Source organism: Hydra vulgaris, chromosome 12 (genome assembly GCF_038396675.1).
Source record: "Hydra vulgaris chromosome 12, alternate assembly HydraT2T_AEP".
NCBI classification, from domain to species: domain Eukaryota; kingdom Metazoa; phylum Cnidaria; class Hydrozoa; order Anthoathecata; family Hydridae; genus Hydra; species Hydra vulgaris.
The window spans coordinates 27,042,506-27,114,594 of NC_088931.1; the positions used below are offsets into that span (position 1 = coordinate 27,042,506).

Genomic DNA, 72,089 nt, shown 5'->3' on the forward strand with positions numbered 1-72,089 from the left:
TATATATATATATATATATATATATATATATATATATATATATATATATATATATATATATATATATATATATATATATATATATATATATATACATACATATAGGTAAGTGAGTAAAAATTTTAAATTGTTTGAATACTATAATGAAATATATTTGAATATTATATATTATTATAAAGAGGATTATTACAGTATTTTAAAGGGAAAAAGAATTATTAAAATTGAACAATTGGTTCAAAAGTTATGACGGTTTAAGTACCGATTTTTTATATATGGATTTGTTGAAGAAACTGTGGTCAAAATAATGTTTTTCTTCACTTAAATTGTCATAACTTTGTCAATTCTTATCAAAATTCAAATATCTTGGTGTCAAAAGATAGGTGTAAGAATGGGCTACAACTTTATGTTAAATTCTGACCACCGGGCGTATCGCATGGACAGAGGGGTCACCAAACCACCACCTTGCCCGTATGAAACTGAACACTTTTTCAGAAAAAAGTTTTTTTAAAGACGTAAATAATATAAGTATACTAAAAAGTTGTTTTAAATTTATAGTAAACCACCAAAATATATGAGAGGTGTATGTTAACAATAGAGGTGGGTGTGGTGGTGATGGTTTGGTACACCCTAGTACCAAAACGACTTGATTTTATAAATATTTATATCTTTACTAAAAGGATTAAAATTAGTATACATTATAAAATTATGTTATACAAGATCTTACGTATATAAGTGGCGTTTCTATTACGGAAGGAGCATATGCCCCCCTCCACCCAACCAAATAAAAAAAAATTGCAATTGCTGTTTTCAAAGTTTGAATATTAAATTAAAAAAAAAATTATGAAATTGGAAATAAATTAAAAAATAAATTCATACTAAACAACCACCAAGTATGGGAGATGAATGTAAAACTCATAGTAGATATGTTGATGATGTTTTAGTACTATAAAATCTAAAAATGTTTCAACTATTGAAATATCTGATTGAATATTTAAAGTACAATAACAAAGAAATAAAAAATATATTCCACTAGATTAAAAGATACATTAGTGGTACACCCGTGGTCATAAGAGAGTAGAATATGAGGGAGGACGTATCCATATATGTCATAAGAAAGGGGAATTTTAATGCCCCTTCCCCCTCTAACCAAAGATTATTATTTAATTGGATATATATCACTAAAAAAATTATACAACTACTGTTGTGGGGCTATAATTATAAGTCAATTGGCTGTAAAAAACATGTCATCTTTCTAACCAAGTAAGTAACTATATTTTAATCATTTTTAATGATAGACACGTGAGGGTAAGCCAGAGCCGCCTATCAAAAAATTTAAAAAGTCACAACACTGGCTGTATTATTTAGGCAAGTCACAACACTTGTTATATAATTTATGCAAGTCACAACAATTGCAATACATTTTTGGCAAGTCACAATACTTGCAGTGTTATTAAATTAATTAAATTGTAACTCACTGGAAACAACATCGGCTGCAAGCTGGATCTTTTTCATGCAATAGTCAACAGCTTCATTATCAGTTTCATCATCTTTCCAGTAAGAAATGGTGTAAAGATAAGAAAGAAATATAGAAATGGTGGAAAGAAGTCATTTTTTCTTTTGTTAACTTTTTCTTCTTTTTACATCTGACATGACATCATTTAAATCAAATAGTTGGTTATTGGACAAGTGCTTAAATGAATTAATAATTTTGTCAAAATTCAATTTGGATAGCTCGCGTTCTTTTTTTCTTTTTCATCTATTTTTTGGCGCTTGATTTTTTGTCTTTGGCAAATCTCATCTCCAACTTTGCATCGATGCAGTCGATTTGTAAATCTATTTTTACGTGCTACATTAATTGACCATTTAACAATCTTTTTTCTTAAACTTAAATCTAGAGTGTCTAGATAGTCGACAGTGCTATTCTTTTTTGATCTTAGTTTGCAAGAGATATTGAAAATTGTTGCATAAGTAGCTCGTACTTTTGCATCACTAAACATACCAATTAATTTCTTATTATCTATATTGTGACGCCTTGCACAAGTTGTTTCCTCTCTAAATATCCCCGTCACAGTAAGTGAAAAATATCTACTATATTGTCTATTTAAAACATATTTCACTGAAATAAGACAGCCCGAAGTCATTTTAAGTTGCTCTTCATCAACGGAGTATAAACTTGTTACTGATTCTAAAATATTTGGGTCTAGCGGCTGTTCAAAAAATCTGTCTTTCTGCAAACGAACCAGTTGGATTGGATTTGCATGTTTGAATTGTTTGTATAACATTTTTTCCAACCTGGATACCAGCAACATGATCAAAAGTTGCTTGCTCTGATGTAACATAAAACTTTTTCATCCAGGGTCCAGTAAGAAGTTTTCCAAATACTCCAAGTACACACATTTGTTTGATTGCGGTTGCACTACAAAATACTGTTCGAAGAGTTGCTTGTAAACTTTTACACTTTACTGTTCCAGTTGTAAGATATTGTTCAAATTTACTGTGATGCTTTATTAAAATAAAGCAAGTATGGAAAAGAATGTGAAGTCTGTTTCCACGGTAAATATCAGGGAAAATGTAAATAAGCTAACGAAAGTGCAGCAAGAAATCGGGTGACTGCTACAAAATATTTTTCAACGAAATTTCGACTAGTGCAAAGATAAATGAATAACTTAAACAAAAAAATTGGTTAGAAAAAAAGAAAAGACCACATCCTGGACATTAATTTCACCACAGAAGTACGACCAAAAGTTTGGCATCAATAAACTTGTTAATATATCATGTGAGTATAATTAAAACCAAATCGAACTAATGCTTCAACTATTCTTTGTTCTAAAAATAATCTATGTTGATAACGAATACTAAAAAGTTATTCCACAAAGCCACGCTAACTTTAAAGAGACTACGAAAGCACGCTAACTTTAAAGAGACTACGAAAAACGTGGCACAAAATTTAGCACAAAATTCGGTTCCGTAAAACGCGAAAGCCACGTACCTAATATATAAAATTAGGTAAATTGTAAAAAAAGTAAATTATAAGTTATAAATAAAACTTACTGATAAACTGTTGTAATTAAATTACTAATTGGATAGCAACAAAAACATCAACAACAAAAAAATAAACTTTAGAATGCCGTAAGTAAAAAAATTTGTAATAAAATCTCAGCTATATAACAAATAAAACTTAATGTCTGAATTAATCTTTAGACTTGTTAAAGAAAAACGGCAAATTTACATGTCTTGATTGCACTCAAAAATAAAGACGGGAGAAATTTAAAAAATCTCCACTTAGAAAACAAAAAACCCACCCTGTTAAACTGCAAAAAAAAAAAAAAAAAAAAAATTATTCACATAATAAATAAGTAGTTGCAGAATCTAATTTTATGTGGGGACGAAAGAATTATCTTAATTTACTTGTATTTAAACAAAACTGAAACATTTAAAATTAAATATCTTTATCAATTCTAAAGCAAAACTTTATCCCCAAACAAATTATTAAAGTACATCCTTTTCTAAAAAAAAAAAACCATCTATATATACGTTTATACTATTAATTTTCATGGGTGGGTTTTTATTCTTCGACAACTACATAAAATCATTTCTTGCGTTTTTTGGACGAAGTTTTTCAAAAACAAACTATTTTTTTCCGCGATAAAATGTCACGTGACAAAACTCTCTAGTTTTAATTTATTTTTTAGGAAATTGCATTTTCTTTACAATCCAATTTTATTGGAAAAAATGTTTATTTAATGGAAAAAATGCTCTTTATAAACTTTTTTATCTTATTGCTAGCGAATAAACACAATAATTTTTCTTTTAAATTTTTCAATTTGGGAAAACTAATTTATACTTCTCTTCCCCTCCCCTCTATTTTTATAACTGATTATGACATGGAACTTTATCCTGATTAAGAGTGGTTATAACAACATAGGTCTGAAAATTTTAGAAAAGTACCCTAATATATAGAGTGGGTACAGGAAAAATCACAAATTTTTTGGTGAAAAATTGTCATGTAAATTTCATATTGAATATATCCCAGTGGGCACCCAACGTCGAACCGACGTTGGATTTAGGATAGGTTATGTTGGGCGACGTTGACCAACTACATTTAACGTTGTAATAACGTTATATTCACTAATGTTATTTTTCATCAGAATTTCAACGTTGTACTAACGGTCGTTTTGTAACGTTTGTGTTATAACGTTGTAATAACGTTGTAATAACATCGGCAACACTAACTCCAATTATCATCGGAAATACAACGTTGTATAAACGTTGATTACACTAACGTTTTTTTTCATCCGAATTACAACATTGTGGTAACGTTAGTTACACTAACGTTATTTCTCATCTGAATTACAACATTATGGTAACATTTGTTACACTAACGTTATTTTTTATCGGAATCGTAACATTGCGGTAACGTTAGTTACACTAACGTTTCTCTTCATCGAATTACAACGTTATAACAACTTCGGTTATACTAACATTTTTTAAATCAGAATTATAACGTTTTGTTAACGTTGGATGAAGCGTACTTTTTTCGTCGCAATTACATTTAATTAATTAAAATATTTTTTGTCAACATGCGTTTCCTCTTGAGTCGCATTTTGCGACAAATGAGGAAATAGATATATAATTTTAATTCATTTTGGTGAAATTAATTACATTATACGAAAACACGCAAATAAATGTTTACATTTTAAAAAGAAATTAGATTACTTTTTTTTACCTAAAAATGTATGCTATGTTTGCAAGAAAAATTTGAAATAATTATTCATTTAAATCGGGAAAATTTATTTAATAAAAAATCTGAATTAATTTCTAAATGTAGGCACGAAAATAAATACCTCTTAAAAATTATAAAAACAAATGACCAATTTAAACTATCCCCATTCCAAAGAAATTTATTTAATAATTACTTTCTGTAGCATCCCGTTAACCAAAAAAATATAGTAAATAAAATTTTTTTTATAATAATTTATAACTTCCTGTATTTTTTTCTATAAATTTAATTTTTTTTGAGATTTAGTAACTCTTCCTGATGATCCAGCAATGGTGAAACTTCAAGTTGAAGAAAAAGTTAGGTAAGTGTTTTTTACTAATTTATTAATATATATTTATATATATATATATATATATATATATATATATATATATATATATATATATATATATATATATATATATATATATATATATATATATATGTATGTATGTATGTATGTATGTATGTATGTATGTATGTATGTATGTATGTATGTATGTATGTATGTATGTATGTATGTATGTATGTATGTATGTATGTATGTATGTATGTATGTATGTATGTATGTATGTATGTATGTATGTATGTATGTATGTATGTATGTATGTATGTATGTATGTATGTATGTATGTATGTATGTATGTATGTATGTATGTATGTATGTATGTATGTATGTATGTATGTATGTATGTATGTATGTATGTATGTATGTATGTATGTATGTATGTATGTATGTATGTATGTATGTATGTATGTATGTATGTATGTATGTATGTATGTATGTATGTATGTATGTATGTATGTATGTATGTATGTATGTATGTATGTATGTATGTATGTATGTATGTATGTATGTATGTATGTATGTATGTATGTATGTATGTATGTATGTATGTATGTATGTATGTATGTATGTATGTATGTATGTATGTATGTATGTATGTATGTATAGACACGAGTATGTGTTTTTTACATACATATGGCCAAAGTTTAAAATCATAAATTTTAATATAACTATTTGTTATCATTATTACAAGTATTAATTTTAATTAATAATAAATATAATTAAAGATATTATAGATAATTAAATTTATATTAACCAAGCTATGCATTTTTAGCCTTGGCAATGTCTTTGAAAGAAAACACGTTGAAACAGATTAATTTTGAAATACAGAAAATTCTGAAATACGCACCAGACAAGGTGAATGTAGAAGATGGCGGGCGAAAACAAAATTAAAACACAACCAATGACGTCCCAAAAAACTGCATTAACAAGAGAATATACTAATTTAATTAACTTTTTATAACTAACTTTTTATTTTTAAATTTATTATGTAAAAGTTCCCTCGGAATATTTCTTTATGAACGAAATTACTCTACCACATTGTAATGTTTTTATAAATCGACGTTTTTAAACAATTTCTTCTCGTTTTGTTGTCAAACCTGTTGTTTATTGAACGTTAACCTTCAGCTAAGTAGATCTACTCAAACGTTTAATAAGCGTTAGAATAACGTTAAGCAACGTTTAAATGGTGTTAATCCAATGTTGTTCGATGTCAAAACGTCAAGATAAAATGTTATAACTTTTATCTTGACGAAAAACGCCATGATAAAAGTTATAACATTTTGTTTTAGCGTCTAAATTACAACGTTAGTTAACGTTAGCAAAACTGACGTCGTCCATCCTTTCCATTTCCAACATTAACCCAATGCCAAACCAACCTAAAAAGCCACGTTAAAATGTTGTTATACCAACGTTGCTTGATGTTAATACAACATTAATTAATGTTGGAAAAACATCGAGGAACATTATAACATATCGGTCTTCGTCCAAATTATAACGTTAGCTAATGTTGGCAAATCTGACGTCGTCCATCCTTTCCATTTCCAACGTTAATCCAACCAAAAAAACAACGTCTTTTAACGTTGTATCAACGTTGTTGTGCCCGCTGGGATCGAGATTCAGATCCAAAAAAAATGCCCATGTTATATCAAATAAACCTTTTTTCTTCATGTTATAACAAACAAACCTCTTTTTCATGTTATATCAAATAAACTTTTTTTTTTTTAATGAATCTTTAAAAAAGCTATATTTTTCGTTCATACACAGATATCTTTCTTGCTGTACAGTGGGTAAAAAATGACATTTTCTTGCCAAAACCCCAAAACAAAAATTTTATTAACTTTTTTTATTAGAAACAATTCATTGCATTGAAAAATACAATCTGCGGAAAAAATAACATTTGTTTTGAAAAAATTTTAAATTTTATTACATAATGACGCAAATTATTTAAAAACTCCAATTTTTTTTATTTATAAAGAATTCCGTTAAATCACCCAATAAATTAACAACAACGATATTATTTAAGCTTATATTTTAGGTACAGTATTCTATTGTTGGCTCAACAATAGAATAATTTAATGACACCAGACGGTAGACTTTTTTTTTGTTATGCATCTTCTTTTTAAATGTGCAAATTAAAAAATCAGATGCACATAAAAGACGGTGAAAAAGGTCTAAATTGTTTTTTTCCGATCGCATTTTCTTGTAAAATTTTTACGAAAGATCTTAAAAGCCTTATTGGTAGCCTCTTGAGCCTCTTCAGAAAATATACCTAAGGGAAGAGTAAATAATTCAACGACTTCATAGCCATGAATCAAAATCTTATGAAGTGTTTGCGTCATAGGATACCAAGGGTACAGGTCTACATCAAGCGAAGCAGTTTCCCAACAAAAAGTTTTAAATTTTGATGAGCTAATGTTATAATCACATGACATTGTGGTCATAATAATATGAAGCTATTTCATAATGCCTTTAATTCCATAAAGCCTTTTCATTAATGAACATAGGTTTGCATCTATGTTTATTATATTAGCTGAGACATCGCATTGCTGAAAAAATCGCCTAGCTGTGTTACCATCGTTTGATGTACCGGCTCCACCAAATCTTGGTTGGTCTATGACAAGACCCTTCCTTTTTCGAAATTTAGCTTGAACTTGAACCTTTCTCAGTTTAACAATACTTTTTTCTTTTTCAGCCCTAGCCTGCCACTTCATAATTGGCATATTCTAAGAGATATGGAGAATACATTCTAAAAACCTTATCCAAGCATGCAAAGTTGAAATACTATGCCTGATATTGCCTTTTAAAGTTTTTTTTTGAACTATTAAAGATTCATTGTTCATTTCGGTTGGAGATGCACCACACACTGAACATCATTGGCAAGAGTTGGTAGCTGTGGAAAGAATAGCTTGAATTTTTCCATCTACCATTGTTATATTTACAGTATGCTGTACTACAACTTCCTTCATTGTACCGTCCTCCAATAAAACAGATACATTGGATAATGTTATATTTTTAATAGAAGCCATAATTGAATCATATTCTGCAAGAACTACTTCTTTTGATTCTTTTTTATATTTAAATCTGAGAGGCCTACCGTAATTAGTTGACGATGGTTTCGGCTTTCTCCAAACAACCTGTTTTTTCTCATCTTTGAAACAATATAGTTCTAGAAGAACAAAGAAAGTTATGAAAAGCGTATCACTCGTATCATCTGACTGTTGTTTATAAACAGATTTCCCTGTTGCACCATTAAAGCCAGCTTTGTATATTATAATTAGTCTAGTACAATCTTTAGGCGCAGGCGAATTTAACACAACACTACGAGCTGAACATAATCTTGATGCTGTATGAAAAAGAAGATCTTGTAATGGTACCTCTGCAGAGTAGCTATTGACCTGAATGTTTTCAGGGTACTATTTATTTTTAGCCTCTTTTTCTATAGATATGATGGGTATAGAGAGTTAAATTATTTCTTAAATGCTGATAAGTTTCTTTGGATAAATTAGCATCTTAGACTAACGCTAAGGACTGTTCTGACGTAAGTGATCCTGTCGATAATTCTTTGTTGCATATTTTTTAACAACTTTTGCTTCTGTAAATCTTTTAAATTTTTTCAAACTTTTACTTGCTGCATATAAAAGTTCGTTCGAATTGTATTTATCCAAAAGATCGAAAACTACATGCAATCTTTCGTTCGCACAGTCGCATCTTCAAACAAAACTGAAGGGCGTCCACTTTAAATTATAACAATAATTTAACAATAACTTAATTATTATAATAACAATAGAAACGAATTGTATAAACTATAATAAATTTTATTTATAGTTAAACCACAGGTTTTCGTTTCAACTTTTTTGTTTTTTCCAGTCAAATATAATTTCGTCTAACCAAATTTTGTTTCTTTTTTCAAAAACTGCTCTCGTTCTATTCAATTTTTTCCACTTTTTTTGGTTTGATAAATGAATTTCAAAATAATTGACAAACTATCACTAAATTCTTCGAAATTGCTTTCGGAAAAAACACTTAAAATTTACGCATGTATATCATCATTTTGCAGCAAATTATTTTCCATTATGTAATTCATAAGATATCTTCTATCCATTTTCAAATGACCGTCTATCAATTTAATAATTTTTAGTTATTTTGTTGTAAAGTTCAGGTATATGCACCGCAAAAACTATTGCACCCCAAAAACCACACAGTTACTTATTGGAATGTAGCTAGTCCGATTTACACTTAAAAAGTATAAGGGTTTGATTTTTTTTCATTAAAATGTTCAAGCTAGTGAAAAATAAATCAGCTTTTTATTTTTATAGCTTTAAGCGATTATTTTGAGCTTTTTCTAAAAATTTCTCTGGTTTTTTAAATCAAATATTTCAGTAAAAACACCATAAAACAGGTAAATGTCAGATTAAGTCTGCAAAGTTGACTTTTTTATTAGCCCTTAAGTGCCCTTTTCAATAATAATCATAAAGTTAAATTATTTTGCAGTATTATTTTTTACATTTTTGAGCCAAGTTTAACCTAATAGTGATGTGGTTTTTGGGGTGCATTTAGAAAATAAACTTAAAAGTCAAAAACCACAACAAAAATGTTTAATAATAACTTGAAATCATAATAACTTAAAATCATATATTACATTTGAAAAGAATGTTTTAGTTATACATAAGTTCTTTATAAAAAAACTATTCATCCCTCTCTGATGTATTACTATTTTAATTGAATAAACTTTTCCTTGGATTTGTCCCTGTTTTTTGCAAAGCTGCAGCAGGAAAAATCATTGCAGGTTTGTTGCCCTCAACACGACACGCTAACTTGCTGTACTGAGATTTTAAAATATCGTGGCATTTTGGACATTCCCTAAACATTGCTACTTTACAAATGTTTTCAGTACATACACGTATCTTTTTATATTTAATAAAGATTTTCTTTACTTCTTCTTTTTTTTCTGCATTTTGCAATTGTTTTGAACCTTTTGTTCTTTCTTTTCATTAATGCTTGTAACTAAACTCAAAATGTCTTTAGCTTTCATGGACCCATGAACTTGAGTTATTCGTGTTGAATTGGTAGATAGATTTGGTTTCACTTTTCTAATAGTTATAAATCCTGGTATCTCCTCAAGTTTGATGCTCATTTCATGCAGCTCGTTAATCAAAGATTGAGCACTTTCAAATTTTTCTTTCCAATACAATGCTGATCATCTTCTTCTATCAGGAGAGACAACAAATGATGAATCAGGGGAAGTCAATGTTGATTGCATGGATGAAACTGATGCCTCTTCAGGAGTCTCTATGCAATTATCTGCTCTATCAAACTTGTCCTGCTGCATGAATTCAATGCTCAAGGCTTCATTGGTTACACCAACTCGCTTTGCAACTTTTAGGAGAGTGGGTTTTGTTGCCCATTTATCCCATATACTTGCTAGAACAAGCATGAATGCTTCTTTGTTTAGAGAATATGCCTCAGTAAACATTTCATCTTTATCTTTTCGATATTCATGATGAATATTTTTATTTAACTGGTCTAAAAGTTGTGTAACCCCTGTTGTATCTGGTGGGGTAAGAAACATCCATATGTCTCTTGATTGAAGGAATGACATAACATGATAATCAAATCTCGAACTATGTCCATCTGATAATAGGACCACTGGTCTTTTAATATTTTTCTCTTTTAAATACTCATCAAATTCCTTAAAAGCGGCCAAAAGTGTATGGCTATTTGATACGCCGTGGTCTGAAGTGGTTACTAGTAGATGTTTTATTTTAGCTGTTGCTTCATTAGGTGCCATCAGGCTTGTTATACCGACATTGCCAAATATTACTTGACACATACAGACCTCTCCTGAAATTGTAAGTTGTAACTTTTTTAGTAATATGATCTCAGTTCAAGTTAGTTTAAAAAGTTACTAAACAGCACAGTTTTATTACTTTACGTTTAATGTAGTTATGTATAGTGAGACTAAATTAAACCAGTAAGTCTTGATAATAATAGATTTGTTAAAAAATATAGTTTAAATAAGAAAATTAGTTTTACATCTGAAAATATTGGTCTAAATTCAATCATTTTAAGAAAATATCAAATACTAAAATAAAAACAAACCTGAGAATGGCACGAAGGGATGGATGGTAACACATTCTCTGTTTTCTTTCTGCATTTTTTTTGGATTGATCTCCTTTCGCTGCATAGACCAAACCAGAAGAAGTTCCATTAACACCATAATGAATGAATTGTGGAGTTTCATCATTATTAACAACTCTTGTGGTGTCAATATTTCCTTTCCAAATACCTTCCTCGATGTGCTCGACTTCTGTCATAATTCCAGCAGCAATAAGTTCCTCTGCAAGCGCATCTACAATATAATTGGTTAAATTGGCTCTACTTATTTGCAATAATAAGACTTTAAAAAGAAAGAAAGGAATTAAAGAGGAAACACATATTTTTAACACAACTGATTAGATAATGAATTATTCTCTAGAAACATGACATCATCAGTTTTCAATAACAAAAAAACCTATGTGACTGCGAGCCATTTTTTTTGTACAATTTAAAGCTCTGTTGATTGACACTTGTCCTTGACGTTTGACAGTTAAACTGTTATGTTTTGCATGAAATCTTAGCCAAAATGAACGACCAAATCTAAAAAAATAAATATGCAAACATAGATCAAATTTTTTTTATAAAGTGTTTTTTATAGTTTGTGAAAAATACAATTTAGCTTAACAAGTACTAAAGATTCTGAAAATAAAAGCAAGTTTTAGAAATACCGTTGATTCTTTAATGTCAATTTAGCTGCAGATGACAATGGATGATATTTTCGTCCTCCTTTTAATCTCTTGTTTGCGTAATCTCTTATTTTCAATGTATCTAACATTAATTAGTCAGTTGTGCTTTACTGACACCTTGCAAAGATCTATTTTTATTTTTCACAAATTGTACAATTGAATTCTCTTCATCTTCTAATAATATAGAGCAGTATTGACGTTCTTTTCCTGTTTCTATTTTACCATCCAAACGTCGATTTATTGTCTCTCGACCTTTAATCAATGGGAAAAACCTTGATTTCAGGGCACAATGCCCTCTTACATTGTTATCTTTGCACCATGCTACAGCTTCTGCCAACTGTTTATTTTTTGCATTTGTGTGTTTTCTTTCAACAACTGCTTCTGATTTACTACTTGGGTTTATTGACCTTGTTCCAAAACGTAAAGTAAACTTTGTTGCCATTTTAAAAAGATTTTTATTTTTTATTTCTGTATAGCAAATAAAATATATATACATATATATATATATATATATATATATATATATATATATATATATATATATATATATATATATATATATATATATATATATATATATATATATATATATATATATATATATATATATATATATATGTATATAAGTTGCTTTGACAGTAATTTAAAGCAAATACAAGTAAATCTAATAAAAAAGCTAATGTGGTATAGTTATATATGTATTACAAGAATAAATAATAGTTATATGCAATTTTAAGAATAATTATTGGATAGTAAAGAAAAACTAATGTGGTTTTTGGGGTGCGTAAGATGTGGGTTTTGTAGTGAATAACATGCTAAATAAAAAAGTAAGTTTGCAATCGCATATAAAATCAACTCAGAATATAATATAACTACCGCAAAACAAATCCTGAAGCTTAAACTTGTTTGGAACTGGTTTTATTTGCATTTTTGTTGATGTGGTTTTTGAGGTGCACATTGAAAAAACAATGACTTTTTGACATGGTAAAAAATAGTAACCAATTATAAATAATTTCCAACAGCCCTCTAGAAGGAGTTATTTATAGTAGTTGTAATTGTAAAATATTTTGTTGTAGTTGTAAAAATATTTAGAAAATTTGTGAATAAATTGTCCATAAGAAAATACGAGTATGCCATCATTCTTGCGGTTTTTGCGGTGCGCCTACCTGTAAATTAAAATATTTTGTAATAAGCTAGTTAAAGCTTTTTATAGTTTTTTTACGAGTCGTAACTAAGTAACTGCCTTTCCTTTATTTCTTATTGGTTGTTGTCGCGTTTTTTATCGAATACGTATAGTTTTATTGTTTTCGGAAATTTTAAATAAGTTATAAATAAATAATATTGGTAACGTCTCATATTTGTACAAGGTACAAGTTCATAATTTCGTATTTTATTTAGTTTTTATTACTTTAAAATGATAGCATAAAAATGACAAATAATGGTTTCAATGCGATCTAAATGTTTATTGAGCGAATACTATGCAGAAACTAGAAATCAAAACAATAAAAATTTTTTTTTTTTAAACTTAAGTCTATAAAGAAAATTATTATGAATTCAAACCGCAGTTTTTTTGCTTTAATTCCTCTTAAATTTATTATTATTGATAAAAAACGCAATAACGAGAAACGTGTACGTAGTTTTTTGAATTTAAAAGTGTATTCGTTTAGGCAGCTATAGGCAGCCAGTTTTTGAACCACGAGATCAGTACCATAGTGGTGTTTAATGATATATAACTTTAAGTGATTGATACAGGTTGATCCGTTGGTATATATATCTACTTAGATAAATATATTTTTGAAAACAATTTGAAAGATTTGAATTAAATAAATCATTTGAAATTATTACATTTTCTTTTGTTTGCTTTTTTGTTTATGTTTTTGATGATATTTATTAACCAGCCCTAAAGACTTATTTATATTGCGCTATTTTTAATAAAAAATAACGCAATTTTTGAGGATTGATAACTTTCATGATACTTCACTTTTGTCTTATTTTATTTTTTAAATTATTTGCTGGAAGATTGTTAGCAATAGTTTATTTTATTGTTAAAGTTGTGTATGTATTTACACTGTTCTATTTACCACTTGTTTCGTATGTAAATTTTTAAAACGTATTAAGAACCTAAACTCTTTTTCGAAAAAGAATTTAAATATAATTTTAAATCACTTAAAATCATTTCACTTTCAAACAAAAGAATATATTTTTAATTTTGCCGACTCATTACTACAATGTTTTTTATTTAAATTTATATTACCTTTGAATATTATATCCTGAGTATTATGTCTTCTTTATTTATTGGTGATTATTTGTATTTGATTTAAAATTTAAGAGTTCTGTCACACGATTTATTATTAAGTATATGCGAACTTTATTATCATCTATGACAAGATGAGGACGGTGCTATGCGTTCTATATCTTCTTTGAGATCTTGTCTTTTTATTATTTATATATTTGAATTAAATTTTATTTTATGTGCGATGCAAACGAAATCTATAAATAAACAGAAAAATAAAATAAAAGTAATAATGAAAAATAATAATAAATACAAAAAAACAATAAGGGATCGTCCATAAATTACGTAACGCAAACTTTCACAATAAACAAAACAATAAAGATCAATTTTTAAAAAAAGTTTGTTACACTGTCATGACAGTGTTGTAAAATTGTTATGACTTTTTATTGTTATGACCTTTTTATGATACAATTTCCATATATCCTCAACTTCATTCTGCTATGTCTTACTCTGTCCAGTAATTAGAAAAACAATTTTCGTTTATGAAAAGTACGTAGTTTTTGATTGATAGTGATAATTGTCTATTTCAAAAAATAAAAAAATTTCCTTACTGAAACTAGCCATTACGACTCTTCTCGCGGACATCGCCGCTTTGATTAAATAGCAAATAAGAGCCGTGGCACAGTGAATAGAGTTCTTCCTCAAAACAAAGAGGTCTGAGATAAGCAACATTTGTAAGGAAGGAAGTGAGAACTTTCTAATTAAATACTTTTCCGTGGTGTTCTGAGAAGACCGTAAAGGTCTTTAATAACCAGGAAAAAAATAAATACATAAATCTTATGATAAAATGAAAATTCCTCAGCACACTATTTTCGTTATAGAAATAAAAACCAGGTTAATTAAGTTAATTTAAAAGTCGCCTGGTAACTGCTCACAAAATTCGGCCATTTTGAACTATTGAAGAGCGAGTTCTCGAAAGCAATACCATAATTGCAAAGAGGCAATACAATTGTCATATAAATTGTATTGATTCGTTCAATATGCTCAGTTTAGCAACATTGTTATTTTTTTTTTCATCAATATCTTTGACATTTTGTGAAGAAGAAAATGTATCGGAAAAACAGGTATAAATATAATTTCTAAACTATGGAATAACTGTTACAGTCGCTTTACAGATTTAGATTTTGCAACAAACTTTACAGTGACTGTAAAGTTTGTTGCAAAATCTATTGATTGTTAACTCTAAAATGTCAGTTTTCTTTTGATGTTGTAAGTCTTCATTACATCTGTTTAATAATCCATACAAATTTTGTTAACCGCTTTTACATTTCATCAGCGTTTTTTCTACATGCTAACAGATGTTTAATTTTTTTTATTTTTTTTTGGCTAAATATTTGTCATGCTAATAAATAGTTATGTGTGTTAATATATTGAATTGTTCAAATATACGCATGTTATGTATCTTCGGGAATAGTTTCTGAGTAGTATTGCAAAGGTAAATTTTATCAAAATCAAATAATTCTATAAACATTAACATTTAGGTGAAAAAATTTGAGTATGAAAACCTTTTGTGAAAACTATGACCAGCTTTATATAATGAGTAACAAGAGTTGCATATTATTTATATAATAATGCAACTCTTGTTACATTATTATTAGAAACAATAATGTAACTCTTACAAAAGACTGGGAGGTTTCAAACATTTATCTATTGATGCGCATATCTATTGATAACAGCTGAAGTGTTCATTTGTTTGTGCTATTTAGCATAAACACTTGCTTTGCTACACTGAATAGGTATGTGGATTGGATTGAAAATTTTAAATTTATAAAACACTAGTTAGCTATAAGAGCTTTAATACAGTATTTTAATGGTGAAAAAAATTATAAAAATCAAGCAATTCTACAAAAAGTTATGAGGTTTTAAGTACCAAATTTTTTATATATATTTTATATATAGAATTGTTGAAGAAATTGTGGTCAAAATTTAGTTTTTATTTATCTAAATTGTTATAACTTTGTCAATACTTATCTAAATACATATAACTTTAAAATTTAGATGTCAAAATATAGGTGTAACATTGGACATATACTTCAGAATATAGGTATCAAAAGATAGGTGTAACATTAGGCTACAAATTTATATTAGTTTCTAATCACTGGGTGTATCTTAGGGGATAGAGGGGGTGCCAAACCACCACCTTAATAGTGGAAAAATTGATATTTCTTTCATAAAAGAATGTTTTTTTTACAAAATTTGTAATTTTTTTATACAAAAAGTTTTCAAATTTTGATTCCAGACCACAAACAAATACAAGAAATTTATCTTGAAGTTGCAGGTGGATGTGGCGGTAATAGTTTAACATACCCTAGAGTCAAAAATGTTTAATCCGTATAAATAAATTCATCTTTTTAAAGTGTAATTAACATAGAATTTACAATAAAAATTATGTTTTACAAGATTTTACATGTCTTGGCGCATTATACATCAACTTACATATATATATATATATATATATATATATATATATATATATATATATATATATATATATATATATATATATATATATATATATACAGCGGTGGCCAAGAATTAAAGACCACTCATTTTTTTTCAAAATTTATTTTTAACCTTAGTATAATTTTATTTTGGAAAAAGGTATCAAAAAAAAAAACTTTTTTAGAAAGAATTTTTATTGTATTTTATATTTATTATAAAAGAATTTACAATTTTTTTACAAATTAATGTTAAAAAATTAAAAAACTGACTATTAAAAAATATAAATGGGGAAAAAAATTGGACAAAAATAATTTAGAAACGCGTTGTTCCTCCATTTGTTTTCAAGCACTCTTGTAATTGTTCTGGCATTGAATTCATTAAAGTTTTGATTACTTCATCAGGCACATTTTTCAAATGATGAGAGATAGAAGATTTCAAATCTTCCAAATTGTAAAGTTGTTTTTTACCAAGCTCGTGATCAAGCCACGACCATAAATTTTCTATTGGATTCAAGTCTGGACTATTGGCAGGCCATGGAAGTACTTGAATTTTATTAGAATTGAATCAATCGCTAACAACATGCGCTTTATGACACGGCGCATTATCTTGCTGGAAAATAAATCCATCTTGCAACTGCCATAAATCAATGCTAGGAATAAGCGAGTTTTCCAAAATTTCGATGTACCTTTCTATGTTGAGTCTATTATCAAATAAATGAAAAACGCCAACTCCACAGGCACTCATACAGGCCCAAATGCCTATTGAACCACTGTCTTGTTTTGTTCGTTTCAAAATGCATGATTCATCGAACCGTTCGCTTGGAAGTCTACGCAACATTACGCGACCTTTTCTGTTGTTTACCTCAACGTTCATTTCATCACTAAAGACCACACGGCTCCACTGATCTGTTGACCAATTTTTATGTAGTTTGCACCACTCTTTCCTGAAAAATTTTTGTTTTTTATTTAAACGTGGTTTTTTTACAGCAGCATGCCATAAATAATTTAAATTGTGGAGGACCCTTCGCACAGCTCTAGGGCTTGCTTTCAGACCATTTGACAGTGTCCATTTTGTAGACAAGTCTGTAGATGATGCTTGTCTGTTTTCTTTCATTAATCTCACTAACGAGCGAACATCACTGTCATTTGAAATTTTATTGCGTCCAGTCCTATGACGATCATTAATTGACTGGGTCTCTTTGTATCGTTGAATTATGTTATTAATGCAAGAGTGAGACCTTCCGAGTTTTTCTGCTATTTGTCTGATGCTATAGTCTTCTTCTTTTAATACAAGAACCGCGTATCTGTCTTTTTCTTCGATCTTTGCACGCGATCTTTGCACGCGATCTTTGCACTTCGATTTTCGCAGTATTTTTATATCCTTATTGCAATTCAAAAATTAATGTTTATTTGATATCGAAACTCGAGTTTCGACATTTTATTTTATAGCCAACATAATAAGCAATTAAGACAGTTAAAAAAAATAATGGATTATTATTTTTAATAAGTGCAAATTAAAGATTTGAAAGTGGTCGTTAAATTTTGTCCAATTCATTTAAAGAAGATTTATAAGTACTCATCAGTTTTTTAATAAGTTAAACGCTATTTAATTAGAATTAGATTAAAAAAATTATACCACTTTAATCCGTATGTTTTAATTAACAAAAAAAATTTAATATGTCAATTAGAATCTTCTTAATTTTAATTTAAAGATTAAGAAACCAACTAAAAAATGAGTGGTCTTTAATTTTTGGCCACCGCTGTATATAAATATATATATATATATATATATATATATATATATATATATATATATATATATATATATATATATATATATATATATTGTATTATAAAAATAAGTTTGTAGAAATCCACCCCACAACCACTGTTAATGAATTCTGAAAAAAAAAATTAGGTACTAAAAGTGCTATTCTTTTTATGGTATTTGCTACATTTTTTTAAAAATGAAATTTGGTATGTACATAGAAAAAACTAGCTGGATAGTTTTGCGAACTATCTGAGCATATCTTCAACGATAATTCGCTGTGGGAACAACAACCTAATTTTCAATATCAATAAACTCAATACAAAATTTACCAACCACACATAAGTTTTATATAAAATTGAAGCTTAACTTCTTTTTTTCAAAAATAATCTAACTTTATATATGTTTCTATAAGGAAACACCTTTAAAAAATGTTTATCAAATGCTACCTAAAAAAAAAAGTTCAAAAGTTTTTAAAAAACATGGCACAGAATTTTAGCACAAAATTCAGTTCCGTAAAACGCGATTTTCACCTACACTAAATAAAAGGAGCTAGTTTAATGAAAAAAATTTGTCATGACTCTAAACCTGAACATCAAATGTTTTACAACCACACTATTCATCTATGTGTGATTGATGTGCTTTTAACAAAAAACTTGATGCACATGGTTCTGATAATAACCCTGTTGATGGTGATATAAAAGTTGTAGATTAAGATCAAGGTTACAGTGATGATGAAGATGGGACTGAAGTTGGTGATAATATTCAAACTGATCATGTAGTTAGTGAAGATTCTATTCCATTTATTGAAACTTGAATATCAAGAAACTCTGTGGCAAAAATAAGAAAATTGGTTAAAATATTTTGTAGATCGCCTGTGAGCAAAGATTAACTTCAATTAAATATAATTAAGAAGTTATAAAAATAAAAGGCTTTGATTTGTGAAGGACAAGATGGAGCAGTACTATTGATTTGCTTGAACGTTTTTGGAGGTGCAAACAGAAATAAAAGTAGCTCTGATTAGTATGAATATTGATTTTCCTTTAACTAAAAATGAGCAAACTTTGAATGAAAAAAGATAATTCAACTTTGTGTTTAGAACCTCTAAAATCAGCCATTAATACTCTTTCAAAAGATGATCTTTTGTATTCTGAAATTGTGAATAAAATTACAAGAAAAAAACTTCACGAAGCTAATACACCAATAAGTAAACTTATCAAACAGATATTTGAATATAGAATAATTGTAAGAAGAAACATTCATTTAGTTCATCTTATGAAGTACTTGTCTAATCCGAATGTTTTAAATAAAGATGACCACTTTGACAACAGATTAAAAAAAGGACGGTTATTAATCTTTGCTACTAATCTCATTCAGCAATTATTTCAGTCATCTGACAATAGTTCTGATAATGACAAGGAAGTAAATACTGATAGTATAACTGATAACGTAAAATTTATTAAAAATAAATTGAATTCAAAAGGAATGGCTGTTTTTAAAGCTAGCAAATCTAAGCCCAAATATTTAGATTTACTTTTCAAAGCTCTTTAAACAATCCCTCCTACATTCGTAGAAGCTGAGAGAGCTTTTTCTAGTCTTAGACTTTTTGCTACTAAAATAAGAAGTTCTTTAATTGATCAAACTTTAGATGCACTAAATTTTTTAAAGTAAACTATGAAAGTATGCATTGATATTATTTACTTTTGTTCTAATTAATGATGATAAACAAATAAATACTTTTACACATACTTTGTATTACTTTTGTGTGTTTTAACAAAACTAAAATAAAGTTCAAAACAGTTCAAACATTTTTTCTGTAATAGTTCAAACATGTTCCAACTATTATGGAACATGTTCGAACATGGAAGCCCTAATTGTGAAGTTGTGCTGCTAATATCTTCACTTTAAGTTAATAAGTTAAGTTCAAAAGGAACACCCGCTTGGTGTTGCAGATCACCAAGGTTTATAACAGCATTTACGCAGCAGACTGTTTCTCTTATTTTATTAGTCCTTAAGCAAAAGTAAACAATAGAATCAAATACTGGATCATTGAAATTACTACCAAAAAAGTCTGTTCGATTAAATAAGGTAAGAGCATTCTTGCTGCTCTCAAGAAGAATGTTGTGAGCATCTGGATGTCAGACAAGTAGTCAAGTCCTTGACTTTGTGTAACATAGAAATTGGTCATCAAGGACCAGTCAATAATTTTTCCATTATACACATTGTGCACAGTTCACATATACCTGAAAATGAATGTAAAAATGTGAAAATATAATATACTATATAAAACATTCAAAACTATTTAATTTCCAATAATGTATAAAATCTTCTCAGCGATGTGAAGTCTTGGAACGAACTATTTCTTAGGCATCCACATAAAAATTCACCAGAATGCAAGAAAGTCCTCAGAATGTAATGGTGAATTAAGATTTCACATGAATGAAAAAGAATGTGAAGTCAGTTTCTTCTGTAGTATGGCGGTAGTCTTTTGGGAAGTTTATTGTTATCTAAAAAAATAATATAGCCTTTTAGGTTTTTGGATATGAAAACACAATAAATAAACATATGTACCATGTATAGAAGTCTTTTGTAAAATTGAATTGTTTTTCTGATTTAAATCTTGTACATTAAGGATTAAGATAATAACTTAAATTAATAACTTCAAATATCAACAAAATATCAACAAAATTAAAGAGGAATAAAGTAAAAATGATAAAAACAGCTATTGGATTATTAACATTGGAAATTGGTATTACCCACACTGGTAAAAACCGCTGTTTTGTTCTTACTTAAAGCTCTAGATTTAAAAAAAAAAAATTTCAGTAAACCTAATTTTTTTCTTATTACATTATATATAACTCTAGACCTACTATAGTAAAATGTTGACATTAAATTTTTTAATGTCACATTTCACCCTTAATGGGTATCCAAAATATTACCTGTTTGGTAATATTTTGGATAAATATACAAAATTAACAATTTTAGGAAGTAAAAGATGTTTTTTAAAATTCTATATCTGGTAGGTTTCCTAAATTATTCAAATTTGCAAAAAAGTATATATTGTAATAAAAAATGTGTGTGTGTGTGTGTATATATATATATATATATATATATATATATATATATATATATATATATATATATATATATATATATATATATATATATATATATATATATATATATATATATACACACACATTTATATATACACACACATTTATACATACATACATACATATATACACACACATAGGCTCGATTACTGACCACGGAAATAATATTTAGTTGTGAAAAACTGGCCAGATTTTTCAGTTGTTTTCAGAACATTTAAGTTTATGTATGTCCGTAAAACAAGAAATTTGTTTCACGGACATACATTGAAACATACATAAACTTGAATGTTCTCAAAACTTCTGAACACATGGAAACATACATAATCTTCTGAATACGTGGGAACATACATAAACTTGAATGTTCTCAAAACATCTTGGTGTGGAAGAATTAAAAAAATATTTGCGAACACAATGAAAATATAAAAAAAATATTGCGAACTATTGGTTCAAAAATACGTTGGCTAAGCAAAATAAAGTTCTTGAGTATTCTGTTCAAATGTTTTAAAAATTGTATTATTCAAGATTTGTTTTTGAGTTTTGAGATTTCTAGCATGAATTGTTTTATAAATATATTATCAAACAAACTATTACTTTAATACTATGGTTTACGGCTTTGCAGATGTGGCTTATTCTCGGAGCCACATCTGCAAAGCCGTAAATCTTTCAAACTATTATTATTTATTTACAAAAATAAATCTTTTAAATATATATATTTTTAAATAGTCAAAATTTTGAAAGTTTATTATACATTATAGATTTTATTAGTATATTCTTTTTTTTATTTAAAAAGTATGTATTTTTATGTAAATGTAATTTTGCGTATCTGTTTTTTATTCTAATGTAATCTTTTAAAGCAATTATACGATATATTTTGTAAACAAAAAAACTTTTAACAATAATTGCATTGTCAATGAAATTATTAATAATCATCAAAGTTAAAACTATTTATGAAATAAACATACAAGAAGTTCAAGCACTGTGCCTGAGGTCATGACAGAACACAAATATATATATATCTCGAGTACTTAATAGAAGTGGGTGGGGCGGATGTTTATTAATTAAATTTTAGAAAATTTTCCCAGCCATCCTAAGCTCATTAAGCTCCCCTCCCTTCCCTCCCATTTATTAATTTTTACTTGTTATCAACAAAAAAATTATTCCTATAAATATATTATAAACTATAAAAAAATTTAAGTGAAAATCGACCTTAAGAATTAAAAAGCATACTAGTAACTAATAAATATTGAAACTTTCAGTGTATAATCAGATCTACTTATATACTTTTATATTTTTTTCTGTTTTAAATACTAATTAAAATCAAAAAGCCCACTCACTAAACATCATCAGTGGTACTGTGAAGCAGTTCCGCTTCCTCTTCATAAAGTATTTTTTAACTTTTTAGTTGATTTTTATCTAGTTAATTTGATTTCTACAGTAACTCAATGATTTAATTATTTCATTTGTTCCTCTTACAAAGAAGAATTTTTTCAAATATGTTAAACTTTTCAAGCTATGCGAAGCATAAAATAGTGATTAAAAAAATTAACTTTTTTTATTTATAAAATAATTTAGCTTAAATAAAACTAAAACTAGCTTTAGTTTTATTAGAATCGGAGAAACAAGTTGCGCGCGGTACTACCAGGGGCGTGGTGGGAATTAAACTCGGAACCTCTCACTTATGAAGCGAGCGCTCTACCACTACATCACTACCGCATAATTGTATGCATTATTGTTCCACATAATGTAATTGTCCCTCATCGGTTCAATTAATCTTTTTTGCGTTTTTTTGTTTGTTTTTTAAAATGTTCTCAAAACGACTGAAAAATCTGGCCAGTTTTTTGCAACTAAATACTATTTCTGTGGTCAGTAATTGAGAGCGATCACTCCCGCTTCCCGATCAAGCCTATATATACACACACACACATATAGACATATGTGTGTGTGTGTGTGTGTATATATATATATATATATATATATATATATATATATATATATATATATATATATATATATATATATATATATATATATATATATATATATATATATATATATCTGTGTCTATATATAGGTGTGTGTTTGTTTGTATATGTGTGTTTGTGTTTCTGTGTGTGTGTGTGTGTGTGTGTGTATGTATGTATAAGTATTTCATAATTAGTTCTAGAAATAAACTTAAATTTGACGTGAATTAGTTTTTAAATAGCCTTAGTCCCCTTGCTTAAAAAAAAAGCTTCTGAAACTAAGTGAACCCTTTTTTTTTTCTTCTTTTGAGGCTCTTTACCATAAATTATATTTTAATCTATAAAAAATAAATATACTGTGGAATGGCTAACTAAGCTTTTTTGATATAAATAAAACTTCTCCACAGTTATCATATAATTTATTTAATTGTTGTGATTGATCACTTTTAGCTAAACCAGGCTTAAAAATTTTAAGAGATTTGTTTTAGTTTTCTGTAATGTTTTTTTCTTATTTAAATATACTTTGTGTTTTCCTTTTCCATAATGTTGTTTTCTTATTTAAGTATGATATTATAGAAGAGCTGAAGCAACCGCTTCCCGGTGTTAACATATTTCAACTAGGGGTGTACCTGAATGGAAATTTTAAATTCCGTCCGGAGCCGGATTAAGCGGAATTGTTAATAAAATTCTGGCCGGAACAAGTATTATATTTATGTAATTTTTAAAAGTGAAAGCCTGCATCATCGCTATATAATATATATTTATAACCTATAATATATATACACACACACAACTTATTTCATTAATTTGATTCTTGTTTCATTTAAATTTAATATGTTGTTTGTATTTGTTTCTTATAGTTTTATTTATCGAAAGTTTTAACCTGCATAATATTTATATTTAAAATTATTTCTTTGTTTTCTATTTTTCCATTTAGGTTAAAATTGAAATATTTACTGTATTAGGCATCCTACATTTTTTAACTATTTAAAATTTAAGTAACATTTAAAATAAGACTATTTTTTGAGTCAGATAACATTTTTGATGAAAAGCTAGTTTGTTGCCCAAAACTGGACACAAACTCTTTTGCACCACAATATTCATAAACTTCTAGAAATCCTTACATAATTGATTACTGCAAATGAAATAACATTTTGTTTGTTTAGAAATTTATATTTTTTACTTAGGTTTACCTATAGTTCTTCATTGCCCTGTAGGATAATAATTTTTTGATTTAATTTTCAGTCTTTGTCACATGTCTTTAAAAAAAGGTATAAAAAAAATTTCGGCATGAAATATTGTAATTCCAGCCAGAACTGGAGTGATCTAAAAGTTGCAAATTCCAGTACATCCCTAATTTCAACAGTATTTTATTGTTATACTACCACTAGTTATGAAGCCTTTTCTCTTGCTAGCAGTCAAATTCAGAACAATTTTATTTATATTTAAACAAATAATTTTTTAAAGTTTCCTCCTAACAAAAGGATTAACAGTTAAAGTTTGCTAATTAAGGTTTAGTTCTTATGTTCAGTTATTAAATCTTCTTTCTGATTTCTATTTAAAACAGTGAAAGTCCCACACATTTTTCTGAACTTAAGTAATATTTTAAGAAATGCCTGTTTTTATACTACATGTTTGTAAATGTTCTTAAAAATTTTAGTAACAGAATTTTCATTAAGTTCATTTCTATTTCAATTAAAATTTGGGGTATCATAATTATTTAAAAAAAATTTTTAATTATAATACTTAAATGGTGTTTAAACAAACAATAAATTAAAGTTTTTTAAAATTTTTGATTAAAATTTGGCTGATTTTTTAAAAGGAATTCATTATTTCTCACATAATTTTTAAATATTATTTATAGGTGTTGCATTATGTGAAGCCAAGTGTTGATGGTGCTGCCCATTTTTCAGAACCATTTCATGATGAGTCTGAGTTTAGTTCAAGGTATTTGAGTTTTTTTAATTTTAAGTTGATCTAAAATGTATTTTGGTTAATTTTGCAATTTTTTATACAGATGGAAAAAATCTGAGGCAAAGAAAGATGGAGTTGATGAAGCAATAAGCAAGTATGATGGTAAGGAAAAAAAAAAAGTTATAACCTGAATAAAAGACTTGGATGATTATATTTGCTTTTAATACACTGTTAGGTTAAGCTTCCTTTGTTTGAGGAAAACTTTATTTTTTTAGTTTTAGAGTAAGAAAAAAAAAGCTATTTGTTGTCAAACTTACTTTTGTTTTCGACAGATTTTTATATTGGAAAGAAAGAAAAAAACATTTTTTTCTGAATCAGCAAAAATGTGCTTTAAACATTTTAGTAAACCAAAGAGTTGAAGTTTTTCATGAACTTTAGTATGTATGCAGGATATATAAAAATAGTATGTGAAAAACTTTAATTTTTTTTTTTTTTTTTATCCATTATGACAAGTACTCAGATTGTATGTGTGTAGGTACTAAAAAGAAATTAATTTCAAAGAAGACCATCCCCTAATTCTTTTAAATTCTTAAAAAGTTTAATGGTGTACAGACCTTTTATTGGTTGGTTGGCAAGAAGGGCGACTAAAAGTAGTAATTTAGTTAGTGTTGGTCGCCTGCCAAAATTTTTAGTTGCCTGTCGTCATTTTATTAAATAATTTTGATATAATGTCTGTACAACATTAGGTTTAGATTCTAGTTCGATAAACTAACATATACACAGATAAATAAGCCCTGAAAATTTTATTCGAAAATGATTTGTATTAGAAAACTAACAAAATAAAAAAGATATTTATAAAATGTATTTTTTTCTAATAAATCTTTTCTAGATAGCTCTTACTTTAATTAAAGTTCTGCTTCCTTATAAAATTTTATTGAGGTTTGCTAATAATTTTTACCTAAATCAACCAAAGAGTTTTGTTATGAGGAAGATTTTGTACTTGTCTTAAAAGGAAATAAATTTTAGGAAAATTAAAAAATATATCACAAGTGTTTTTCTCGGGGGTTATCTTTTTCCAGATATTTCTGGAATTCCGGATATTTTTCTCAATTTTTAGTTTTTCCAGATATCCAAAGCGTTTTTTCATACATACAAGTTTAGGTATATATTTTTGTAATATATATTTATTTTTTAAGCTTTTTCACTCATCACTCAAACAAAAATTAAAAAAAAGTTGGAAAAAAAAATTAAAACATCTTAGCTAAATGGATAATAAAGGAAACTATATTCCAGATTTTTTTCGGATATTTAACCCGAACAATTTTCCAGATTTTTAAAATATGACCTGGATGATATATGAATTCTTTGTCTTTTTTAAATTTAAAAAAATGCTTTTTTCATACGAAGTGCTTTTCAAAATGAGATGTTTTTATTTTAATATATATTTTGTTAAAAGGTATATGGGCCATTAAAGAGCCAAAGGAAAATCCTATGCTTGGTGATAATAGTCTTGTTTTAGTTGTAAGTTTTTTTTTTAATGATATGTGTATGTTTAATTTACATGCCTTTATTTGTCCATAAGCATTTAGTTTTAATTAGCTAAAATATTTTTTAAATATCTGATGGTTTGTATCATTATAATCTTTTTAAGGTGTATGCCTTATATAATCATTTATTCTATATAAAATAACTTATATAGAAATTAATTTGTTAGTTAAAGTATGTTTATACTCACTAACCACAAAAGGTGCACTAGCTCATCGGGCTTACAAAAGGCACTGTATATGAATAACGGTTTGCCATTGTTTTAGACTTTTATATATTTTTTTACCCCTGGTAAATGTTTTTAATTCGTAATGAGTGAGTTTTCACTACCTTCCCGACAAACTGGAGCTCCGAAAACTTCAGCATTTGTGTAGTCCTGATGAACATGTGTTAAAATTGTTTGACCAGAGGATCTATGGGGCCTGGGCACTGTGACCCATTTATTTTTTCTGAAAAAAATTTTGTTTAGATTTTAACAAAGTAAAGACAACTTTAAAAATATTTTCTTTAACTTTTTTTTTGGTTTGTACTTGTTCCGTTCAATTTTTTATCTTTCTTTATTCAATTATCTTTTTAACAATATTTTAAGAAAGTTCATTTTTATAAGAATTTTAATTTGCAAGTATACAGATAAAAACAGCTAAACTAAAATAATGATTTTAACAGAAACTTGCATTCTATGATTTTAAATCTTTTGAATCAAAAAAAGTTGGGTCAGGTTAACAGCATTAGTTTTTGCTATGTCTAATAACATTTGTCCAACAACATTTGTAAATATAGTAATGTTTATCTACATCTGTCCAACAACATCTGTAAAACACTGAAGTATAATAACATCTGTCTAACAATATCTGTAATTTCATTGATGTCTAATATTATCTGTGTAAAAAGTATATCATTACTACAGATGTAGTTACATCTTTTTAATTATTTAAGTATAACAACATCTGTGCAACTATATCTGGAAATTTTACAGATGTAATTACATGTTTTCAATTATATTAAGAATAACTATAGGATTTAATGAATTATTAAATTATAATGCATTATTTTACCCAGATGTAGGTACATATAGGGTTTTTTTCAGATGTAGTTGCATCCGGAAAAAATTATTGAATAATATTATATTATTTTAACCAGATGTAGTTTCATATATGGTTTTTCAGATGAAGTTACATCTAGAAAAAATATTAAATCTAGAGGAAATTCTTCCAGATGTTATTGGAGAAAAATTACCAGATGTAGTTGCATCTTCCTAAAGATATTGTTAGGGTTCATTGAATTTCCAGATGATCTTGGACTTTACAGATGTTGTTGTACAGATGCAGTAATAATCTTTTACCAAAAAGTTGATATATTTTAATGCTAAAATTTAAAAAAACATCCTGCCATAACATAATATCAATAAAAAATAAATTTTCACTTTAAAGAGATTTGATTGTTATAAAGATCCCAGAGAATATATAATTTGGAGATAAAATATCAAATTTTGTCATCTGCCATCACCATGAAAAGATTTAAAAAGTAGAATGATTCCTGGAACTAGTATCTATCATCAATTTAACCCAGAATCTATAGATACTATTAGCTTTAAAGGAACAAGTAAAGATGTTAATATAGCAGGCATTTTTTTCTTTTTATGGTATTTATAGTTCTCCTTTTCTTGTTGTCTAGAGCAGATAAATGTTAGGTTTTAATTACCAACACAATTTATATCATTGATGCACCTGTAACAACAACTAGACTTATGTATACTTTGACTTTTTTTGTATTTTGTAAATAATTAAATAAAATGGAACAAGTATAAGCCAAAAACATTTCTGAAGAAAATATTTTCAATGTTATCTTTGTTAAAATTGTAAAAAAAATAATTTTTTTTTTTAGAAAATAAGTGGGACAATTGACCCTGGTGCCCTGGCCCCATAGACCCTCTGGTTGTTTGCCCTTGAAGCAATTTTAACACACATTCATCAAGACTACACAAATGCTGAAGTTTTCAGACCTCCAGTTTGTCTGGGTGGTAGTAGTAAAAAAATCTCAAGCCTTTTTGCGCACGCCCACAAAAACCTTAGTGAAAGCTCAAAAAACTGCTTGCCAAAAAAAACCCATCAAATAGTTCAATGAAAAATCTTGAAAACGCTTTTATCTATAAGTTATTTTATTTATAATTGAAATATAACATTTATTTTGTCATTTTTATTTTAATTATTTTTAATTATTGACTGTTCTCAATATAATTATTTTATTTAAATTTTAAATATATATATACTTTTTGATGTTTTTATTTTAATTATTTGATCTAGAATTTAAATAAAATGTTCATTAGGCAGGTCTGTTTTTAGGGGTCGAAAAGACTGTAACTTTGCCACTTTATTTTCCCATTCTATGTTGATATACAAGACAATTCCAAAAAAAGTTATAAAAATATTTTAATTTTCCTGACCTCCCTGAGGATTTGAATATTTTTAAAAAAGTCATTTTTGACCAATTATTCGTTAAATTAATTGGATCAAGGACCAACAAAACTAATAAATTTTTTTTGTGTAAGCTGACTACTATTAGGTAGGTTCGTATAAAATTTGAGCTCAAAATATTTAAAATTTCTCGAGATAACACATTTTGAAATATGACCTGGTTTCTTTTAAAGACCTGGTTTTTACTATGTTTTCAATTGTATATTTATATAAATACTCTTAAATGTTCATTAAAAAACTTAATAAAATTTGCATTTAAGAAGTTTGTTAAATAAGGAATCCAAATATTGTACTTAATAAAGATAAAAAAAAAAAGTAAACTGTTAAAAATGTAAAAGACTTTGACTAAAGGTTTTACAAACATGTTTTGTAAATAACATACATTAAAAATTTTTCTTATAAAAAGTTAAACTTTTCTTACATATTATTAAGAATTTCTTTGGACCAGTTACACTTATAAAATGGAAAATTAACTGTGTTCCTTCAAAGCCAGTAAATATCTTGTAACTTTTCCTCTTTAATTGTTGAATCAATAAAGTCTTTTACCAATTTAATAGCTCTTTCACCACAGTCATTGACACAGACTAATCTCTTTATAAACCTTTGCATTTTTTTATAATCAGAAATCATCAGTCCACAAATCAGGTGGACTTTCTAACCACTTTGATAAATAAGGAACTATTTTAAATTACAGCCATGAATTTTGACGTAATCATTAAGTTCTGAATTTTCATTTATTTCTACAGGCTTAAACTTTTTGAGTTTAAAGATTTCGGGTTTATTTGATTTTAACAACTGCTGAGCAACTTTTTCTTTATCTTTATTGTCAAGACTTTTATCAAATAAAAAAAAGACAACTGTTTCTTCAGAAAGATAATAACTGTGTCTAAGATAGCTTGAAATAAAAGCTTGAGGAACATCAGCATCAAAATCTTTCATTTTTATCATCTCTTTAACCATACACAAATTATTATGAGCAGCAGAAACAATTTGACTTGGTTGAAGAAAGTTTTTCGCATGAACTGAAGCTACATATATCACAGCCTTTGAAAATACTGTTTCTTCCTCTAGGGTTAAAAACTTTATGATTGGTTGAGTAAGTTTCATTGCCAAAATGTATAAAGCGTCTGCCATAAATCTAGCTTCATGTTCAGCAGCTGGTTTGTGTATAATAAAACCAGGAACTGCCTCCCTTCCTTCCAGAAAAACAATGACATATTGACACAGATGTTTATAATCATTTCTGGGGAAAGTATGAAGTTCCAAAGCTTTTTTGCAAAAAGATAAACTTTTTTTAGCCACATCTTCTAATGGAGTTCCACTAACTTTGCACCATGGAAACTTTGATAACTGATCCATATTTTTTTGAACATTTTCATAATGCATTGGCCAAGCAGTTTTGAATCTCGTATATATAGATTTTGATGGACCTTTGCTTTCTATTTTAGTGATTGCATTTATTGCGTGTAAAATATGTTGTTCTTGAGAATGTTTTCTACAAAGAAGCCTTAACAGAGGTCGATTTAAAAGTTCTTCTAAAATACTTATACAACCATTATTACAACCAGTGTTACATGCTGTTGTATCAGCACAAATTCCAATTATAAACTTTCAATTCCAAACTTTTCCCGATTGACATTCAACTATGCCTAGCAGCTCATCCTGTTGTTTTCCATTTGTAGTTAAATCCCAGTCTGGACGTGTAACAACAATAGCTAGGCGTTCGTTTACTTCAGAAATATAGTCTTCATTTAAAGCCGTAACTTTTTTTGTATCAATGTGCAAAATTAAATTACTATTTTTACATTTTTCTTTTATTTTTTCCTTAATTAATTCTGATTCACTTAAATATAAGTCTTTTCTTATTTTTTCTACTTTTGTCTTTGAAAGTTTTACTTCATTAAGATTGATATTTCCACATCTTAAAAATAATGCTAATAATCCTGTCTGTACTCCAACAGAAATTCCAAAACTCCTACAAAATGTTGAAGTTTTTTTAATAAGTTCATCAATATCTACTGTTACTGTCACTTTATTTTGTTTTTTGTTTTTCAATTTCATCATAGTTATTATATTGAAATTCTTCATTATCAAAATTTTCTAACAAAAATAACTCTTGATTTCCATTAATACAATTGCTATTTGATAAAAATTGTTTTAGCTTTGAGTTTTTTATGGCAGATTCCTCCTTTTGCTCAAACTCCTTGGCTTTCCTTTTGCGAAACTCTCTGTTGGAATAAACTTTTTTATATTTTTTGTCTATTTTATCAACTATCATTGTTCTTGCAGTTTTTTGGTATTCATAAAATAAAATATCACATTCTCTTGCATCTTTTGATCGAATTCTATCTTTTTCAATTATTTCATAAAGTTTTAGGTGCCCTATGTCAAGCAATTCTTTTTCTAATGCCAAAAAATTATTTTCATACAGCTTTTGTGCTTCCATTTTTTTTGAACGATATGATACCAGTTTCTTGTGATGATATATTAATTTGGAAACATTTTCCCTAAAATAATTTAATAAATTTTTATTTGTCATTTAGCTTAAATTTTTATATCAATAGTTATGTAATAAACTATGAACATTATTTAAATCAAAAGTTACCTATTACTTCTGCAACTAATGTGTGGTATACCACCCATAAGCCACGGTTTTCTAAGAGCAGAAACAACACATTCGGGCTGACATTTTTTATCATTACAAAGCAGCTCGTGATTTATATATAGAGGGAAGGAAATAATTTTGGTGTGTTTTTTATTTTTTTTTTTTTTTGAAATTTAGTAATCTGCAGCAGTTATAAAAATATCTTAAAACGTTGTCTTTTGTAGGCAATGTTCTGCAATCAATTTCGTGGGTTTTTCCTAATAAATATATTTCAGTATTTGAACGTGTTGATATTGCCATTTTAAATTTAAAGTTACAAACACAGCGCATTTTCATAAAATTTATTATTGCGCGCTGTGGTTATAACTCTGCAAAGGTCCAGCAGAGCAATTTAAAAAAAAAAAATTCCCTAAAAATGTACTAAATATAAAATATTCAAACCCCTAGGGAGGTCAGGAAATTTTTAAATTTTTTTTTAGGAAAAGTCTTTTATGACAACTTAGGATGGGAAAATAAGTTGGCAAAGTTGTAATTTTTCCAACCCCTAAAAACAGACCTGCCTAATGTTCATTTTGCCATTTTTTTTTTTTTTTTTTAATTCATTTATTCAGAATTTAAATTAAATGTTTTTCTTATTGTTTTTATTTTATTTATTTCATCTTGTATTAAATGTTCGTGCCTGGTTTTTAAAATTATTTTATCTAGTATTTATTCAAAGCATTCTTTTCACTGTTTTTTGTTCATTTTAAACTTAAAAAATGATAAATTTATATATATAAATATATATATACAACCCTCGTAATTAGGAAAAATGAGTTCGGCAATTATTTGCTGAAAAATTATTTGATACAAAGGTCTAACCATAAAACATGGAAACAAAGGTCGGCATTTTTTTGCCGATCTCAAATACTTTCAGGTCGGCATTGCCCAATGCCGACCCTTATTCTAATGTTTGTATATATATATATATATATATATATATATATATATATTTATTATATATATATATATATATATATATATATATATATATATATATATATATATATATATATATATATATATATATATATATATATATATATACACACACACACACACACACACATACTGGAGGGAAGGTGCAAAAACAAAGCTACATTCAATTTATTGATTAAAAAAAAACCAACAAAAAATGTCTTAAACTCATGTAATAGTAGGAATTCATCATTCTTTGTTTCTTATTATTTTTGCACATCTAGAAGGCATACTATCGACAGGTTTTTTTAATAAGCTGTTTGGCAAAGCATTCTAACCAACAAAAAGAATTTGGAACAGTTAACTTTTATTTTTGCCCTACACTTGCAATTTTTATCCAATATAATAATAATACACCTTCGTCCAATATAATAATGATACAACCCTATCAAATATAACAATAATACACCCCTACATCTTGCAATTTTCTATCCAATATAGACCAAAGTTTTTCTATTGGATTTAAATTAGGAGACTGTGTTGGTCAAGGCATTAATGGTATTAATTTAGATTCTATATATCTTTTATTCAACTGTTCTGTACATTTAGGATCGTTATCTTTTTAAAAGATGTAGTCATAATTAGGGAAAAGTTTTTCTATACTTGGTCCAGCTTGATTAACTAAGATTTTGTGATAAAAATGCTGGTCAGTTGTGCCTTTAACCCGTTAAAGTTTTCAAACTTTGTGTGCACTAAACAAACATTTATTTTTTTGTCATATTTAAGAGTACCTTGCATGTTTGGGGATTAAACTTTTCCTCAATTTTCAACAGTGAGATCAACTATTATAAGACAAAACAAAAGGAGACTTGTAGCTCCAAATAACTTTAGCCCATTGTTCACAGGTCCACTCTTTGTGCTTTTAAAATCTGAGTTTTTTTAAAAAAAACCCTTTCCAATGGTTTAGTGTTTGCGGATATTCTTTTTATCCTTCCGCACCAAGATGTTTTGAGAACATTCAAGTTTATGTATGTTTCCATGTATGTCCGTAAAACAAAATTTTTTTTTTACGGACATACATAAACTTAAATGATCTCAAAATGACTACAAAACCTGGCCAGTTTTTCACAACTAAATATTATTTCCGTGGTCAGTAATCAAGAGCGATCGCTTCCGCTTCCCAACCAAGTAAAAATGTTATAAAAAACAAAATTATTATTTTGTAAGTTTATTAACTTATGACTACAAAAGTAATAACACTCTAGTCACTAACTGCATTATAAAAGTAATAAAACTATAATAGTGTTATTACTTTTATAAAGCACTTATAACTTTTAAAGTTCATTCTTTGTTCAAACATTAATAACGTTTTTCATAATGCTAAACATTTTTATACATTACGTTTTTATAAAGTTGTTCAAGTTCTTTAATAAGTTTTAAATATTATTTGAATATATAATAAAATTTAAGTGAAAAAACCCTTTGAAAACAAAAAATAAGGGTTTTGCATTAACTAAAATTCTAAAGACCAGATATTTTTCCAGATTTTGCATTTCACAATTGCTTAATTCAACCCTTCTGTGTGTGTGTGTGTGTATACACACAGGGCCTATTCTAGGAAAAAAATTTGGACAGTGGTACCCCCCAATCCCTGTCCCAGAGAAATTTAGAAATATTGCTGAGTATCAGCGTTTTTTCGCAAAGAAATTATTTGCGTAAAAAACGTGGCGCTGGCCAAATTTTTTTCCTAAAATAGGCTGTTGACTATTTGGGCGCCGGCCAAATTTTTAATTTGGCCAGCGCCCAAATACAGTCAACGCTGTCGAAAACAGTTTAAAATAGCCCCTGATATATATATATATATATATATATATATATATATATATATATATATATATATATATATATATATATATATATATGTACGCACACTAAAGTTGTCTGTGCTGCTGAAACCTATATATATAATTTTTATATTTTATAGTATGTTGTTTTTTACATTTTTTTACTTATGTGATTTTTATTTATTAGTCTGAAGCCAAACATGCTGCAATATCTACTATGTTAGACAAACCATTTAAGTTTGAAAATAAACCATTGATTGTTCAGTAAGTTAAATGATTATTTAAATTTTGATGTTTTATGAGAACACATGGATTTTTAACTTTTTTGTTTATATTTTGGTGTGTTTTTGAAAATTTTTATTATTGAAATATCAAAATTATGTTAGCTTTTCATAAAATACTATAGTAGGTGACATAAAACAAGCCATTACTGATTATAGTATCAGGAAATACTTTCAGCTTAGTACCTGTATATACTTGAATACATTCAAGTTTTTTTAAATAGGCGAGACTTATTTAGTGAGGTGTTAAAAATAATATAACATCTTATAGGAAAGCAGGCTTTTCCAGAAATCATGTACTCCTCTGCACACATAGATGTTTTTATATACTCAGCATAGACATTTAAAAAACTGCACATTGCAATATTTTATAAATAAAAATTTGCATCAGCTTTTGACAGTTACACAACCCTACCCAGGAGACGCATGCAGTTTTTTGTCTTGTATGTCCATGCATAAGTTTTTTATTTTAGACAACTTGAGCCTGGCTGTTTAGCAAGGTTTATTATATTAAGCGTTTCAATACTTTGCAGGAAGCTAAGTTCCAAAAACAAAGAAAGCAAAACTAACAAAATAGGAAATTAAAATAAATTTACATAGAAAAAAAATAAAAATAAATTTATAATTTAAATAATTTGGATACTGTTTTTAATTTCATTTTTTGAGGGTGGTTGTTATTAAATTTAGTATTTTAAAAGATTTTTTTTCGCAATACATGTACTTGTTACATTAACATTTATCATTTGCAATCGGACTTAAAAACCAGTTACTTTAGTGGAACACACACAGCTGTAGGAGCCTCAGGGAAGAAGGAGAAAAGTTAAAGTTTGCTCAAAATTATTAAAAAGTGTTGGATAGATGTCTAGTAAAAAAGCAAAAAATGCAAGCAAAGATGTTTTATTAATTGTTTATATATATTTCACCAATTACATATTAGACCAAAAGGGAGGGTAGAACTAAGCACACTGAGCCAAATGTTAAAAAGCAATAGGCATCCAAAATTACAAACTGCTAAAAGATTGGGGATAAAAAATGTACAGGAATATAAAGTTAATATGAAATAATTATGGCTATGTGTAGACAACATGGCATAATTGAAGCTAAAAAAATATGTATACATTTGTGTGCACCTTAATTAGAAATTAAGGTGCACACAAAGAGGCTTAAAGGTATAAGAAATCTGAATCTGAAGAGATGTGTATCATTTAAAAACATACTACAGAAAGATTTTTTTATATACACAAAAGAAAAGATAAATTGGTTACAAAGCAAATATACGAACAGCAATATTTAAAAAAAAAAAATTTTTTTAATGGATAGTGGTGGGGTTCAACCAAGGACATTCAGGGTATGAAGTAAACGCCTTGTTGCAAATAAGCTAATCATAAATTTACTTATGAGCAAATTAATATAATTATAAAATAATAAAGTGATCTACAAGTAAGAAGTAAAAGTAAAGCCTATGAGGTACATAAGTATATACACATACATGAACAAACCAACATATGAGTGTATATAAACATATATACACATATAAATCGCATATATAAGCATAAATACGCATGCATTGCATAAACATATATTTTTGTTTTCCTCTTTAAAAACAAACAAGCAAATAAAATATAGGAAATTCATTCTTTTTAATGTTAACTTTACACTGTTTTTTTTTTTCCTTTTCTTTTTTGGCTTTGTCTTATCCAATTTTGTTGCTGATAATAACAACCACCCTATAGAAAAAAAATAAAAACAGTACACACGTTATTTTAATTGTTAATTTTTTTTTTTTTCCTATGTAAATTAATTTCAATTTCCTATTTTGTTAGTTTTGCTTTGTTTTTGAAGCTTCGTTTTTTCTGGAAAATATTGAAACACTTAATATAATAAAACTTGCAAATAGCCAATATGTCTAAAATAAAAAACTTATGCGTGGAGATAGGAGACAAAAAATCACATGCCTCTCCTGGGGAGGCTTGGTTACACAGATTTTGCTCTTGTTTAAAAATTAAAAAAAAATGAAAGTAAAAAACATATCAATTTTAAATACATATCAGCATTGCTAATTTCAGCTGTTTAACCATGCTGATGTATTAATCAAATGTTTATAAGCAAACAAGTCAATACATTTTAAACATTGTATTGGTAAAACTCAATTAATTTTCTATAAACCTTCCATATGAAGTTGTAAATATGCACAGTGAATGTTAGTATGTTTGTGTAAATGTTCATAAAAACCAAGGTACTAAAATAAGAATTGAAAAATACAAGAGAGATGAACTATATAAGATTTCTTAACTCTTCAACACTGATATACAGACTTTTTCTGACAAGGCTGCTGCACGGAGAAGGTACTTCAAAGGGTGGCGCAGGTTTAAATAGAGTCTGATAATAAAATCATCCATTAAACAGGGCTTGGTAATATTAATAGTAAAATAGCTCAATATAGATTGATTTCTTTTTGTAAAGTCATTAAGGTTCTTTGCTGTTATAGTTGTGAAATACAAATGTAAACGACTTGAGTCAAGAATAAAAATTTTTGGATGTGTATTTTTTTTTTATGCTAAAATGTAAAATAAATCAATACCTTTTCTTTGTGACAAAGTTTTATTTTAGATATGAAGTTCGTTTCCAAAACACTCATGAGTGTGGTGGGGCTTATATAAAGCTTTTATCAGAATCTCCATCGCTTAATCTAAAAGTTTTTAATGACAAAACACCATACACCATTATGTTTGGCCCAGATAAATGTGGCGGAGATTCTAAGGTATTATATTGTGGTTTATTTATTTTCAATGATCTAATTTGTTTTATCATAAAAGTTATTTTCTCAAAAATACAATGTTCTGTTTGATTTTTTTTAAATAACACTAATTTATACTGTTTAAAACCGTCTAGCTTATTTTACATTGATCTTATTTTACATTGATTTAAAATTTTTAAATGTGCAATTGTTTTAGAAAAAGAAAAGAAAAAATAATAAAATTTTTTTTTTTTTTTTTTTCCAACATGGATGCTTTTTAAGTCTTATATGACCACGCAAATAATTTTTTGTTTGACAGAATTTCAAATATACCTTGAAAAAACTTATCTAGACTCAGCTAAATAAACTTAAATAAACAGCTAAGAAAAAAAATCTTACCAAAAGAATAAATAAATACTTAAACTAAAGCACAAAAACTGAAAAAAAAGTTACACTACATTAAAATTATTTAAATCAAGTTTTTAATTACGTTTGGATTAAAAAAGTTCAAATCTTTTATCTTTGCTAATGATTTTAAATAAAGTAACAACTTTAAATGATTATTTAATAAATATGCACATTTAATTTAAATAATAGCATTTATTTATTATTATTTAATAATAGTAACTTTCCATATGGTTTAAAAAAAGTATTAAATAATCTTTTTTTTTTTAATGCGTAATTATTTACTAGCATGTATTTAACATGCTAGTAAATAATTATGCATTAAAAAAAAAGATTTTTGAATACTTTTTTTAAACCATTTCATGCTTTGTTTAAACATAGATTTTTTAAACAAACATTTATTCGTAAAAAATAATAAACAATAAAAAACATTTTAATCTTTAAATTATTTTAAGTAAATGAAGTAAAGAAAAGATTATTAGCAGTGGTTTGTTACTTCATTTAAAATCATTTAAATAATATAAAAACATTAGTAAAGATTATTTTTTTCTAACAGAACTTCTTAAGTATCCAATATTGTATAAATGTTTTATAAAATTTATTTTTGGCTAACCCCCTGTGTGTGTGTATGTATGTATGTATATGTAAATGCACATTTAGCTACATAATCTCACTGAAGAAACCTCATATTGGAATTGACATCTGCCGGGGCTCAGGACATAAAGTGATGGTTGTTTGTTTTGTGTTTTTTTGGATAAATTTGTTTGACATCAGATCTGATATGATATTTGGTTTGTAATTGTTTGAAGAAAAAAAAGGAAATTATTTTAACAAAAAACCTCCCTCCCAAGACTATTACAGCTGAAGCAGGTTTAGCAGAGTACTTCCAGTGCTCTGCTCAACCTGCTTCACTACTTTATATAGAGAACCTGTTTATATATTATATATCTATTTTCCACTACTTTATTATTTAGTCCATTCATATCTTCTGGATGGGACCCTCTTTTTTCAACAGCACTGAGTGCATTTAACCATTTGTGCTGTTTAAAAAATACTAAAAATAACAATTTTGAAACGCTTGATGTAAGTGTTTTGTGGGGTGAATAATGTATAAATGAAATAATAATATAATGAAATGTTTATCTATTTTTCCCTTAATAAAATGGTGCAAAGTATTAAGTTTTAAATTTATTAGGGTTTAATAAAAGATATAAGGTATAATAGTTTTTTTATTATACTTTGTTTTTTGTTTTTTATCTTGTAGATTCACTTCATCTTTCAACATGAAGATCCTATAACACACAAAATGGAAGAAAAACATGCAAAGAAATCTGAAGGCGATTTCAGCAAAATGTTTGATGACAAGAAAACTCATTTAATGACATTAATAGTGAGACCTGATAACAGTTTTGAAATACTTGTTGACAAAGTAAAAGTAAATGAAGGCAGCTTGCTTACTGATATGGAGCCCCCAGTTAATCCTCCTAAAGAAATCGATGATCCAGAAGACATTAAACCTGATGATTGGGATGAAAGAGAAAAGATCGTAGATTCAACTGCAACTAAACCTGTGGACTGGTGAGTGTATAGTATATATAATTTTAAACTAATTAATGTTAATCACTTTATTACAGAATGAATATTAACTGTTTAAGTTTTACTTATATCTCTTGCCAGAGAATTTAGTAGAACTAAAAATATATTTAAATATTATAAATCCATGAAGTTATTTATATTACTAAGTTTAATTAGAAAATATAATTTAAAACAATATTGCTATTATATTTGAATGAAAATAGATATTTTTTATCAGACTCTTTCAATGCACATCAGCCGCTTAGCATTTTAGGCTAATCATGTGAACCAATTAATTTTTTAAGTTACACAATAGCAAATGTAAAGCATTTTTTATTGTTGAGTAAAGTTTTTTAAGGCATTTAGTTATCCTTATTTGCTATGTAAATTTACTGATAACAGTTTGCTGTGTGTTTTATTCCTGATGTGTTTATACAATATTTCAACTAGGTATATTTTAATTATATATTATAATTAGATATTTCACTAGGTATATTTTAAAGCCATATTTTTTGGCTAGCAAGGTAGATCTGAAAGTGTCTACAATAGTATTACCTAAGTTGGGAATTTTGTCTACCAATAGGTGTGTCTAGAAAATAGGTTGTTGCATTATATTTTTAATTTTAAAACATTTTAGTATGCTGCACCAGCAAAGTTCCATAAGTCAATTGTCTTTTTAAAAAACATTGCATTTTATTTAAGTACAGCAAGTTTTCAGCTTTGTAATTTATTAAAGTATTTTTGCTTGCTCTCATACAAAGTTTGATTTCAAGCTGTTACAACTAATGAAAAATGTTAAAACAGATCATATGACTAATTAAGTATAAAAGTTCTAACTTATCATTTTTGCTGTGCAAACATAAATTCGTTTGTTGTTTAATGATACTAAATTGTGTTTTTGGTGGGAGGCGCTTGTTGCTCAGGCAGTAATTATAAGCATTTTCAAAAGGTAGTTGTAGGCAAGTCCAGGCAATACTCGACTGTCTATTATTTTCCATTCTGCATCTATCACACTAAATAGATGAGAGAAACCCATTTCAAAAAAATTTGAATGTAAGAATTGTTAAGGGTAATCAAAATTTACTTAAACACGTGGTTTTTCCTTTAGGATTTTGAATTCAAAAGCATTTTTTTCTATCTTATATTTTTACAGAAATTAATAATACGTAAAATAATTTTTTCAGTTTAAGTATGCAGTTAATATTATTTATTATTGTTAAATTTAAAAAGCATTTTTTTTTCTCTAAAGATTTTTTATATTTTTACAGAAATTAAGAATGCGTAAAATAGTTTTTTGCAGTTTGAGTATACAGTTTTGCAAATAGCTGTTTACTTTCATGACAAAAGAACATTTATTATTTATTGTTGAATTTAACAAGCATTTTTTTTTCTGTAAAATTTTTTTATATTTTTACAGAAATTAGGAATGCGTAAAATAATTTTTTGCAGTTTGAGTATGCAATTTTACAAATAGTTGTTTACTTTCATGACAAAAGAACATGATTGTTACTAGTAAATAATCAGCATTATGGACCTATAAAAGGGGGTCATGACAGGTTTATGCCTTACCCTGTTATTTTTAAAATTATTTGTCTCAAGTTGATATTTGCTGAAAAAATAATTTAAAAAAAGTAGATACTAGTTATACTCATTATATTAATATTATAATATTCTATGTAATATATTCATTTAATTATTACATTATATCCTTATATTCATTTAAAAATCTATTTTTAAAATAGAAATTTTGAAGTTACTCAGTAAATTTATTAAAGTGTAATGTTTTTTGGGTTTGGCTTGTTTTGGGAAGATGATCCATGAACTATTATTGTACCAATAAAGCCAACAAATACTATTGATCAATTTTGTTAATATCTTTTTATTTGTTATATATGTTTTATATGTTTAAATTGAAAAACAACAAATCAAAACCTAATTCTCACACTTATCAATAAGTAAACGAGTAGTTGCTGATCACAAGGAGCAGCCTATAAACTTACTTTAAAGCGAGTGTTTATCAGGAGAGCTCTACTAGCATACAATTAATATAAAATGTCAAAACAAATAATTGACTAAATATGTATAAAAAGCACTATCAAATTATATATTCATGTTATAATAGTCTCAATTTATTATTCTTATTATGATAAGTTCTATTTTCTATTTTAAATTAGTTCTTATTTTAATTATGATTGGTCTGTCAAATTGAAAAGAATATCTAACTCTATGTCCATCAGCAACTAAAAGTATAGACATTAATAATCGAATCCTGTAGTATGCCATTGGCTGTCATTGTGTTTAATCTTTATTAATGATTAAGCTAAGACATTAGCATGAAACATTTTTTGATGTGTATAACTTTATGTTTATAACTGAAGTTTACTACACTACTGTAGTTACTACGGTTGTATGACCTATTAAAAAAACAATTATACAAGTAACTATATACAAATAAACAATAGTTTAACATTTACATATAATAAAAGATTTACTAAAGGTAATTCACCTCAAGGTTCCATCCTTGGTTTTGTGTTCTCACTTACATTATTAATCTTAATAGTCTTTTAAAGTGATTCTATTTGATGATGGCACAACTATATACTTCAGTCTGAATAATAAGTCGTCACATTTAGATCGCCTGGATCTAAATGTGATCACATTTTTTGGAACCCTATCATAAATGTAATCTCTTCTGTGGCATCATCAGCCCAGCAGTGATAGGTGAAATTTAACCCAAATGAAACTCAGTTGTTTTCTACTAATAATTGTCACAATGCTGTTTATACGTTGTTGTGTATCACAATGCTGTTTGTACATTGCTATTGAGACATTGTTGAATGAGTCCTCTACTATTTTTCTGACTCTTCTGAATCTTCTATTACATCTAAGATTATCTTTCACAATTGACTTCTTGAGGAAACCATATATACAATCCATTGCTAAGATTGCCTCTTTATTGTGCTTGCCACTTTCATATTTCTGATTTCATTTCCTTTTTTTATAAATCTCTTATTCTTGTACAGAATACTGTTGTCATATTCTTAGTATTAATACAGTGATGCCATATGGTTATTATATTACTTATTTTTGATATTTGAAATCAATGACACTGGGAAATAAAGGTGTTAAGTATAATTTGATTTATAACTTGCATAAATTAAAAATAAGCTTTAAAATTTGTGAACAAAAAAAGTTAATTTTAAAATTATATCGTTAATTTTACTATTTTTAAAAACATTTATATTTTCAATCATTTAAAAAAAGAAAAATAACAATAGCATCAATATAAGTGAGAAAAAAAACTTATGTTTGGAGCAGGCAAGATTCTTTAGCCATGGTAAGGGAAACCTAGGAGAACAAAAACACTGATTTAATTGCAGACATTGTTTAGACAGTTAACTCTATCTTTATGTATGATTAGTGTTAACATCAGTGTAGCTAAACTGGTGATAATCATAAAAATAATCAGTAAAAGTTACCTTAAATATATTAAAGTTAATCTCACCAATTGTTTAGTTTTTAAAAGTGGATATTTTAACTAAAAATCAGTTTCAATAAAATATTCATGTACTCATCAGTGACAAAAACCTTTAGCTGCAAGATTTATATTCAACATACTAATATAATAGATAATTATGATATTTTTACTCTCATATTGTCAAACTTTTTTAAAAAAAAGGTTATAAAATTTAAATAAAATAATGTATTTGCTATATCTTGCTTCTATTTTTTTAAATGACTGTTATAGTCAATATGTATGCAGTATCAAAAAACAATGTGTTTAAAATTAATTTTATAGCATAAATTATTGTTTTATTTAAAAAAAGAATTATTATATAAGAAAACAATTGTTTTATGTGTGTACATTCTTTATGTTTGTTAAATATATATATATATATATATATATATATATATATATATATATATATATATATATATATATATATATATATATATGTGTTGTTAGGGATGAAGATGCACCTAAGCAAATAGTTGATACTAGTGCAACAAAACCACATGGTTGGTTAGATGATGAGCCAGAACTCATTGCTGATCCTGCTGCTGTACGTCCAAGTGATTGGTATTTTTTAATTTTAAGTTTTTTGCCATAATTTTTTCATATCAGAGCGTATTATTTACACAATTTAATGCGCTTGTTGATTATTTTTGTTTGTTTGTTAAGGGATGATGTTGAAGATGGGGAATGGGAAGCACCACAGATTAGCAATCCTAAATGTAAAGAAGTGGGATGTGGAAAGTGGCAAGCTCCTCTCAAAAATAATCCTGATTACAAAGGCAAATGGACTGCTCCTCTAATTACAAATCCTAACTACAAGGTAAGAAAAATGCAATTAATTTTAAAGTGATTGGCATTAATTATTTTCTCATTAGTTTGAAATAAAATCTCTATATTTTTCTTATTCATTTAAAATTGATTTTTCCAATATTTAAATTATCATCTAGTTCAAGTATTTGTAAATTTTATAGCAGATCATTTTTTCTATTCATATTTTTATTACTTTTTAAATTTATTTGACTTGATTCATTTTCTGAAGCAAGTTTTAATCTTGGTTGAATGCTTTTCATTATTATTGGTTTACACTTTTCCTCAATTTTTTGTTTTTTTACACTAACATTAAGCGCTTCTCGAGGGATTAATATCTGTAAAAAAGGTCAAATTATATGCTAAACTACTAACTTTCTCTATGTAGCTTTTTTCAAAAAAAGAAGAAAAAACAGATTAAAGAAAATAAAAGTTGCTGTCCAAACCATTGATTGATATAGTGGCACTCCCTTGCATGTTTTCTCTAGATCAGTCGATGTATGTACTATGGCTTCTTAATTAAAAAACACAATTTTTATACTTTCATTTTCTCTAGTCCTTGTCACCAGTTTTGTAGTAAATTGTTGTTAGTACAAATGGAGCGTCACACGATCGAATAACATGTTATCATTGTTAAACAATATTTTGAAAATAATGAAAGTTTGGCAGCCACAGTTCAAAAATTTTCTAAAAACTATGATCAGATTAGGGATTTAACTTTGTCAATGTGCAGAGAGTAATCGGAAAATTGGATTTAATGAATTCAAATAACACCATTTTAAAAAATTAAAAGTTTTTTTTAATGGTGTTATTTGAAGTCAATGATCGATGCCATCAAGCTCGCAACATCAAACACACAAAGTGTTTATATGTTTGATGTTGTGAGCTTGATGAAATTAAAGGAGAAAACTCAATACTGCATCAACAAAATTCAGCCACATTTATGCAAAAATTATCATAAAAAATTTTAACAAAAGAGTGTCTATGTGCCAGCAAAGCTGTGAGGGCCATTTGCCTGCTGTGTTACTATACGTATTCCGTATGTAACCTTAACCTGTTTACTTATTGATTTAATTTTAAAAAAAGTGACAATTTAAAGGAAAAAAAAAATTTTCATTCAAATCTTGCATTAGTTTTGGGATACTCCAGGGCTTCAGTACATACTTTGACTATTTTATAGTCTGCTTCTGCAAAAGAGTGCCCCATCGACTGAGGGTTTGAAATGATTCAGCGATCTTTTCTTTCATTATTCTTTGTTTTTTTCTGAAAAAGCTGTATGCTGTAGAAATAAATATATACAGTATTATAAATCTAAATATATATATATATATCTTGTACTGCTGGTTTAGGTTAGCAGTCTGATGTCATACTGAAGTAGCCTGCTGCCTAAGCCTTCAGTACATACATCGACTGACAATTAGCCTGACTCGCAGCAGAGGCCTGCTATATCGACTGAGGCTTTGGCATGGGGCAGCGATCTTTTCTTTCATTATTTTTCTTTTTTTTTTTTCTTCTTTTTCTGAAAATGCATATTTAATTAATGTAACGAAAATATGGTGTTAATTTGTTACATAAATATGCTATAGTAGATATATATTTATATATATATATATATATATATATATATAATATATATATATATATATATATATTTATATTTATATATATATTTATATATATATATATTTATATATATATATTTATATATATATATTTATATATATATATATATTTATATATATATATATATATATATATCATGAAACACATTGTAAAGCATTTTTATTTTTAGGGTGTCTGGGCTGCAAAGAAAATACCTAATCCCAACTACTTTGAAGATTTAAATCCATTTGCAATGAAACCAATTGTAAGTTAATTTGTTGTAATGATATTTGTTATTAATATTTTTAATATAATAATTTCTTTTTTACATATTGAAGATGCAAATGATATTATATTTCTAAAAAAATTTCAGGTAGCAGTAGGATTTGAACTTTGGTCAATGCAATCTGATATTGCTTTTGATAATCTGATAGTTTCTGATGATGATTCACTTGTAAATCAATGGACTCTACAAACGTATTGATTTTTATTTGTTTGTATTTTTTTTGCTTTTTTAAACTACAAAATGATTTTGTACTTTTTTCTTCTTTTTTTTAAAGTTGGCAATTAAAATATGAAAAAGAAGTTGAAAATACACCAAATGCCATAGTATGTTTTTTTTTCCTCTTAAGGAGAGATTTATAAATCTAAACCTAAATAGAGATTACTGTATAGTAGCTTTGATAAAGCACTTGGAGTCCACCTAATGCTTACCTAAATGTTTATTAAATATCTAAAAAGTATATATTTTTTTAAATTTAGGTTAGTTTGTGGAGTTCATGGATAGAAACAACAAATGAAAAACCATGGTTATGGGTTGTTGCTGCACTTGCCATTCTTTTACCAATTGTTCTTATTTATATTTTCTGTTTTCCCAGCAAAGTATGTGTTTACAGTATTAAATATACATTTTAGTATTTTGCATTTTAGCTTGTTCTTTTTTATTTATGAAAATGAATGTTATTGTTAATGCTTAAATTTTAAATAACTTTAAAATGTTTTACTATAATAAATTCTCACTCTTTTCTCACAAAATTTAGTTTTTATTATAAAACTAGTTTTCGAAATAAATTTTAAGCTTTGTTTTTTTGGAATCAACATTTAACAAGTTTTTTTAAAGTTTCTTTTAAAAGTAACAAGACTTAATACTTAAAAATTTAATAACTTTAAAAGCATCAAAAAATAATTAATTTTGGCTTTAAGGACTCTGTTGCTGAGCGAAAGAAGACAGATGCTGTTGTTCCAGATGAGGAACACAATGACAGTAATGACTCTGCAGATGAAGTATGTTATGGTTTTTTTTATTATTAGTTTATGTTTGTTTAGAATTATCTAGGTATTATACTTGTGCAGCAGGTAAAACATTTTCGGATTTTTTTTTTGTGCATAAACATTGTGCGGTTATTTAAGTAGCAAATTTATGCGATGTTATTTATTAAAGTAATAGTAATTTGACATGGAAGCATCTTATAATGATGAAACATTGTTGCAACAAAAAACAGTGCAAATTCAAGTTTTTTTTTGTACCAAATATCTTTTTTAATGCCTTTTATTTAATAAATTTTTTGTTTAATAAATTTTTTCACAATATTTTCAATACCTTATTGGTAGAAATTAACAGTTTCAACTTGATGTATTCATGCAATGCATATTATTTGGTTGAATGATATAGAGGTTTAATGGTGCTAACTAAGTTTTGTTCATGCAATTTGTAATGAATAATTACTTTTATCCAATCATGTACACAGTATTGTTTTATGCAGTTGAAAACATCGTATTAGTAAAATGTTATCTGTTTATCTCTTAGCAACAAGAAATAATATCATCAACTATAACGAGAGAATTAATGCTTTTATGTTAAAAACGTTCAACATTCTTAAACCCACTACGAAAATGTGTTATCTAACATAAAGTTACAATTTTCCATTAAAATAAGTTAAGGGTTTATACTAAAACTATTTATATGCTATGTCTATTAAACAGATAAAATTAAATTGAACAAGCTTGCAAAGTTTGAAACTGATAGGACTAGGGGAAAGTATTTGAAAACTTGTTATGAATCTTTAAGGTCCGTTTCTTTTACTTCTCTGGAATTTCTAAAATCATTTTTAATTAATGAAATATTGTACACCAGAATTAGATTGCGGCTAGTTGATAAAAATATTTTACTATTTATAAAATATCCTTATAAAAGCGTCTTGCATAAAAACTGCAACTAATAAAAACATTAAAACAGGTCATAACATAAGCATTTTATTATTTTGCTGATTGATTTTTTATTTTGATGATAAATTTAAAGAATAAAGTTTTTTCTAAAAGATCAGTTATAAAATTCAAATAATAAATATTCAAATACTAAAAAAATAAATTATAACAGTTTAAATATGTTAAAATGCGTTTAATATTAAATACGTTTACATTTCTGCATACGTTGATATTAATTATGTTTAATTAAATACGTTCACATTTCTACTTCTTTTTTTTTTTTTTTTTCTTTTCTTTAAATCTAAAAAATGTTTTTTTTTTTTTTTTTAAAAAAAAAAACGTTTTTCAGATTTACTCGCTAAATGTTCGAAAGAAAACAACTTACAAGTAAATAAAATAATCTAGATATAAACGTTTTTTATAACACTCAAAACTGTTTTCTATTATGGTTGGATTATAAAATCCGAAGTTATTGTTGAATAGGAATTTGCTGTTCCCACTGTAGCTATTTTTCACAATGGATTGTGGTGAATGTATGCTGCAGCAAAACATTGATTGGATTTTACAGAAATTTCAACTTGGATAAAATTGATTTAAATGTAACATAAAATGGAACTCTTAGTTGACTCAACAAAAATAATAAATATATATTTTCATTTATTTTACTGGTCCAATCGTTCAGTAATATTTAAAAAAAGCAGCCGGGGAATTATTATTGTGCCAAATTTCTTCAAAACAAAAGCAACTTATTATGTTTATAAAAAGAAAGTATTTTTCTTATTATGTTTATAATAATAAAATATATTCTTATTATTTCCAAAGACAGAGCTATGGAAAAAATAGCTGTTCTATAAAATACTGTTACTTCACATAACATTCCCCTCTCCCAACGCACACAGACATACACATCCTTATAGTTGATGATGACAAATAAAATAAGAAATATTTGTAAATAAAATAGATAACTAGTTTTAGAGTTATTTTAAAAAAATAGTGGTTTCAAATATTTGAGTTATAATGTTCAGTTAATTAAGTTTAAAATATTTATTTAGTTTTAAAAATACCAGCAGACATACTTAAAACAAAATTTTGTAAGTGTAGACAAAATAATATTGTCCCATCTGTCTTAATCAAACTCAATTTTCTCCACAAACAATGAAAACTGGTTTCCAAACAATGAAATCAATAAAATCCACTTGTGTTATTGCCATAAGCCATTGGTACTGGTAGTAATATTGACTATTAATCTTTAACTTTAGATTTCCATCTACAATGTGCATATAAAACTGATTGTCAGTACAGACTAAAGAAATAGATGTATCCTTTTTACTAAAAGGGCACTTAACCTCAACTAGTTTGAAAACTCTATCGTCAAAAACTAACCCATCAGGACTACAAGCAAGCCAAGGCTATTTAAGATTAACAAATAAACCACATGGAGTAATTTAACACTGCAAGCGGTCTTCATATTTTTTTATGGCCACAATTTCATTGTCAATATCCCATTTACATGCAGGAGATTTCAAATTGTCTCCAATATATAGTTTTTTAATTAGTGATGTAGGGTAAACATTTTGTCTTCTCATGACATTACCAAAGTTAAGTCTGTACAAATCTTGTCATCTGGAATACTTTTTATATTAAGTTCCTTGAAATCCATAAGTTAATACAAGGTTGTTCCCACACGCTTAAAACATCCTCCTGCTCCAGCTTTACAATTACACTTAGCGTAAATTACCTTTCCTAAGTTTTTGCAGAGGTGTACATTTACATTGCATGTGTTTTTTTTTTCATAGATCTATCACTGAACACCTATCTATAAAGATTTGTTTCTAGCTTGAACATCAGCTTTAATACGAACCTTTTTTGAAGAGTCCTACTCTTTAAAAAGTTGATATCCTTGAATTTTGTGTATAACAGCTTCTGCATTTTATCTTTCGATATAGTTTCGGCCACCATACTTGTATAAGATTTTGTGTGATATTGGAGGTAAAGTCAAAATATCCCTAGTCTATTCCTTTACTTTGAGAGCAATATTTTCTTCATCGTGTTAAACTCTTCGTTAGATAATTCTTGATATCACTTTATGGCAGTAAAGATATTATAGCAAACAACAAAACACTTGATAGACTAAACTTAGTATCATTACTACAGACTAAAGTATCATTTCGCATATATTTACCACAATGCATTTCGAAATATATCTATTGTGGGAACAGCGAATTGATTAATAAATTTTTCTTTTGTTAAAACTTTTTTTTAAAGTTTTTGTTGTCATTTAATTTTTAACATCTTTAACATCATTACTATGTATTTTTGTATTTTTAGAATACCAAACATAAAAAAAATTTTTAAAAAACTCATGATTACATTTTGTGATCCAAGAGTTAAAAGAGTTTTAAATCTGTACCGAAAGACTTATTCAAAATACTTTTGATGTTAGTTGAGTAACTTCTTAGTATATTGTATACAATTAGAGTAAGTGCTGCTGCTGAGTCTGGGAACAAAAATACCGGCATTATTAATTTAAAATTGTGTAGGAAAAAATGTTTTTGGGAGAGAAAAAAAATCAATTTTTAGTTTTAAGTAGATAAGTTTGGTTAAGTAGATTAGTTTTACAAATACTTAACCGTCAATATAACGCTCTAATTTATCTTTTAAAGTAGAAACTTCAATTATAATTCTTTATTATAGGAAAAAGATGATTCCACAGCTGAAAATAAGAACTCCGATTCATCTCTTAAAGAAAAAATCAGCGAAGATACAAAAAAACCCAATAAACTAGAGGAAAGCGAGGAGGTATTATTTTAAAATTTAAATTTATATGTTCCAAACCAATGTGTTTTTAAATTTAACAGTTTTTTTTTAAGGAGGAAAAAGAAGTTGAAACAGTTGAAGACGAAATTCCAAGTCCATCTCCAAGGTTGTTTTTTTATAAAAAAATAAAATAAAGTAACCGTATATACCAACATCTAAATTAAAAATAACATATACAAAAAAGAAAGAATATGAACGTAAATCTTAAATTTGATTTAGTAAAAATCTGTTCTCCAGATACAAAGTTTTTTTAAAATTTTTTATTTATTTTATTAACAGGACTCGAGCTCGACGCAAGACGCGCAAAGAGTAGTGTAGCCCGTTAGTATGTTTTGATATTGAATGTTTTCTTCAATGCAACCTTGGTAAATTATTTAAATGGTTAGACTTTGTTGTAAGTCTTAGAATATCTTAGTTAGTTTATTGAAGTTTTGAAATGTTAAAGAAATAAACGTTTGTAGAATTTATGTTTAATATCTAACAAGTATAAAAAAATTACGCGCATTTTAAAATTTTATGTTAAGTATTAAGTTCGTAGTCCACTTAAATTCTCGGTATTTAATTTTAGCTCTTACTAATGTAATATTTACTCACTTGTATTTTAAATCTAAGGTCTAACAGCCTTTCTAAACCTTTCAAGATTTTTAATATTAAGGAGATATCTTTAAATATGAAAATTGCGACAAGTTGGTGCAGTTAGACCAAATTTCGGCGGAATCTCGACTCAAAAAATCGAATGGCTTAGGTTGTTTTTTGCAAGATTTTTTTCTTGCACATTTGACCAACTAATCTAAAAGATTTGACGGAGTTTATCTCAGTATCAGCGAGTATATTTCTATCTTACTTTATTCCAGCAGAACCAGGAATAAAAAAAATTGAAACCTAGCCAAGTTACTAAGCATTTTGCGCAGAATTATGTAAATGCGTCGTGATACATCACGATTGCGTCCAATAGCAAAATTTCATGGTTATATATTTTTTAATTATTTTATTTCGACACTACGTAAACATTTTACGCATATAACTATAATACGTTTATAAACAAAGGTATATTTATGCGCGTACATTTATAAATAACATAAATAAAATTTGAATTAATGACAGAAGCAAGTATAAGATTGCAGTTTTATGATCAAGCCCCTTTCGCAATTTTACAATAAGTTTTAATGAAAAATGAAAATTTTGTTTTAGCAACATTAAAATGCGTAAATAAACTACGAAGCCATATATTATGATCACATAAACGATAATAGAATATGAAAACATTTTTGATAATTAAGTCGAACTTATTTAAATCTTTTTATTATTAATCTTCTTGATAAATCTGTCATTTTGAAAAGGACCCTAGTCCATTTATTAATACCTTTTCAAAATCATCACAAAAAAAAAATATTGATTGAAAATGTCTATGGTGCAATAGAAACTAATCAGAAGTAGATAAATAAATAATAAAACAACTTGAAATTTCAAATTTATAAATTGTTAAAAGTTTTGAACTACTATCCTGTTCAAAATAATGGTGTGATTTGGTTCAAGATCTAAAAACTGCATAAGTTTTCTTCAAACTATGTTAACCAAGAATAATTATGAACAGAACTTTATCGAATCGATTGCGAAGTTAACATTTCCTGGAGTCATTTTTCTTTAATATGCTTTGTATTTTCTTGCTGTTGATACCATTTTTTTACTTCTTGTACGGAATACTGTTGACATGTCAGGTTAATTCTTTACTTAAATTGCTACTGTATCTATGAATATTAGAATATTATGAAGAATTTGAGTTAGCGAAAAACTTCATGAAATCAAAGCGTCAGAGTTAATGAGATTTGAAGTAAAAAGTGTCTATCCGGTAAAAAAAAACAAGCCTATCTATAAAATATATAAATCTTCAAGTCGCACAGTGAATCGACTCATATAATCTAGCTGGACAAAAGTCAATTCAAGGAATCAATTAGTAGATATTCCCATGATATTACTGAATACTCCCTAGAGAAAAATTCAAAGTATTAATTAGTACACGCGTTTTTAAGTGCTAAATCATTAGCGCTCAAGTGTCACTTAAAGATAAACATATTTTTGTAAAAAAATAGCTGCAATTTTGCAGTGCAGCGATAAAGTATAACTAACTTATTATGAATAATAGTTAACTCTGCTGAGATAAATTTTACATTAGAGGGTATGTACTTTGTATTTTATCAAAAACTTATTTAAAATAATTGGCATAAATGATATTCTGTAGATTAAAAAAAAACTATATTAAAATCGCTTTGAAAATTAAAAAACGAAAATTTCTTTTTCGTTTTTTAATTTTCAAAGCGTGTAACTAATTTTATCCAAATATATCCAGGCTGTTTTTTTTATATATTATAACCAAAACAATAAGGCGTCTAAATATAAAAAATTGGCTGCCCACGTCTGCCCGTTTCATTTTTATTTAATTTTTTCCAGACCAAGTGTCTTTTATTACAAAATTGGAGTTATTTGAAGAATTGGCAAAAACATGCAAAGGAAGAACGAAATTCTTTTTTGTGTGACTTTATTTTGAAAGACTATACTACAGAGGATACTACTAATGATTCGAAAAAAAAATACAGTTAAAAATGGCAAGCATATCCGCTAAATTTGCGCAAAAAGTGGAATGCAACCAATAGAAATATGGATCATTTTTTAAATAAAGATAAAAGTTGGTTGGAGGGCAATAATTTAGAATTTAAAATAAATTTTTATCGGTCCTGTTCTTCCACAACATTTGAAGAAAGTCGGCCTCAAGTTCGGCTAAAAGACCTTGAAGCCGACCTTTGAAGACTCATCTTTAAAAACAAAAAAGATATAGAGTTGAAGTCTTATTGCAATCGCGGCGTGCCAACAATTAACAACAGCGGCTGAAATAGAACATTGTTTGTCGGGTCAAAGAAACATAGCTACTTCTATTAGAAAAAGTATAGAAACCTTAGAGCGAAGAAAATCTACTGATGTTATTTGTAGTAGCAGGCAGTTGAGTAGCGATGAAGCACTAGCTTATTATGTAGATTCCAAGTGTACTAGTCACTCTTATAAACAAACAAGAAAGCGGTCAATGAAAGCAGGGCATGAAGTGTTTTAGTCTTACTATAATTTATGTAAATCCAAAAGGTTGTGTTACCCTCCAGAAGAATTTATTTCTATCTCAGAAACACGAGCTGAAATTAAACTTTAAGCCATATTGAATAAAACAACTGAACGTTTAATTGAAACACTAAGTCAGTATCCCAGAAATGCATCCTCTAATTTGTCGCTTACATTAATAAGCAAATGGGAATATGACGGAAGTTCTGGCCACAGTACCTATAAACAAAGATTTAAGAACTCCGATGCTAATAATAAGTTTCTGTTTGTGTTTGCGTTTGTCTCGTTGAGATTGAGTGATGACTCTAATATTATTATTTGGCAAAATCCTTGGCCACCGTCAACACTTTATTGCCGACCAATTAAATTCATATTTTCAAAAGAAACACAGGAATTTGCTATAATAGAAAGTGACAAAGCTTGAAAAAAAGTATCTGAACTTCTTCCAATACTGTGTACTGTTGGAGAATTTAAATTTATTGTGAAACACAATCTGTTACTTACAATGACAGGCGGAAAAGTATGCAATGCTTTTACCGATTCGCGCTCTACACAATAATGTTATATTTGTGGTGCTACTCCAAAAATGATAAATGATGAATTAAAAAGTATGGTTGATAAAAAAGAAAATTACAATTTTGGTCTGTCTATCTTGCATGCTTGGATACGTACTTTTGAATGCTTGTTAAACATTATCTACCGTTTAGACATTAAAAATGGGCAAGTTAGAGGCAATGAGGATAAATATCGTATCAAAGAACGTTCGGAAGAGATTAGGAAAAAGTTTAGAAAACAAATGGGACTTATTGTGGATAGACCAAAACCTCATTACGGCAACACAAATGATGGCAACACAGCTCGCAGGGTTTTTTTAAATCCAGAAAAGATCGGAGAGATTACAGGATTAGACGTCGAATTAATTAAAAATTTTAGTGTTTTATTAAGAACACTATTTTTGAAATCTGCATCTTTTGCAAACATACGAGTTAATAGATTTGAAATGTTAAATAAGTCATTTATTAATTTTTTACTGAATTTGGTGCAACACAACAGGATATATTAAAGAAATATTGCAATTACGTCATTACAAAAGTCAGTTTAATAAATAGCTTTGAAGCTATTTTTAGATTTGCTATTTATTACGTAATGTTGAAATTTATGGAGCAAAATATCGTGATCTACATTGTACGATGCTTTACGTAGATCAAAAAAAATATCTAATGTAAACTGATAAAAAAAAAAAAAAAAAAAAAGATTTTTATATATCAGATTATAATAATTGAAATAATTGTACATAATTTTTCTTAAGTTTTTTAAAATATCGGTAGGACGGAGATTGATAATTACAAAAATTTAATATATTTTAAATTTCGATAGTTTCGCCTTCTTTAAAAGTTAAATAAATTTTAGCAACTTTTAATCGATCAAAAAAACTCCTTCAACTAATGAAATTTTGTAACTTATACTTTAAAGAGTTGCAGCAGGATGTTTAAAGATTTAAAAAATGATTTTGTTAGTTTTTAAAAAAGCTTACTTTAAATATGCAAATATAAAAATCGTTTTGGTTTGGTTTTTTTTTGTGATTGTCTGCTCTAAATAAATATACCAAAGATTAAAGGAATTAGTATGCATAAAATAGCAATTTTTATTTGAAGTTTAACAACATTTGCAAAAATATTTTTTTATCCGTTAATATTGCTTTTTTTTGTAAGTAAATTTTCGGTATCCGGTAAATTAAATAGTATTATTGGTAACGATACTTTTCTTTGAGGAATTTCAACTTCAAGTGTATTCTTTTTAAAGCTTACACTGGTTTTAGGTTCATAGCTTGTAAAGACTTTTGAACTAAGAAACTGTGTTATGCTATTTCTTTTTGTTGAAAAATGCGAGATAGATTTCCTTATTACCTTTAATGAATTGCGGTTAAACTTGTTGGCTATTGTTATTGTTTTTCTAGTTTCATTAGTACACATTTTTTCAGAATCGTGATGCCACTCAATAGGTTCTGTTTTACAATCAACAAGAACTTCAACAGAGATGCTTCTGTTAAAAAAACTGCTCGTCATTCCTTTTCTTTTTCGAATGACATCAGAAATGCGCAAACTTTCACCTAAGTTGTTTTGCTTGGCTAATTTTTGCACTTCAGCTCTTTTCGTTATGTATTCTTGTAACAATTCTTTCCCTATTGGAGACAAAATCAGATCTGACGGTGTGGCTCCCTCGTTGTTTTTGACAAATGGATCGGCGCCAGCTTCAATGAGCAAAAACATAATTCCACAATTACTCTTTTTGGCAGACACGTGAAGGCACGTATCGCCATTTTTCGATTTTTCATCTAAATCAGAACCAAGCTCAATCAAGCGCTGCACTATTCTAAATAAGCTTAATTTGCAAGCGATATGAAGTAGTGTCTCGTCATTTTCGAACTTTTTTTTTAGATACCGTGTTTTCTGCCAACACATTTTAACAAGAAAAGATAAGAAAATTGGGTCATCATTACTAACTGCCTCTTTCAATAGCTCAGAAACTTGATCATGATGGTTTAATTTTTTGAATATAGTGTTCTGTTCACTCATATTGTTTTTTATATTTAGCGTAAGTTGTTATTATTTTGCAACTGTATTTTATTTATGCAATAAAGATGTTATTTATTTATTTCTTATAATTTTTTTTGACTTGAAAATATACTGCAACTACTGCAAGCAACACTTTTAATCTATTTTATTTCTTTTTTAACAGTTGTACTGCACTAGAAATATAGTTAAACATCTAATAAACTGCAACATCCTGCAGGTATTTAAATATAATATTGCTTTTATTACAAAATTACTGTTTATTGTTCAACCTTAATGTTAAATTAAAACTATTAGTGATTCAAATTAATTTTCAAAAAAATATTACATAACAATAAGACTGATATTGTCTTCCGTTCTCGTTTTGTTCTCGTTCTTTATAATTTCATGTTAATGTTGACTATTTTTGCCAGAAGTCATGATAATTATTTTAATAATCATATTTTAAAGAGATTTTTTTTTTTGTATTGTTGTGTTTTACCAGTAAGTACCTTACTGGTGCACACCACTACTGGGCCCAATTACTACAATTACTGGTGACTATCTCATATTAATACAAGAAGGTAATATAAAAATTAAAATTTTTTAAAAAAATACTCGGATTCAGACAGCGTATTAAACGAAGACTAATCTTCGATTAATTTAAATTATATACTTTAACTGTTAACTGTTTTAACATAAACTTGAGATAAAACCTCGTTGTTACAATAATGAACTTGAGATAAGACCTCGTTGTTACAAAAATGAACTTGAGATAAGACCTCGTTGTTACAAAAATTATTCAAAACACTAAATTTATGATTAAACTTTTAGGAAATGGAGTCAACGTAAGGTAAGTTAGTCGAAGTCAACGTAAAGCTGAAAACTATTTTAATATACCAAGTAAAACAATAACTAATACACCAAAAACATTTGATGAGACTAAGTAAGCAGCCTTTATTTTCAAAGAAAAACGGTTCCATTGTTTCCTACATTGAAGCCATATATGATTTTGGTTTTTTATTTTTTTTTTTTTTTTATCAACGCAGAAGGATATTTATTGCTACTTATAAGCTGTTACTTAAAAAAGATAGACTGAAAAGTTTTTAAACGAGAAACTTTGTAATTATTAGGTAACAATATTTTTAATACCCCAGAACAAAAGAACGCTTTGAAACAAATATCAAATGCTGCAGAGCTGCTGTAAATGAAGATATAATTCAAGCTTATATTGAAAATTTAAAGGAGATTTTGAAACATTTACCTACAAAAATTATATTGAACTTGAACGAAACCAACTTAACCGATAAACCTGAAAAAAAAAGGTGATTTGTCGTCTTGGTAATAAGTATCCAGAAAAAGTTTTCCAAGTTAAGCACTTTATTAATGTGCAGCCAGGGAAATTTTGGCACCTTTTGTTGTGTTTAATGCCACTCAAGTATGGCATACATGGACAGAGGAAGATCTAAAAAATGGTTGTTACCAAAGTACTACATCAGGTTGGTTCAATTTATTTGCATTTAATAATTGGATTAAAAGTCTTATGTTGCTAAAATCGAAAAAGTTTTTAGGTAAAAAGGTTTTCATTGCTGTCAATCTAACTATTTACCTTAATGTTAGTGTCTTTCAAAAGTGCAGAGAAGAAAACACTGATTGCCTCTCAACCTTACACATCCCTTAGATGTTGCTTTTTTTAAGTTAATGAAAATACCTATAAGAAAATTTTTATAGTAGAAAAAACAAGCGATGGTTTATGTTTTAGTGTCTTACCAAAGCAGTAACTTTCATCGCTACTAAAATAAATTCTCAATTTCCTAAAACCCAATGTTTAAAAAAATTTTCAAAACGATTTTCAAAGTTTAACTTACCCTTGCAATGTACAGCCATTACTTGATAAAATTTCTTACAAAAAAAATGAGGCATTGACGACCAGCTCATTAGGGATGGCTTTTTTGCTTACTTTTTTTTTTATTTACACAAGGAAGTTATTTTTTTATCAAAAAGTAAACTTCATAAGTGATTTTAAACGTTTAATGTAAATTTACATTTCCGAAAAAAATTAATTTTTTTGAAACGACTTTTACTTTATAGTGTAAGTTTTTTTACTTTCAAAAGTAAGTTATGTAAAAGTAAGTCACATGAAAAAGCTGTTTACTTTTACATTGAAAATTTAATTACTTTTGAAAATTACATTACATAATATAAAAGTTTCTCAAACTGTGGTTTACATTTACCTATAAAAGTAACTAATTAAAAAAAATTAAATTAAAAAAAAACTTACATATGAAAGTAAATTACATAAAAGTAATATGCTACCAAATGTAAATTAACTTTACAAATAAAATAATATTTATTCAGTAGGAATTTTTTATTTTAAAAGTAATAGCAAATCTTTAATTAAAATTAAATTATATAAAATAAAATTTCAATTACATAAGCTTACATTTTATTTAATTTGTAAAGTAAATTAAAAGAAATTTATATAAAGTAAGTAAGTAAATTTACTTATATTCTACAATAACTTTGACAGGATCTTGTACAAAAAAGTAAAGCAAAAAAGTTAAGTCTAGAATTCATACAAACCTGAAACATGGCATTGAGAAGACGCACATACCAATGGAAGACTTAGAAAGGGTAGACTATTTGAAAGGCCTAATTGGCATAATTGTTAGTTCTAATTGCAGGTTTTTTGCCTAAAAGTTTTTGTTATTGAAAAAACTAAAGAGGAAAAGTTTAAACCAATCCTGGATAATGGGGGCTACAACACTATGTCCCGCAGATTTAGAAGCTCCGGATTTTTTAAGAGGATGTTTTTTTTTGTAAGGTTTATTCGTCACTTTAATAATAAAAAAACCCATCTGCTCAAAAGTATCCCCAGACCCTCCAAGTCTTAATCTGGCACGGGTTTTAAGAGCTACTGTATTTTATGGGCGTGAAAAATTTAGAACTATTTATGTAAATATCTTTATTTGCGTGTAGTATCAGCGGCCTAACTGCAGCAAGACCAGTGTAAGCAACATTAACTGTCACTTAAGATCTAGATCTAGGGCTGCGTAGTTTAGGAGCCTAAAAATGTATTTAAAGAGGGTTTTTTGTTGTTTTTTTGAGTAAAATTTATTGTTCAGGAGAGCCTGGACCAGTATGCCTACTGACCAAAAATATTTTACTACGCCACTGTGAAATACACGTGAAATAACCCGAGCTGGAGCTAAGCAATCATTTATAAAACTTCTGGTGATGGGAGCCTGGAAAAAAATTCAAAATTCAAAGGCTATGATTATATAAAGTTTACACCCAAACCGAATAAGGTGATTGTTTCAACATTTTCCTAAACATTCATTTATGATATAAATAAGAACATACTTAAGTTTGACAGTTAAGTATGTTTTATTTACCAAAAGTATATTTATTAACCAAAATCATTGGTTTTTCATAATTATATTAATATTGCAACTCAAAATTTACGCAAGTAGACATCATATTGTTATAGGTTACCATACAGTCTTTAAATGAGTTTAATATGGTTTTTAACAAAACATCAAAAGACATCATTTGTATACTATTAATTACGTAAACTATTAATAATACTATTAATTAAACGTAACTATTAATAATACTATTAATTAAAGATGCAATTGATTAAGTTATACTAATCAGTTTGATGAAGAAAGGAATTGATGCATTTAAAAAATTATGAAACCTTCTTACATTGCTTTTGACATGGTATAATACCACGCAATACAAGTATTTAAATCAATTTAAAATTAAATCTTGTGTTTTGTTTAATTTATGTTTTCATAAATAATATTTTTTTAAACGATTTTATTTATGTTAAAAAAATTAAATTATTCAAAATTTCTGTTATTTATGCAATATTTCTTCTGTTTTAGTATGTTATTTTAAAAAAAGATCTTTTTTTAACGTAACATATTAAAACAGAAGAATTTGGTATTTCAGCTACTTATATATTAATTTTTTAGATATATTCCCAAAAAATAATTATAATTGTCAACTAAAATAAACTTATTAAACTCAAACTTAAGAAAAACACATGATCATCAATTTTTAATGACAAGTTTTTAATGACTTTATTATGTACAGAATTTGATTGTCAGACGAACTTATAACTTAATTAAAAATAATATTTTAAATCCCCTAAATAATTGGGGAGGTTGCTCAAAACTTATATGGTCATATTTTTTGAACACTTAGAGATTATTGCATGACATTAGAGGCTGGTTAATGAACTTAAATGTAGTTAAAAATATTAAAAAAATGTATATATAAATGTTATGAACTCGTCGCTTTCACGCTAATGGCATGAAAGGGAGTTAAACATTTTAGGGTTTTATTGTTAAAAGACTCCGATTATCGCAATACTTTTGAAAAGCTTTACATAAACAAGAATATATAAATATTTGGAGTTTGGTCCATGTCGTTACATAAAGTTAAATTCTCAATCAAAAACAAAAAGCTAGCTACGGGCCAGATTTTAAACATTTGATTGAAGTCTGGATGTTTAAATATTGTGATTTACACTTTTGTTAACTTTTTAACTTTAAAGTTTTGAAAATTTAAAGTAAAAAGAGTAACAAAAATTTACTGACAAAAAAAAGTTTAATAATTTAAAAGAGTAACAAAAAAAACTGACAAAAAAAAAACTTAATATTATTTCATCTATATGATGAAATAACATCAAGACTCTTTCCTTCACAATCGACCATATAATTTTAAATTTAAAATTGTGCTTTTTTGAACCGAACTACTAAATTCGCTATACTAAACAAATTAAAATAAGCGGATGTTATGAAAAGTTATAAATATATTTTAAGTTAGTTACTTTTTTAACGGTAATTTTTCTTGATGTTATTTAAATCAGTCATTTAAAAGTTTTTTTTAAAAGATTGTCTGGTTTATTGTTCTTGCTTTGAAAATGGCTCTGCATTTTGCAATTTTATTCTAAGTTTTGTAATTTGGCTTCTTTTCTTCAGAGTGGCTGTTGTTAAAACCAATCTTACTAAAATGAAAGTTATTTCTGGAAATGACCAACTGTAATAATTGTTGTTTGGAATAGACTAATTAAAATTCCAAACAAAATAAATAAGAAAAAAAATTAAAAAATTTCATTTCCATTAGAGCTCTTTGTTCTACAGCTCTTTGTTCTTGGAGGTCATCGAGACCACCAGCTCATCGTTCTTGGATGCTCTCAAATTGACAAGAACTTCATTTGTAACAAAACCAAAGTTAACTAAAGAAAAGAAAGAGTCTTTTATAATTGATATGCAGCTAGATTTAAATAATTCAATTGAAAATAAAAACAGTGTTGAACCACAGCCTGATCCTGCAAAATCAATCAGACTGTATAAGAGAAAAACTATAAAATCACGTGGAGGTTCTAATAAAACAAAATCGTTAACTAAACAGCTTCTTGATAACAGCTTATTTTGTGATTTCGTGAAACCAAAAACAAGCAGATTGATGCATTTGAAATTGTAAATTGTAAAAATAAACATTTTTATGAAATTGTAAAATTTTTGACGCGAATGGAGCATTAGAAAGTGTCCTGGTAAAATCTTCAAATACTTATAAATAGCCTTTGCAAAAAAAATTCTTTTTACAGGTGGAATAAAATTTAGAAGGATAAGCCCCCTATGATTTTAAGCAAAAAAGAGATTTTCTCAGGGCTAACCAAATGAACCAAAAAAACAAATATACTTTTATAAAATTGAAGTTTTTTTATGAAAAGATCAAAAAAATTTTACACAACTTTATATAACTTTAATATGAGTTGTCGGTAAATTTTATCCTTTTCTTCATTATTTTATGCTTTTTTATTGAACAGAAAATGTTGTACTCATTTGTGTTTCTAAAATAACAGCCAAGTGGGCACAGTACATTTTTGAAACGTTCTTTGGACGTTTTTATTAGGTTTAAACCTTATAAAAACGCCTAAAAAACGTTTTAAAAACGTACTGTGCCCACTGGGAGTGTAGCTTAAATCAGTTTTCTAGGCAGGTTCATTGTTTAAAAAAAAAATTTTGTTAGGTGGTGCAAAAATTATCCGCTACGAGAAGTAAACTTCTCCTAGCAGATAGTTTTCACCAATAATATATATATATATATATATATATATATATATATATATATATATATATATATATATATATATATATATATTAAACTTTCAATCTATTTATTTACCAATAATATAAATATTCTACTTTTTCTATTTTTACTTCATACAACAAAGTTTTTCATGAATTAAACTGACTTGAAAAAGTCAATTTAATTCATGAAAAACTTTGCTGAGCTTAAAAATAGCTCTATTGAACTAACCTTTAAAGATGGAGTAAAGCAGTTTTACGGTATTGTTGTTACATTTTATTTCTAATTTAAGTTTAAATAAGATAAACTTAATTAAGATAAAAAACCTTGGATAAATTGTGATTTAAAAATCTTTTGAGATAAAAAAAAAAGCTAGAGGGTCGAAAAGTTAAAAATATTATACTTAAAAATAAATCTAGCTTGCCAGTTAAAAAATCGCAACCTTCATTAAAGCTGCATTAATGATTAAAGAACCGTAAAAAAAGGTGACGAGTTTTTAGCATTAAACTATAGATTAGATAGCTTTTTTTTTTTTGCAAGCGCATAAAATTTTACTTCAAATAATAAAATTTTTTGCGCGCGAAAAAAATAACAACAACAATAAACTGGCCTATCTTTTTCCATGTACAGCATAAGAAGCTGCTGCGGGGCCAGGGCGTTTGGAAATGGGCGTGCTTGTTGTTGTTATTGTTGTTGTTTTTGTTATACTATATTCTACCAGTCTGTTTGTTTAAAGTAGCATACGTGTTTGTTTAAAGTAGCATACGTGTTTGTTTAAATTAACACAGGGTAGATTAGAGTATTATGAGTACCTTGAGCGAAAATTGGAATATTTTCAAAAATAATTATGCTGGATCCAAAAATTTTGCGAATAAACAATTTTTAGGGATCCCTACTCATGATTCACTTAGATGGGCACCCGAAATTTTTTCTTAAAAACACAGAGGTTTTAAAAATGTAGCAAAAGTGCTCATATTACCCAGACCACTTGGTAATATGAGCACTTTAAATAAGCTCAAAAAAAAAAAATTAATTAAGTAAAAAAATGCCAACTTAACAAGTAGAACTAATCTTAGGAACACAATGATTCGTTATTAACAAAACTTATCATTAAAAGATCAAAATTTAAGCCACTTTTTGTTAAAGCCATACTACTAAGCTTTTCGCCACAAAAAAAAAATTAGTTCGTTATTTTTTCAATTTTATTAACTCAAACCTTTGAACGATAAATATTCAAATTTTTTGAAATTAGGTTACAAAAAAACATTTGGTATTGTTAAAATATGAACGACTTTTTCTATGTTTTGTTTTTATTCAAAAAAATAATTTAAACCACTGCTATTTTAGGACTTTAAACTAGATAATTTCAATGAAAAACACTGGATAATTGGAGTATGCGCATATTACACAAAAATGGCATCTTTAAATAAAGTCAAAATTAAACGTTTCTATGCATTGTTTTTCAAACAAAAATGGATTGGATTTTTAGCTAACATATTTTTCTCTATGAAAAAATTAGTTTCATTATTTTAGCACAAAAATTTCGCGCCACAAATTTATTTATGCGTGATGATATTATTTTAACAAAGCAAAAAACTTGAAAACGTTTTAATTTGATGATAGCCGCTAATTACTGTATATTAATTTACGCTAATTGTACTGATTCTTGTTATCAACACACAAAGTCGATTCAAACAATACAAATATTTCCTAATTAAGAATTCTTAATCGCAATAATTAAAAACATTTATATATAGTTTCGAATATATCTTTTTTTTTTTTTTTTTTTTTTTTTTTTTTTTGCTTTGTGTTCAAGCCCCCGCCATGTGTATATTTTACCAATACGAGAGTTGTAATTATTTTAAACGGCAAACTTATAAATAAAAAAAAAAAAAAAAAAAGCAACTTTAACTTCACTGCTTACATATAAGAAATCTTTAAGTATGTTCAAAGTATCAAGGTGATCAAATTACTCTAATCTACCCTACGTGTTGGTTTAAAGTAGCATATGCGTTTGTTAAATTATCAAACGTTTTTGTTCAAAGTAGCATATGCGTTTGTTCAAAGTAGCATATGCGTTGGAAGTAATAAAGCAAAAGCAAAACAAAAAATAAATTGAAGTAAACTAACTAAAAAAATAAAGCATAATTTTTCGAATTTGTTTAATACTTTCTTTTTAAAAAAAAATCAAATTCTCCGTTCATACTGACAACAAAATACGTTTTACCTTAAACAAGCTAAAACAATTTTTAATGTTAAAAACTACTAATTAAGAAAACCAAAATCAAAGCATGCTAAAACTTTGTAGTAGCAAAGAAACAATTTTTATATTTGCATAATTAGATTAATTTTGTATAAAATGAAGTTACTTTTTCTGATAAACAGTTAAATATAGGGAATAGCGATGTATCGTTTAACGATGAGTCATTAAATTGTGTTCGATGCCTTAAAAAACTTAACGTATCCGACACATCGAACATGATGAGTTGTTCAAAGCATCGAACACGATTGATCGAACAAAAATGTACCTAAACAATTAACGATGTGTTATCTACAAAAATAATATAGAAAATGGTATGAAAATAGTTACATCATAATGTAAGTGTTATGATAATGTAAGTATTACTACAATGTATCAAAACATTATAATGTATCGAAAAACAGCTATAGCTGTATCGATTTACAATTTTGTTTCTTTGTTATTTTACGTCTGATGATGGTCTATACAAATTAGACCGAAATATCACAAAAAAGAAAAAATAAGTTAGTACGATGCTGTTTTTGATGTTTTATAACTTATTATAAATTTACGTACTACAAGAAATGTCGCTTAAACACTAAAGTATGTTCCTAACAACTCATTTACATTTCATACGAGAAAAAGTAAAGCAGCCGTAGCGCAATGGGAGCAGCCGTAGCGCAATTGTTATCCCTCTTGCCTCAGAAGTTAGAGATCTGTTGTTCAACGCCACCTTTGGGCAGATTTTATAACATCGGTAAGGAAGGAGGCGTGAACATCCTTTCAAATGCTCTTCCGCGTTGCTCCGTAATAAGACAGTAAGAACATCTTGGGGCACCTTAAAAGAAATAAGATAAAATAAAGTAAATAGATTGTCTAATGTGTTATTAATTGTAAATCGTTAAATTATATAGATCATTTAATATAATGTTAATTTTTTTTTTTTTTTTTTTTTTTCGTAAGTTTTTGTTTACATTTAACGTAATATATATAAATTACATATTTTTTTCAAATACAAACAAGGCTTCTGAAAGAAGATCAAATGATCTTACCGTCAGAAGCCTTTTACAAAACAGAGTACATAAAGTATTATAAAAACGCATTTTTACAATAAGAGAACGTAAAAAATTAACATAAAAATATTAAAATAGTACTTAAATAAATAGAAACAAATTGTCAACAAGTATAAAACAAAGATTGAACATACATTTCAAAATTATTATATATCATAAGACAAATTAAAAATATTCTAAGATATTTTCAATAGAGAGAATGAGATCTTTTAATTTAATTTTAAAAACAGAATAAGTTAGGGGTAAGCCGAAGTTAGGCAAAATAATTTTGTTCCAGAGATGAGCTGCACGATAAGTGATACAGAACTGATTGAACTTTGTTCGACAGAGTGATTTATTTAAATAGTTATTATTCCTCATGTTAAACTTGCTTAAAGGTTTCAAAATAAAAAGGTCTTTAAAAATTAAAGGAGATAAATCATACTTCCACATATAAACAAAAGATAAATTTTTATATACGTTTAGTTTATAAACATTGAGGATTTTCATTTGATTGAAAAATATTGAGGAATTTGAGAACCGATCCGCAAAATTAATTACACGGATCGCATGTTTCTGACGGCGATGGAGACATTGTAACTTGCTTTGATCAGTACTACCCCAGGCAATAATTCCATAACTTATATAACTATGAATAAAAGAATAATAAAGTTTAGTTCAATTATTTTTATCTAAATGAGTACGCGCCTTATATAGAATTCCAATACTTTTTGAAACTTTCGAGCAGACATAGTTAATATGATGTTTCCATGTGATGTTCTTGTCAATGAAAACCCCCAGGTATTTAGTTACAGAATCTCTTTTTATTTCATTATGGTCAATAAAAATTTTTGGTAAATTTTGGGGTAGAGAACGTTTTTTGGAGAGCGGGTGGAAAAAAATCCATTTTGTTTTGTTTACATTTAATGTTAATTTGTTACTTTTAAACCATTTAGATATGTTTTGAAGTTCTTTGTTCATAACGGAGAATAGTAGGTAGATGTCACTGTTAGATAGAAATAAGTTTATGCCATAAGCAAACATAATACTTAGAAGATTTGATGCTTTATGCAAGTCGTTGATATATATTAGGAACAAAAGAGGGCCTAAGATGGAACCTTGCGGAACACCACAGGAAACATTTAAAAACTGTGTATGATTAAGATCATTACAAGAAACAAATTGTTTTCTGTTGGATAAATAACTTTGAAACCATTTACTAACTCTTTCATTTATTCCGTAATAATTAAGTTTATAAAGTAAAATATCATGATCCACAGTATCAAATGCTTTTGAAAGATCGATAAAAATTCCTAATGTAAATTGAGATTTTTCAAAAGAATTGGAAATCTCACGTACCAACTGAATAATTGCATGCTCGGTTGAGTTATTTTTCTTAAAGCCAAACTGATTGTTGTATAATAAATTATTTAAACTAAAATAATTAAATACTCTATTGAACATGATTCTTTCTAGTATTTTTGAAAATATAGATAAGATAGAAATAGGCCGGTAATTACTAATGTCAGATTTGTCACCACCTTTAAATAGTGGAATAACTTTAGCAATTTTCAATTGGTCAGGAAAGACTCCTTGTTCGATTGATGATTTAAAGACTTTAAAAAGAATATATTTTAATTGTTCAAAGCAATCTAAAATTATGTTACCATTGATTTCGTCCGGTCCAACTGCTTTATTTTTTTTTAGTGTTTTAAAGGCTTTTTCGAACTCATCAAATAGTAACTCTTTAGATAACTCATCCGAGTGAATGCAATTATCCATCGGTACTAGAAAATCTTTAAATGATGTTTCAGTGTTAGGAATTAATTTAGATAGTTTAGGGCCAATTTCAACAAAGAATTTGTTAAATTCGTGAGCTATTGTTTGAGAATTAATTATATTATTGTTATCTACTTTGATCATGCGTGGCAGGGAACCTGAGCACTGTTTTGATTTACCGATAATTTCTTTTATTATTTCCCAGGAGCGTTTACAAGTATTTTTGGCTTTATTGAGAATTTTAGAATAGTAATGTTTTTTTAAGTTTTTTCGAACTTTTTCAAAAAGATTTTTGTAGTCTTTGTATATTTTCTCATTGGCGAATGATTTGTTTTTTAGATATTTTATGTATAATTTCTGCTTAACTTTTTATGATTTTTTTAAACCTTTGGTAATCCAGGGAGAATTAATGTTTTTTTGATTTAATGCTTTTTCATGTAAAGGAAAATTGGCATCATAAACTGAGTAAAATGTATTAAAAAAATCATCGTAAATTTTGTTTGCGTTATCACTAAAGTCGATGTTCTTCCAATGAAGTAATGGTAATTGTGTTTTAAATTGCTCAACATTTTTTTGGTTAAAGTTGCGTAATTTAACTTTTATGTTAGTTTTGGTCATAATTTTAGAGTTGTTTATGATAAAAAAGATAGGGAAATGGTCAGATATGTCTGTTTTTAAAATACCTTTATTTAAGTCACTGTTAAAAATATCAGTTGTTAGAATGTTATCAATTAGAGTAGCCGATTTAGGAGTTACTCTGGTAGGGCGATTTATTAAAGGAATGGCTCCCATTTCAAAAATAGAATCATAAAAATTTTTAACTTTAATGTCCGTAAAGTAGTGGAAGCAATTCATATTGAAATCCCCTAGAATAAAATTCTTTTTTTTTTCAAGAATGCCTATTTTGAAAAGGTTTTCTTCAAAATACATGCTCATGTTCTCGGCCACACCATTTGGGGGCCTATAGCAACAGCTCAGTAAAATGTTTTGTGATTGATTGTTTAGAATTTCAATAGTTAAAATTTCTTTGTCGCCGTCAGAAACACTCAAGTCGTTCCTAATATAATGCGCAATATTTTTCTTTACATAAATAAGAACTCCTCCACCGCGTTTATTGATAAGTCTCTCTTGAGAAATTAAATCAAAGTAAGGAAGATTAAAATTTGAAGTAGTTTTTAAATCTTTTTCAGTTATCCAGCTTTCGGTTAAACAAATTATATTAAAAAAATTGTTGGTTTCTTGTAACAAATTGAGAAGATTTTCAAAATTGCGGTTTAGGCTTCTAATATTTATATGAAGAATTCTTAGTTGATCAAACTTATTGCTTTTTGTATAATTATAAAAAAATTCTTCTAATTTGTTAGGATAGTAATAAGAACAATCCGTAATAATGTCATTGAAATAATTAATATCTGGATCAAATTTTTCATCAGATGCTGAAAAATTACAACTAAACAATTTAAAATCATTTGTTACAGACATTTTGATTGCGTTGTAAATTAGAAGAACTTTCTTAACACTGTATGTAAAAAAAATTGTAAAAAAAATTATTTTTTATGATCTCTACAAAAAATAGAATCGAACTTGAGAATTGCGTATTTACCTTCTTTTCTCAATTAAATCACTTCATCCCAGAGTTTTTTACGCTTTTCCATTGTTTCCTTTGCAAAGTCTTCGTTAATAAACATACCTGTTCCGCGTAGTTTTTTTGAGTTTAGCAGAATTAACTTTTTATCATTGAAATTTAAAAGTTTTAAAACAATTGATCGCTCTTTTCCTGACTTTATTGACCCTGATCTGTGCGCTCTTTCGATTATAATTTCTTTATTAATTTGGAGTTTTTCAGAAAATATTTTTTTAACAATTTTTGTACTATCTTCCCAAAATTCATCAGGTAGTTCTTTAACACCATCTATTCGCAAATTGTTTCTTCGGGATCGGTTTTCGAGATCTACTAACTTTTTTTTATATCTCTCAAAAAATTTGATTCGTTATTCGAATCAAGAAGTGTTTTTTCATTGTATAATTTTTTAACTTCGTCTATGCGTTTGTTAGTTTCTGATATCCTCTTCATTGAAATCTCCTCTTGGAAATCAATACTCTCTTTTAATTCACTGATATCTTTTAACATACCTTTTATTTTTATTTTGTCTTTGTTCAAATCGCTTTCAATTTTTTCTAGTCTTTCTGTTATTATTTTCATATTTGCACAAGTGATTTTTGCAAAGTTACTTTCTTGTTCTTTAAGTAGTTTTTCTGTTTCCTTTAAAATAGACTTTCTCTGTTCCTCTAACATGCTTTTCATTAGTTTTTCGATGTTTTTTATAGAAACTTCCATAGTAATTGGTCTGATGTAAATAGTGTAAACAGATTATTAAAAATAATTAAATACTAAAAACTTAAAACTTTTTTTTTATTTTTTATTAATTCTTACGCAGCAAAAAAAACACGTCTGTTCACGAACATAACACGAAGCATGTTAATCGTAAATTGTTACCTTAAACACCTTATTAATAATACATATTCAAATGAAACTTATTAAGAAGGCTTCGTTGGCTTTTTCAATCATTCTCAGAAGTATTTACTAATTGTCAAAGCATCAAAAATTCAAGATACTACAATTAAAAAACTAGTTCAAAGTTGCTCAACCAGATAAAACAGTGGGACCCATCAACTAGAACCAATCAATAAGCTACTGTCTGTCAACAAAATTGTAGCAGAAAAAGATGTTTCACAAAAGCTATTCAACAAAATATCTGAAATAGTGGAGATTAAATCATTGAACAATTGAAAAAATTTGAAGAATTCTCAAACCTTGCAAGTTCAGAGAACGTATATAGTCCATATCATTCTAAATCTCTTTGATCTGGAAGGTGAGTTGTAGTCAATATCATATGATTCACCCAATCCCATTATGAAAGAGGTCGCTGATTATTACTTGTAGAAAATGAATGATAGGTTTCCCGAATATGGAGCTACTGTATAAACATGTTGGATCGCCGTTAAAAAGGATCAAAAGTGCATTGAATTGGGTAAACGTACAACATGAACAAGATATCATTGAAGGAAGCTGTGTTTATCTTGGAATACCACCTAATCCAACACATCACAATCACTAATTGATGACACACAAGACACAATGAAACAGACACAAACACAGCCTTAGGAAAAAAAAAACAACTGAATACGTAAGAAGGTCTTGTAAACTTGAAGGTCCAAATTTTTGGAAAATAAACTTTTGGAATAACCCGAAAGGAAAGACCTTCTTGATAACGCAAAATAAAGATTTAAGTTATTTAACTCGTAAGTTATTTAACAACAACACCTATTACCGATAATGGGTATATACTTCATTACTGGAAGTATCAATCATTTAAGTATCTCAAACTTGCCCGCTTTGCTAGGAGAAATATTGGCAATTCTAGCAGTTTTCTCAAGTTCTGAGAGAATGTTTTTCACAGCTGGAAATATCTGTCGTGACAGGAGAACAAAGTTGTCATCATCCAAAGTTGAAAAACTTTTTTGATATAAAAGAAAACCCAATACAGATGAAGAAAATGCATAATGTGTACAATTTCAAATTTTTTATTTCTGTAAATTTTCTATTCCATTATTGTAGGACAATAGTAAATAACAATTACCCCTAAAAAATATTGTAGTTTTTGAATTTAGCTGTTTTATAAATTTAATTTTTATTTTTTTGATACATTATTTAACAATTTAATCTTTCGATGCATTTGTAGCACAATAGCAAATAACAATAATCAAAATAATATTGTAATTTTGAATTTAGCTGTTATATAAACTTAATTTTTATTCTTTCGATGCATTGTTTAACTATCCTGTCTTTCGGCGCATTGTTTAACAACGACGGTTGTTCGAAGAATTGTTTAACGATGCGCCACTAATGACACAAATACTGTTTATGGACGTTTTCTTTGTAGCAAAGTCTTTGCAACAAAGTCTTTGTAAATATGGTTTTAGAACAGTAGTTTTTACAGTGTAGCATAGTTTTAAAAATCTTTTAGTATAAAAGCAACGTTTTGGCACCAAATGAAGATTAAATTTTTTCTTATAAAGTATGATTAGTAATCACTTAGTTTTTTAGTAAGGATTGAGTTAATCATTTCGTATTGAAGTTTTAATAAAGCTTGGTAAACATAATTCTTAGGTTATATTCGAGAGATTATATTTTTTCGTATTTGGTCATAAATTATTTTCGAAACATTTTACTTTTTATTAGAATTTTCTATTGTTAATTATGTTTATGTACTTATATATATATATATATATATATATATATATATATATATATATATATATATATATATATATATATATATATATATATATATATATATATATATATATATATATATATATATATATATATATATATACGTATATATATATATAATATATATGTGTGTGTGTGTATATATATATATATAATATATATATATATATATATAATATATAAATATTAAATATATATATATATAT

At 27.1% G+C, this 72,089-nt stretch overlaps 2 protein-coding genes across 2 annotated transcripts; one reads left to right on the forward strand and one right to left on the reverse strand.

Moving 5' to 3' along the window:
- Positions 1-10,032: 10,032 nt before the first annotated feature.
- On the reverse strand, positions 10,033-12,360 carry LOC136087706 (uncharacterized). The gene is made up of 3 exons (XM_065811136.1): positions 11,873-12,360; positions 11,208-11,744; positions 10,033-10,949 (listed from the first exon to the last, which is right to left on the reverse strand). The coding sequence occupies exons 2-3, from the start codon at positions 11,350-11,352 to the stop codon at positions 10,306-10,308; spliced, it is 789 nt and encodes a 262-aa protein (XP_065667208.1). The 5' UTR covers positions 11,353-11,744; positions 11,873-12,360; the 3' UTR covers positions 10,033-10,305.
- Positions 12,361-14,882: 2,522 nt separating this feature from the next.
- Positions 14,883-51,217, forward strand: LOC100210123 (calnexin). The gene is made up of 17 exons (XM_065812755.1): positions 14,883-15,247; positions 25,334-25,416; positions 25,487-25,545; positions 26,840-26,904; positions 34,996-35,072; positions 37,700-37,850; positions 39,496-39,809; positions 43,774-43,887; positions 43,990-44,143; positions 45,923-45,997; positions 46,106-46,209; positions 46,293-46,341; positions 46,495-46,614; positions 46,936-47,016; positions 50,632-50,736; positions 50,808-50,860; positions 51,034-51,217. The coding sequence occupies exons 1-17, from the start codon at positions 15,164-15,166 to the stop codon at positions 51,065-51,067; spliced, it is 1,722 nt and encodes a 573-aa protein (XP_065668827.1). The 5' UTR covers positions 14,883-15,163; the 3' UTR covers positions 51,068-51,217.
- The last annotated feature ends 20,872 nt before the right edge of the window (positions 51,218-72,089 follow it).

What these genes read in the sequence shown, in the direction of transcription:
- LOC136087706 (XM_065811136.1), bottom strand. Translation starts at nt 11,352, where the DNA reads ATGATGAAACTCCACAATTCATTCATTATGGTGTTAATGGAACTTCTT. An exon ending in TCCCTTCGTGCCATTCTCAG is followed by an intron (nt 10,950 to 11,207) that starts GTTTGTTTTTAT and finishes TTACAATTTCAG; the next exon opens with GAGAGGTCTGTATGTGTCAA.
- LOC100210123 (XM_065812755.1), top strand. Translation starts at nt 15,164, where the DNA reads ATGCTCAGTTTAGCAACATTGTTATTTTTTTTTTCATCAATATCTTTG. An exon ending in ATAATAGTCTTGTTTTAGTT is followed by an intron (nt 26,905 to 34,995) that starts GTAAGTTTTTTT and finishes TTTATTTATTAG; the next exon opens with TCTGAAGCCAAACATGCTGC. An exon ending in GTAATGACTCTGCAGATGAA is followed by an intron (nt 47,017 to 50,631) that starts GTATGTTATGGT and finishes TCTTTATTATAG; the next exon opens with GAAAAAGATGATTCCACAGC.